We start from the raw sequence: 72,089 nt of genomic DNA, 5'->3' as shown, positions 1-72,089 counted from the left end.
AGCAGGTTTGCAGCCAAATCATTCTGCTGTAGAGCTTGCCTAACACTGCACGTGGCTCACTGCCCAGCACACAGATATTACATCCAGGAGCAACCGACTCATGCCATTATTGATAGGGTGAATCCATGCAGTTAATTGCTCCTGTGTGTACTCACAGCAATAGTCTGGGATAGCCAGCAGTTCTGGCTGTGGAGATCATGACCCAGAGCATGGTATGGGGTTTTTTTAAAGTCTAATCTCCTTCCAGGAGCTCAGTAGGGAACCTCAAAAGTTTCTTATTGCAGTCTCGACTTCTAGTTGATCCAGAATGATCATTTTGCCATGTTAATTCCTTTGGGGCCAAAGATGCTACTGATTTGACTCTTCAGGGTGGTTACTTTTTCAGACTGTCTTGGAGAAACACTGAGGAAATTTTTCGCTCTGGGAATTGGCACCCATTTCAACAAGCAGGTTTTCAGAAAAAATGAAGAGAGCAGTTTTCTAGAATTCCTGGCTCCCTCTTTTCACCCTGACCTCTCTTTCAGCTCCCAAGAATACAAGCAGGGCTCTTCTGAAATGGTCCAAAAATCTGTCTCACCCAGCATCATGCCTCCATTAGTGTCTGAAAGCTGTTCCTTAGGAGTATTATGAAAATTGACAAAACATCTTTTTGGTGCTTCCCCAAATGACTTTCCAACTTTCTGACAATTTCTCAGGGAGTTCCTGACCCCAGAAAAATATATTTTATAACAGCAGGCAATGAATCTCTCTTTCACTAATTTGTCCAGTCTCTCCTTGTAACCATGTAAACTTTAAGCCTCTAATTTTCTGTGGTAAGAGCTGCACAACTTGAACACATGAAAAATACTTTCATGTGTCAGTTTTGAATGTGCTACCTACAAGCTGACCCTTGTAATGGGTGAAAGTTTAAGCAGTCATTCCTTAGTCACGCTTCCCATACCACTCGTGACTGCATAGACATCTGTGATATTTGCCCTCATTCATCTCTTTTCCAAGCTGAAGTGTCTTCTGCATCACAAAGAGCAACACCTAACAGGAAAACAGATTTCAGCTTAGAGCTTTAGAATGTCCCTGCATTCTGATGGATGTTCTTCATGGAAGAGCATGAACAGGAAAAGTCTTGTGAGAAAAGGTGCAGGACAGGAACTCTGCATTCAGCTTTTTGTTTGCCACAGACTCCCTACTTGACCTGAATGCCATTGCTCTTGAACTTGTGTTGGCTTCTTGCCTGTGGAATAATTGTGTACGTATTTCCCTGAGCTCCTAAGCTCTCCACGGATTGGCACCACTGGACAACGAGACAACGACATTCAAAAGACAACCGGCTACTGTGCTGATATTTTTGGAAGAGCCCAGCTTTGCCCAACACACAGTAAATCCTAAATGAAAGTCAGCCACACACTTGGCTTATGATGGTATCCTTGTACCCTACAATTAAGATGTAAATGATAATTTGAATATAATAGAATCATAAAACAGCCTGGGTTGGAAGGGACCTTGAAAGATCATTTGGTCCAACATTTCACACGTCAGGGAGCCTAAGTGAGATTATCTAGCATCCTGTTCAATCATATCTTGGAGACCTCCAGTGATGGGGACTCCACCACATCCGTGAGGAGATTGTCACACTGAATGCTTTGTTCTTGCTGTAAAAATTTTTTTTTTTTTTATGTTGACATGAAACCTCTACCAGTGACACTTGTTCCTGTTGTCCCTTATCTTTTCTATATGACTCTTTGTGAAGAGACAGTCTCAGGTCCTCTTTGTAGCCACCTTTTAAATACTGGAATACAGTTCTGAGTTCTCCCTGAGCCTTCTCTTCTTCAAGGAGAAAAGACCTAACTCCTTCAGTCTTCCCTCACAGGGCAGGTTATCCCACCCTCTGATCCATCTTTATGACCTGTTCTGGGCCCTTTCTTATGTTGTCCCAGGTGCAGGACCTTGTACTTGTTAAACTTCATCCAGTTCTTGCTGTTCCAGCCTGTCCATGTCTCTCTGTAAGATGTCTCTCCCTTCTGACATGTCCACATCACCACCCACTCAGGTGTCATCAACAAACTTGGTGAGGCTGCTTTCAATCCCATCATCCAGATCATTTAGGGAGATGTTCAGCATCATGGGGAGCACTATTGATCTCCATGATCTCACCCATGATCTCCACAATTTTTCAAATGTTACAGACAGTGGCCTGGCCCTAGTTTCACTGCCCTGTTTAGCAATGGTCCTATATCTTGCCTGTGCTTCTGCTTATCGCTTGTGTGTCCAAAGACCCATTTTTTACTCTTCTTGACATCTTTGTCCAATTTCAGGTCTAGCCGAGCCTTAGACCTCTTGACTGCCTCTGTATGTCCTCACAAGGTTCTTGTAGTCCTCAAAGGCTACATGGCTGCATGTCTATAGCCAGAATCTTCCCCCAAGTCCTATGTCTGTATTTTTATCCTGCTTGTAGGCTTTGCCCCCTTTGCTGTTCAAAGTATGTTCAGCCTGTTCACATTAGGTTTTTTTATATTAATTTACCTGTATATTTTTAAAAAAGGAGTTCTACATCATCATCAGAATGCCCACAGAATTGCAGTATTCCTTTTTGCATTGAGTAGAAAAGAAGTCAGATTTATTGCTACCCTAAACACAAACAACACCATTTGTGTCAGGCTTGAGTCAGAGATAGATATGCACAAAGATCAGTGCTAGGCAGGCCTGCCAGGCTTCTGAGATGAAGATAGTAAAATTAAAATGGGGATATGGCATTCATACAAATCACTGCTTTATTCCAGTCAGTGGAATTTTCTTCCATCTATTTGGCTTTTTGTGATGTCCGGAGAATTTGTTTTCAAGTCTGTATTTACTTCTTAGTGCTAGTGAGAACTAGAACATTGTTAATACATATGCTTGACAGTATCAAAATGGTAGACTAATTGCTTCAGTTATATAGGATATTTAAGGGGTGTTTAATTTATTAGATTTTTAATTGGTCTCTCTGTGTAATGGACTAGGAAAAGATAAGAAATAAGGTCCTATAATTCATCTGAAAAAATCTTGGCTCCTCCCCACATTCTTTCCTTTTCAACTATTGATTTTTATTTCTCTTTATTAGTTGTTGTTGTTGTTGTTATTTATAACATATTTAATTATGTGCTTTGGAACAATTTTTGGTGGATACTTGCCAGTTTACTAATATTCACTGCCCACTACCTGATGGTGTCACAAACACACCATCTGTTCACTTGTGCCTTCCAGAACTCTCTGAAGTAGCTCGCTGACTCAAGCTGCGGGTGGTAGGATTGCTCAAAATACATAATTACCAAACTTCTAAATAACAGAACTTTTATTTCATGTATGCTTTTTAAAAATCACATTTGATTAAGGTTTTCTTAGCTACCCTCCAGTTAAGCACAAGCTTACTTCTGCCAGAAATGTATCTGGTACCATTATGCTGAAGAATAGGGCTAATGCCCTGCTTTCACTTTTTTTTTTTTCCTGAAGGATTTCTTGGCATCTTTTTTTCATGATTGGGCCAAAACTGTGTGTCTTGGTCCCTGGATAAATTTCTCTTGGTATCCTACTCATCTGCCCAGTGGTAAGCACCACTTGTGTGGCATATTTGAGGGTGCCCCATCTTGGTTCACCCTTCTACTGAGTTTTGGGTGGGAGAGTGAATCTGAAAGCTGGGAACACTGGCTCAACCTCCCACTCATGCTGGTTGGTGCATGAGGCTCAGCTATTTTGTGGTTGCTGTGCCCTTTCCTTTGGTTACTAATGAATTAATCCAAGTTAGAACATCTTCAAAAAAGAAATCTCACCAGGTTGCAATAATAATAATATAATTCTATCAAAAGGGAAAATAAAGCAATATTTTTGATGGGATAGTGGATATCTCTACAGGCTTTTACTTGAACTCCCTGAAACAGCCAGTGTTATTTCTGTGACTGAAGATTAATTTCAGTGCCATTATCAAACATAACCCTTGAGGAATTAATTGCATTCACATATCGAAGTCCTATTTATACCATCAAGGAATCTGGAACAGATAAGCCCCTTCTTGGGAAATCGCTGCTGCTCCACAATATTTGCCTTTGCCTCAGACAGGTTATGGCCCACTGGGACCTGAGGAGCTCACTAAAGCACCATTTGTAATGCAGCATGACAAATCCCGGAGCCAGGGCGATAATCTCTGCAAACTCTGTACAAACAGTCCCTGTGCCTCAGCAAAAGTGATTAATGGGCTCTGCGGAATCAGCATGCGGCCCTCGGCATTAATTACTTCAGAGGGACACTCAGTGGAAACCCGGAGGTCTGCAAAGGATCCGGTGGGAGGTGGGGGGGGTTGGTGATGCCGGGCTGGATGCAGGGCCCTGGACTCTGGCTGTGCTGTGGGAGGGTGTGAGGCATCCTGAGCTCCCTGGGGAGCCCAGAGATGGCTGCAGAGCCCGTGTGGCGTCCCCAGGGTGCTGCTCCATAGGAAGCCTGCCACGCCAGCTTGGCCTCGGTGGTGGTGGACAAGAGAGAGACGCTCCACCGAGCCTGGTTTTATAGTGGGGTCAGGGAGAGCAGCAAGGTGAGGACCAGGGCCTGGTCCTTCAGGAGGGACTGTGGTTTGCAATATTCCTTCTCTTTCTACTGTAAGTGTCATGATTTAAAATGCAGAGGCCCTTTGTAAATTATTGAAGTCCTGCTGCAATGAGTGAATCCGTGCCAGTTTATCTCCAGGGAAGATCTAAGCCTAAACGTTTTTCAAAGAATGAAAGACGATGAGGAGAGAAGTGTGCATTTATCATTCCAGGATGTTATCTGGGCCTCATCCAAGGGGAAAACTTCTACATCTTGTTTCAAGTCCTTCAAATCCCGGCTAGGGGACTCTGGTTAGAGACCCCCATGGAAAAGTCTTAATGAATTTACCATGCATTTTTTCTAATTCATTAAATTTATGTCAAATCCAGCAAAACCTGCTTGTATGTTTTCCCCTTCTACCATAGAAGTCTATGGCAGGGATATCGTGGTCCACCCAGCCCTCTAGAGTTACTCAGTGGTGGCACAGCTGCTCTACCAGATGTGATGTGTTTGTGCCCAGCAGGCTGAACCCCAGCCTTTGTACCATAACAGTGATTTCAGCTGGAAGCAGTCATTTGGTTACTCTGACTGTTCAGTGTGATCCAGTGACCACAGAGGACTTCACTGTGCCCGGATAGGAAATATGCTGATAGTACTACATCAGGTTTTGGACCCACCCTGACCAGGATTTGACCCTCTGTCTTGTGTAATAGCCTGTGCCAATGGACACTGGGCAGGGAACTGTTCCTTACCCTATGTTATACACAAGGAAACAAAGGCAGAAATATGTTTTCCACTTTTTATATGAGGGATAAAATTAGAGCATTTTGGCTTCCTCATCTTGTGCTTATCATAATATCCTAGTCCATTCTTAAAGAGTGTGTTCATCTGACGGCCACCTTCCTAACTAAAGCAATACACCAGAATGGATAAACATAGGAAAAGATACCTACTGGAACACTTTGCACGGTGACAGGTATTTAAGTAACAGGGGGGTTTTAAACGTAGATAAATGAATAGGACAATTTTACACTCGCTCAAAGCACCCACCACCCCTCAGGTCTAATTTGGCATTACACCTGATTTCTGAAGGCACTGATCTCAGTGAGAGCTGGAAACTCAAAATCTTACAAATCAGCTGTGAAGATAGTACTAAAAATGCTGCAAGCTGTCTGTCAAGATCTCCAAGCATCTTTAAAAATTTTGCTCTCAAAACTTTAGCAGTGAAGCCTGAACTAAAACTCCACAGTTTCCACAACACCTCCAAGTTCACTGTTTTGTGAATACTCTGTATTGACAAGAAAATGCATGAAATATTTGGAAAATAGCATGACATTTGGTTTTACAGAGTATAACCTCCTGAAATTGCCAGGATGAAGGCAGGGCAGCAAGAATGTCACAGACACAGCAAGGAGGCTTAGATCTTTCTTCTGAGAAATAAGACAGTTTGAGTTTTAAAGGGACTTCAAATAAAACAAACAATAAAATAAAGCCATTATTTCAAACTCCTCTGAAGTTTTGTCACTAATTTGGCTGATCAGTAGGCACAGAGAGCAGGGATGGCAGGGAGGGTGGTCCATATAGGGACACTTAATTCAAAAGATCTGGAGGGACGATGTATTGGGACATTCACATGAGTGGCTTTCTAGGTGCCACAAACAATTTGATAGACATTTTATTCTGGAATAGCAAATTCAGAGTCATAGATATAAACAAAGGAGAAGTGTCTAATCTCAGGTAACCTTTCCACTTCCACTCATCTGGAGTCATTACTACAGGACACATTTAGCTTTGTGCTGGAACAGCCTCTCCACAAGGCAGACGGCTCAGAAGAGCAGGGTCTGGCAATTTGCTGATGCGAAGAAGTGACTTGGGAGGGAAAAGAGCAGCTAACCTGGAGGCAGTGGGTCCTCTTTGTACCATTTATTTTGCACCTCATGGATGGAGTTTTTAATCTTCTTTGGGAAGTTTCTAGCTTTTGTTGGTATTTTGAGAGAACAGTTAACCCGAAACCACTGGCAGCAGCTCAGCATGAAAAGGCCATGTTATAGAGGAACCTCTGAGAACTCTCTAAATTGCAGTTCCTCAGAGTGAAACAGGGTGGGCTTGAAATGTCTCCTTGGCATGGTCCTGAAACCAAAATGATTCTTCACTGTCTAAATAGTTTTGTGTGCTGGTTAGACTACTACAGCCTGCAGCCAGAGGCAAAAGGGAGCTGCCTTTCCCTTGAATTCTGTTCCTTGCTCTTGTGAGAGCTGGAAACAGGACTAATACAAAGTAATTCCTTTCATTGCCAATCTCAGGCTCTAGTTTGATTACTCACACTGCAATAATTTACTGATTCCGTGATTTGAACCCATTGGTTTATTGATTTATTATTAATAGGAACACTGATGCACTCACAGGATTGTTCCATTTTTAATTAACTTTGGAAAATTGTAGCAAATTTACTCTTGCTGCCTTAAAAGTAAACTCCCTTGCTTATTCTTTTCAATAAACACCATTTCAATAAAATCCACCACACCAGTTTATTCTGTCAGACAGCTCCACGGATCAGGAGTGCACGTTCAGAATGAAGTATTTCCAGGCCACTTGATTTTTCCTTCACATTAGTATGAATCCCTCATAGGGGGTGAGAATGGCACAGAAAGGAACAGGGAAAATGAAGCTGAATAGAGGAAAATGACCTTTTTTTCCCTCATACCACTCACTTTTCTCTTAACATGCTATTCAATCTCATAATTATTTCTAACTTAATGACTGACAGGTAGAAAAGGTTCAAAAATATGACTTAGGCATGGACAAAATAACTGTTCTCACTGCTAAATGAATTTCCAGGTGTCAGACTATTCAGTAGGGTGGCTTTAAATAATGGCCATAGTTCATATTTGTACAGAACCTTACAGTCTGCTCTGCCTTCTGTCACATTTGATAAGGAAATAGTCCTCTTAGTGGATAGAAATTTCAACTGCAAGCCTCTGCAGAGAGCAATCATATGTTTTTAGGGCATTTTCCATCGCAGCTATATGGTGCTATTACTGAACTTTTCCATTTGTTGCCCATGATTTTTGCAGTGTGATTGTACCTTTTATTTCTTTCTCAGCACTCTTTCTGTTCACTGTTGCTCACAGAAACCTCCAAGACCAGGTGTCCAAGTACAAAGTAATGTTGCACAGTCTAGACCTGTGGAGTTCATATTTTAGACAGGTTGCTCCTACACTTACTGTGTGCATCCTTCTGGCACGCTCAGAAAGATGCTGGTTCTCTCCTTCGGTTTCCCTGGCCCTACAATTGTTGTATTTACATCTGGTACTCTTTTTTTATCTGAACCGAGTCAAAACAACTCACCGTAGGCTGAATACATGTGCTTGTAGATGAAAAGCTCTATGAGCTGGTTCCCCAGTGTGATTTTCTGAATCAAAGAATGCAGAGAAAGAAGGGTGATAAAAGGTCTATTGTCTGTCTAGAAAAAGTAGAATGTCTCTAAATGAAAACATGGGTGAGAAAAAGCAGAAATTACCAGCATGTTGATGCATCTCAATTTGTCTCCAAAGCTACAAGCAAGAAAATGAACCATGTCTCAACGACCTCTAAAAGAAACTGGGACCTTGACTTCTATGAGCTGGTCTAATGAAATCATTCTGTCAGGTGTGAGCAAACAACTGGAAGAGGAAAACTGCTGGTGTAAAGACCTTGGGATGAATTGTTCACCAAAGTAACAGCAACTACAGAAATATGTCAAATTCATTCAAGTTCCAAGAAGAAAAGACAACTGCTGATCACAGTGGTGCAAAGGAAAAGGTGGCTGCCAAAAAAATCAAAAGTTATGAGCCGTGAAATATCCACAGCATCAACAAAACAGATCCTCTCTTCTCAGCAGCTCTTGCTGGGGCTTTTTACCACTTCTGGGAGCTCCCAGAATGGAGGAAAAACCAGTGACTGGAGGTTTTCACTGAGCTGCATGTTCACACAGAAGGGAGCCTGAACTCCCAACAAGGCTGCTCCAAACAAGACTCTGCTGGTCCTGTTGTTGCAGCTGGGGTGCACTGGAGAACTCCTGAGCCCCGCCCTGTGGTGGATGATGGGGAAGTGTCATGGTTTAACCCCATCTGTCAACTCAGCCCCACACAGCCACTTGCTCCTTCCTCTGCTGGTGGGATGAGTGAAAGAATCAGAAGTGTAAAAGTGAGAAATCTCATGGGTTGAGACAAAGACAGTTTAATAGGCAAGCAAAAGCCATGACACAAGCAAAGCAAGGAATCGATTCACTGTTTCCCATGGGCCGGCAGGTGCTCAGCCATCCCCTGGAAAGCAGGGCTCCATGACGCTTAGTGGTGACTTGAGAAGACAAATGTCATCACACTGAAAATCCTCCCCTCCCATTCCTTCTTCTTCCCCCAGCTTTATACACAGACAATGACACCATGTGGTAGGGAATATCCCTTTAGTTGTTTGGGGTCAGCTGTCTCAGCTGTGTTCCCTCCCAACTACTTGTCCACCCCCAGCCTCCTTGATGAGTTTTTTTCTCCTGTATTTGAGGTGTTATTTTAATGCTGTCAATAATTGAGCTGATTTTTGATGGAAAATGAGCCCATCTGCTCCCTACTAATGTAAATATTTCATTTATCATCATCCTTTTTCCGGCTTTCAAACTTAATGCTGCTGAGAGAGCTCAAAGGTAACCCTGTGCATCTTGTGAGTGGGACAGAGCAAACAGAAAGGCCACAGCACTGCTAGCTCACCCACTCTATCTCTCCACAAATCTGTGCTTTTCCTGATAAAGTGCTTTACAAAGTAATATTATACACCAAAAAGATTAAGCTTTTTAAATGAAGGAAGAAGTTGTGTAACAGCTTGGTGAGCAGTGGGTGAACAGTAACTGGGGAAAAAAAGCCTGTTTCATATCATATACAATGGAAACTTCAGAGCATGTTGTGGGAGATGCTTGGTTATTTCAAATCTTGTACAATGGACTACCGATACTCTATTCACATATACACACAAGTAAATTAGATGATATTTTATTTTATCTCTCAGAGGAGAGTAAGAGGCTGGGTCAACTCACTCAGAAGAAACATAATTCCCAAGAGTATCCACAGCTTCAGTTCAAAGCTCAGATCAATAAGGTATTCCTGTGCCTTAGAATAAAGACTTGTAAATATGTACTTGCCACCTGATTCTCTTTGTAATATAACCAGGAGGTATGTCTCAACAAGTGATAATTGGAAAACAACCACATGTGAGAAATCACCTTCCTTCAGAAAGGAGACAGCCAAAAATAGAACTAGGCAGATCACAGCCCAGGGCACTCCAGGATCTTTCCACCTGAATGAGAGTGAGTGAAAATGAAATGGCAAAATCAGAGCTGATGACAGCCTGCCTGCCTGCTAGATGTGACCTGAAAATGGAATTTAAAACATTTCCAATTACTATCAGAATTCAGGCTGCGTATCTTTGTTACCTGCATAAAGAGGGACATTTTAGAGGGGAATGGGTGGCTCTTTTTCTGACCATGCCTCTTAGTAAGCATGAGGTATCCCCAAACACTTTGGTTCAGTCTGTGATATCTGCTATACATCTTTCTGTGCCAAGCACACCCATTTCACATTGAACAAGTCATCTTAGGAGTAATGAAACTGCCATTTCCATCAGACATGAGTGCTGTGCCAGCCCTGGCTTGCTGCTAGAAAACAGGATCCACTGTTGGAGCTGGGCAGGAAGAGACGGGCAGGATGGGTTTCAAAAAGCAACAGGTTTTTAAGAGCAGGAGACCAAAACCAGAGTCTATTTGGTTTGGTACCCTGCTTTCAACAATCATCAGGGCTGGGTGCCTCCAGGTTTGGGTAGGACAAGATATTGCTGAGTATCTGGGAGCCTTCTTCAAGGAAGAAGTCACCAGACTGACCACTACACAGTTCAGGTGTCTGTACATCTTTCAGCATCAAGAGGATTTTTATTTTACTTCTGATAAAGTATGGGAGAATCATCAGAGAGTCCCACCACACTTAAGTTACCTGCATACCTGGATGGAAGCATGGTCCAAGGAGGGTGTGGTTTTGTTTGAGGTTATTTTAAGGAAGGAACAAACATCTCATCCAATTTCCTCCTCTTTGACAACAGCCATTACATTACTCACATGAGTTTTTCAATGTACCTGTTGAGAAGAAATCTGAAGTGCAGGATTAGAGGACAGACTTCTAATACAGCATGTGCCCCCCTTGCCTGCTTTCACCACACCATGGACATTCAACTGGGCATGGAGACAACAGGCAGACAGCAGCTACAATAGGACAACAAAAGAGGAAAAGAAAATAACAAACTATTGATTAGTGTTGAACAATGATATTCACCCAGTGGCTAATCCTCTGCCTGATTCCCTTCAGAGAGCAAGTGGCTTCTGACTGTGACAGGCAATTTGTTCTGTCCTTTTTAAAACCCAAGAACCACAATCACTTTCTTGAGTCTTATCCAACTTGCAAAAGATGAAGGGATGATCTTCCTTCTCTGGACTATGGCTTTAACTGTAATTTGGAATTTGCAGTGTTCACTAGGTTTGTGTTTCAGGAGAAAGAGATGTTTTTCTGTGTCCCTTTCTCCAGTAGGTGTGGGTGTGGGTCAGATGAGGAGATTCCCTGCCTGGACTCCCTCCTCCTCTGTCAGCTAAAGCAAAAAGGACAGCACATAAGATAACCAAAATGGTTAAACAAATTGGCCAATGACCTCATAATAATAATAATGTTTGAATGTTATTTGTGTTCTCTCAGAGTAAGGAATAAGGAGAGAGTGAAGGAGTGGCCGACACCAGCCCAGCACAGTCCTCTGGGGTGACCACAGTGCTTGCTTGCAGGGGGTTACATCTTCCCATGAGGCAGTGAAGACCATCTTTCCACAACACCATTTCTGTTTGTTACAGCACTAGTAGTGAGTGAGAGTGAGCAGTGACACAGCATCAGCTCCCATGGGACATGTTTCTGGCCAGGACCATCAAATGTCTCCTCACGACATCCAGCTCCTTGGTCCCAAACTCCAGGACAAAGGCACCACTGAACTTAAATCCAGGGGGGGATTTCCTCTCACTTCAACAGCCCTGGCATTTCAGCATTGTTTTCTTCATGAGACAAAATGCCACACTTTGTAGAGTGATTTTTTTGTCCCTATAGCAAAGTTTCCACTAGTATTGGGTAGACTTTCACCTGCCTTTGGCCTAGAGTGGTGGAATCTCCATACCTGGACAAAGAAAAAGAACTATTTGTCCTGTAGTTTGAATGTTATAAAGAAAAAGGAAAAGGAAAAGAAAAAGAAAAAGCAAAGGCAAAAGAAATGGAGGAAGACAGAGCCACAGCTGAGGGGGCTAGGAAATGAGAAAGTACTGAGGAGATGGAGTATTAGACAGTAGGTCAAAGCTGCACATTAAATTTATCACCAGGCTGTTATTTTTGTTCAGTTGGGTCATCTATCCGAGGGATATTTCCTCTAAATGAGTGAAGCATATGTCAAGCTGCCCTTACAGTTATGTGCACATACAGCAGTGAAACACCTTGTCCTAATTTTCACCAGAAATTTCTCAGTATACTAAGAACACAAGGAGATTTTTTCTGATTCCACTTACTGTAGGATCATTCTTTTCCCCATTTTATAATAACCCTGCTATGGAGGTGGAACATCAGTTGAATTTATGGTACTTCATTTATCAAGTTTGCAGAGATACACAGAAGACATCTCTTGAGGGATGGGAAGTCCTGATACTCAGAGAAATAAATGTTAATATCTACTTTGCTGGTGTAATTGAAAATTTTATTACTTTCAGAAACATATTTCAATTTGGGAGGCAAAGGTTTTAGGCAGAGGTTTTGGAGAAAATTGTGGTTTATTGAAAATGAATATAAAAGTAGATGAAGTCTCTTCCCATGCATTAATGCAGCATACTTTGAACTGCTTCAAGAGGTCTGGCCAGCTTATGAAAGATCTGAGCTTGTATAGTCAGTTTACCAGGGGCCATCCTCTAGGTGAGCCCAGTGTTTACATTAAAGCATCCTGAACACTGGGAAGTGTCTGTGAAAACAGGAAGAGAAAAAACTAGACAACTTGAAAATTCATTCTTACTGGAAAAAATATGTATGAAAAACACCCTGGCAAAAATCTCAAATGCTGTAAAATACTGTGGCAGCAGTAACTTCAGCAGACAAACTGGAACTGGTGCAGAGTTTTGTCTTCTGCTCTTCCGGCAGTGCCTAGATAATCAGCCAAGATTTGATTCCATTGCCTGAGAGTTAGTTAATGTCTCAGACAAAAATGCCATCCTCTGGTATTAACGTTCTGCTCACTTGCCAGTGGATTTGCAAAGCGGAGAGGGCAGGACATCACCAGGGAACTTCAGCTGTGGTGAGTCTCTTACCCAGAGAGGACTCTCATCGCCAAGAGGGTCTGAGATATCCATCTCAGTGCCATGAAGGGATGCAAAGGTAGGTCCAGCACAACTCTGAGATGGGCTGTAGTCCGCACCACAGCTGAGGGGTTTGGCTGCCCTGGATGCTGCTCTGGGATAGTGACAAAGCACATCAGCGCTTCCTGAGCCTCCACTAACAAATAGGTTGAGAAATGACAGCCTCCAAAAAGGAAAATAATGTAATTCTGAAGGATATCAGGGAGTGATGTTGTTTTTAATCTGGTACCAAAAAAAAAAGAAATCTCTCCTTCACTATAGGAAAATTGTTATTCCTCACCAATATTATTCTAACCAAATCTGTTCTGCCATATGTTCCCAGTGCTCTCCAGTATGAACTCCTCTATACAGTTCTCCCAGCCCCAGTGTACATCAGTGTCACTGTGCTTGCCTCCATCCTTGAAAGCTGTGCTATCTCTCTCTCTGGAATTCCTTTTGCAGCATGTCTTGTCCAGGTTCTTCTCTAAATTTTTTTTTCTCTACTCTCTTACAGGAGAGAAGGGGGGCTTCAGTGCCACACCTGCCCCCCAGGGCGGGGAGGGGGCCCTGGCCCACTTGGGCCTGCCACCAGCTCCTTCATGCCTACTAATTTTTATCTGCGCCACAACCTTCTCTTCTGTTCTCTTAAATATGTAATTGGCAGTGGCATTACTAAAACTTTTGATTGGCTTTTTCTCTGGAAATCCACCTGGACAAAACTATCCTCAGCCCCAGGGGCTGGCTGGTGGGGAAAACCATGACAGTTGTCTTTATCAACAGTCTGTCTAGCTCTGATTACCTCCAGGGCAGCTGGCCTGGTCTCTCCCAGAAAGTTTGTGCTCTAGTGCTGACGTTCCAGCTTCTTCAAGCCTCCTAAACCTTTTGAAAACCTCTCCTTGCTCAGAAGCAGTCCTCCCCTGTCTGCCTGGCTGTAAACACCACCCTGAGAAGCACAGCTCCTTCAAGAGGAAATTGGTGTCTCCTGTCACCAAGGGTTGCCAACACTTTTTGAGTGTGTGGATGAGCTTGGCCTCTGGGATTTCAAATGAAGACTACAAAAAAACAAGTTAACATAAATCCACATCAAGAAGGAACTGGACAACCAGTTCTGAAGTTTTGTCTCATGTCTAAGTGGGAGCATTGCTTAGATGTGGTCTGATTCTATCTAGCAGGGTGAAGGGACCCAAGAAGCCTCTTTTGCCTAGAAGACCTTTCAGATTTGAGGACAGAAGAGAAAGGGAATATAAAGAGTCTCAAAATCTGTTTTCTGTACAACAAAACTTCTCCATGGCAAAGAAAGCATATGGTATGAATGCAGAAACTCATTAGTGCAGACCTTTGGGAGACACTACGATTAAGCAAAACAGAGCCAGATGAACATTTGAGAGAAACAACAAATTGCCAACGCTGGAGAAAAATAACGGAGAGCCAAACGACTACATTGCAGACTCATGAAAAGGATATTCAGGAATGTGATTTCTGAGGATGGTTTTCTGGCTCTGTGAGACCAATTTAGACATGGAGGGAGTAGGTTAGCTCAGTCCTCAGTGGTGGTGCAGGAAGATATTTAGGTTGGTAGTAGAGAGGTGATGACATTTTCTGTGGGCTGTTTTCACCTCATAGTACTTTAAATATTTCAAGAATTTAAGATTCTTCCCTGGGTTGTTTAGATTCTTCATCCTTTTTACTGTGAGGTCTTCTAAAATTAAAATACCAGTGCAGAAATGCCATGAAGATAACTTTCCTTCTATTTCCAGAAGGAAATACGGAGTCACAATGGAAGATAAATGCATATGACCTCACACACATCCTTCAGTCACCAGGAAATTAACTGCTTTAAATCTTCTTTTCTTGGACTTTTGCCCACAGTTATATGGCTTTCATCAAGAACTCATGCCTACCAGACTTTATCGTGCTTCTAAACCCTAAGCTTGAAAAAGAAGGTCTAATTTAATTGATTGAAGGAAAAAATTAGAGAGAAACTACAGTCTGTAAGGAACTATTTTAGCTGTTTCTACTACGTTTAACTGGGATCTAGAAGCTAGTTATGGGGAGAGTGTGTTTCAAACATGTGCAAGCTCTGTGTTGTGGTGATGATTTATCAAATAATGGGTTCTGCAATCAAAAAGGTAATGCCTCATAGCTAACCTTTTGGTTAAACTGGATTTCTTTATCCTGTGTTTGGAACAGAATTACTTTGAAGAGCATTAATTAGAAGCTGAAGTTTTCAAATAATATACAGTTTTTTGTAACAGGCTTGTCCAATGACCTTAAAACACTTTTTTTTTTTTTTTTTTTTTTTTGCTTTGAATGTCAGATCCAAATTTACTGTAACATTTTAAGTTACATCACTGGATTTAAAACTTGGTGCCAACTTGGTACCTCTCTGTTGGAGTAGGCAGAAAAGAGTCAGGGATGAGTATCCGTTACTCACACTTGTGTGACATTCAGGTGAATCCAGCTTGATTTTTGCTTAAAAGTAACTTTACTGGTACTTTTTTCCTGGTGCTCTTGTCTAAGCCTTTCCCAAGTGATGAAGACTGACTGAGCATCAGTGACTTAGGTGCAGGGACTCTGTCAAAACTGTGAGACTCCTGGTGAGAGAGATGCTCCCTCCACCTTGCTTCTCACCTCTGCCATGGGCAGGTTGTGCTATGCTGGGTTACAGAGTAGTGGCTTTCCTCTGCAGCTGTGATGTGTGTGAGGTGACGAGATGCAGGAGTGGGATAGCAGGGCACACAGCTCAGTCGAGTTTTCTAGTAGGACAGGCTGGGAAACTCCTCTGTCAGAGAGGAAGAAGAGTGGAACTTTGCAGTCCAGGTGGCTTCTCAAGTGCCATTCAGAGAGGAGTGTCCTCCGTGCGTTCTTGCACAGTGCATCCCTGAGGAAAATGTCAGCCCCTGTGGAGCAGGCAAACCCTGAGTCCAAGGCTGCCAGGGAACTCTTGGCAGCTCACAGTTGAGTACCAGACCTGGGGCCACTGCGTAACAGCATCCACTTTCCCTTTGGGCAGAAGAACACTCAGGCCAAGCTTTCTCTCTGTGTACTCAGAAATGGTGTGTAAGGCAGTTGCTACACTACAGGAATCCAACAGCTGCAGTGCCCTTCTCACACAGTGCTGCCTCCTTCGACCAGGCACAACTGTCAATACCGTGTGCCCATTTTCTTCACAGTTAGATACATGTACTGCATTGCCATGTACCCAGGCATTTTGCAGCTCAGCTCCTGTTACAATAAGGAGGAAAGTGTCAGCTCAAAAAATTACTGTTGTTTAGTTGTTAACTAAAACCACACACATTAATACAAAAATAGAAGTACTACACTTAAGAAACAAGGGCATGAAACCATGAAAATCTAGAAAGTAAGAGTAGTCTCGTCTTTCCTTCCAGTATGGTAAGCATGTTTTGATTGTGATTTTCCACTCATGATGCCTTATTTTGCATGTGAGGTAAGAGTGTGCTTTGTTTCACAGGACAGAATGAGCACATGTAGCCTTGGTTCCAGAAATCTGGTCACAGAATCACAGAATCAATTAGGTTGGAAAAGAACCCTGAGATCATTGAGTCCAACCTATAACCAAACACTATCACGTCAACTAGACCATGACACCAAGTGCCATATCCAGTCTTATCTTCAACACCTCCAGGGACTAAGTCATAAGAGTAAAGTGCCATAACTGCAAAATAATTTTATGCAAGGCTATATGTGCACCCCTCTAGCTAGACCTAACAATGCCCTCTGGGGAAAGCTCATCGTCCTCCTCCCCAGCTCTGCCTGTTGAGAGTAACCTGCATCTGCCCTCCAGGGAAAAGCTCTGGGTGATCAAGCTGCACTGAAAGCTTCCTCCATGGCTGTGTGCACCAGGGACTGAGTTGCTTGCTCCGTTGTGCCTCACCAAAAGCAGCTCCTTGGTGATCAACAAAACCTGCAATGCTGCGACGGTCATGTCACCCTGCCCAGGGAACAGCACAAGAGAGACAGGGGGTTTTGCAGCTGATGTGAGGATGATTTAAATATTCCTGATAGATTCCTCTTGCACGTGGTGGGACTGCTCTTCTTGGGCTTGGTTTTAAACCTGTTTTGTATCAGCTTTGAACAGAGCCTCCCTGTAATTCTGCAGGCTTGGTGCTGAAGGTGAGAGATCCCAGGGATCCCAGCCCTAAGTCACACCCCAGGGAGCAGCCTGCCACAGTTAATGAACTGGAACTGCTTCTCACAGATGTGAAGATGAAACTTTGCACTGGAAGCACCAGTCTCTTCTGCACTTAGTTCAGTCTTGACACATGATCAAGGAAAACCTGCAGCTTGTGTTGCTAAGTAGCTGCCACCATAACAAATCTTTTTGTGCCTTTTCTGGCTCATTGCTGCCTCCCTCAGCATCATCAAGATTAGGTACAAGCTTGCATTCATGTAATTACAAAATGCAAAATTAGTTTATTTTTAAGGATCTCTCATCACTTATTTCACCAATCAGAGAAACATTCCTAAGCATCAAATTTGGCCTTGAAACCCACGTACTAAGCTGCTTCTCTTTCTATTTTTTCTCACAACATTGACTGTGGTTTCCTATTCCTTACACATCAGCATTTCTTTTGTTTTGGAGATTAGTCCCGTAGTCAAGGAATATGAGAAGCCGATTAATTTGTACAAAGACAAATTTAGCTGAGCTTTTCTGCAAAAATGCTCAGCAGTGGAACGGTTCATGGCATTCCGATCCCTTCGTTTCTGAGTTAGCAATCCAGTGAGATGTGTGGTACAAGCTGCTGGTGAGGTGCACGTTGACTCTAATTCTGGCTTACTCTCCAGTTATGTGAGGACTGGATATATTACCTTCCACAAAATGAACAGAAAATTAGTGCAGACACATCTGCTGGCAGAGGCTGGACTTGAGCTCTGTCACAGAAATACCTGATTTGAGGGAGAACTTTCTACTTCTGCGTTGGAAAAGCAGAATATTAATAGTAGTGTGCAAGCTGACGATGAACATGCCAATACACCAGTTTTAGCCAGGCCTGGGACACCTGAATTCAAACAGCAATACTGTGAATAATTTTCTTAGACTGATTTAACACACACACAAAGTTGGCACAGCCATCCAAGAAAGCAATTCTCACTCCTTCCCTTCTCTATTCTCCTGCCTGGTGCTTCTTGTGTTATGCTGAAACACATTTCTGTACGGCTGCCCGGTGTGCAGGATGTGGGAGTTGATCCAGCTGGAGAAAAATAGGTTTCTTTTGGTGGGTTTTACCCTGAATCAGTTCCCACTGTCCTCAAACCTAGAAAACTAAGTTGTACAAATAATTGCCAGCACTACCTGGGCACTGCAAGGCAGGGAAGGAGAAAGCATTCCAAAAAAGTAGCAAAAGGGTTTAGTTTGGAGAGGAATCCTTGCATGGAAAGCACTTTAAACCCCCACCTGCTCCAGAAGGATGCCAAGTGTCATGAGCAACTCTGTGTTTCTCATCGCATGTATTCTTGATCAATGTCAAATGACATTTATAAACATCCATGATTAAAGGTCAACAACACAGTCCTCAACTATTTAGTGTTAGTTTTAGGCTGTGTTATGACGTTTAATGCTTTAACTGAAAACAAAAGTTGGGCAAACAAGAAAAGCAGGCGGGTTGGGGGAGGGAGAACATGTAGAGACCCAGCTTGGGACAACCAAACTATCTGTTGTGTTCTTCATGGCTGCTGGGGAATAGCTACAGCCAAATGAAATTGGAGGGTGTGCTCTCCCAGAAAGTTTCTGGCACTTCTTTCTATTTCCAACATTAACATTAGTGTTTGACTAATATGAATATTTTCTCCTAGCAGACTTTTTGTATTGCTTTTTTATTCTGCATGAAGGTGTTCTAAACTAAAAAAAAAAGTAAAAACAGCTCCTGTGACAATAACCAGGGAAAATCTTCCCCTCCTCTACCTCCTGTTCTTGTCTCCTCCCACGGATTATCATTCGGAGGTCAGCAAGAAATGCAGATAACTGCCACTTCTTCCTTGTGTGTTGGGACAACCTACGTCTTGGTCCTTCAGCTTTTCTATGTTTGTGTTGTAGAAGTTTACAGTATATAGCCCAGCCACTCCTTGGAGGTCTTACAGAAGAAAAATATTTGAAAAAGCACAAAGATGAATGCAACCCCTTGAGGAAAGATGTTGCATAAGTAAGGATTTGTAAGATGTTGCACTTGAGAGCTTTAGAAACAGAAAAACTTATCTGAATCCTACTCCCCCACAAGGGATGTTAAGAACCCCCCCACACACTCAGGTGTAGCAGAGGGATGACAATACTGAGTGAAGAATAACCCTTTGAAATTTGACTTCCTTTATTTGCCGGTGTGGGACGTCAGCTGGAAAGACCAAAGCAGAAAAGGCAATCTTGTGCCTAAAAATCATGGGCTCAGCTCAATATCCACAGCACTATCTATCTGAGCCTCCAACAAAGGCCCTGCAGCAAAGTCACACACAAGAGCTGTCAGGTCAGTTGCTTAACGAGTTGGTTTAAAATCATGAAGTGTGAGTTCCCGTGATAGCTAAAATTATTGGCTAAAGGTAAGTCTTGTGAATTAGGAAGAGTCCTCTACTCATGCCCTTCCCAGAAACAGAGCACTATTTAACCTCCAGCTGTAGAATAATATCACCAGCCTGACTTCTTCCCTTCAACCCCAGTTAAAGTAAGAACAGAGCTCTCTCAAGGGAGAGCTGGAGCAGTATGTCTTCAAGGTGGTCAGACACTCAGAGCACGAATTCATTCAACAACTCAATCTCCTTGAAGGAGTATTTCCTTAGATTCATGAACTGTTTTCCTTTTTACCCACCAAGGAGCAGTAATTTGGGAAGCAGGGCATTCACAGTACCCCTGCTGTGAAGAGTTAAGCTTTGCAGACAGAACAAACCTGCTACCAATGGGAAGATGGAGCATGGAGAAGCATTTAAAGCAGTTCCTTTCCCTCACTGCTGCAGTGCAACACTAAAGCTGAACACACTAGAGACAGTCCAGCCTGACTGGGAAAGCAGTGAGGAACACATTTTACAGTAATGTTATCAATCAAATCTAAATCCCTCACAACAGCTTTCTGAAAACTAGAAGTTACTGAACTGAAAATGGCTTCCTATCTTGTAAAAACTAAGTGAATGCTGTGGTTAATTCCTTCAAAACCATTTAGACACTTGTTTGAGGAGGAATTATAATAAAATGCAGATGCTGTACTTCTTTACAAAGATATTGGAGTACTTTAAAAAAACCCCAAACAGCAGTCATAAGGCAAACAAAGAATGCTGTGTAACAGAGAGCCTTTCTGCATCTCATCTGTGTCCGTAGCAGAGAAGGGAAACATAGAGTACAGATGCTCTATAACCAATCTTTAGACCTTATTCAGCAGCTGATCAGTGTATTACCACAAAGTCTCCTTTCAAAGAAATGGAAGCCTGTCAGTACTACTTGCAGGCCATGGTCAGAACTAGTAACAAATCCTGTATATGATAAAGCAGAGCTTGCATTCAGTGCCCCAGATTATAGTGTCATCAGGCACACACGTTTGTGCAAATACAACTTGTCGTGAATGTTGATCACAGTGGTGCAACAGAGCAAAATGGATGATAAAAATGTACTAGATTTTTGATAGAAGAAAAGGCAGAAGAGGTATCTTTCATTCTCGTATGAGTGCCCAAGTCCCCATACTTCTGTCCTTTACTGAGCTTGAACCAAAGGAATGCAAGTTGCTGTTTTCCAGTGCAGGCAAGCTGTACCTACACACACACAGGGGCTGGCTCAGCACAGGCCAGCCTGCATCCCACAGGATGGGCCCGGCTGCTTCCACAGGTCCCCCAAAAGCAGTACAATCACTTTTGTGTGGAGACCAGACTAAGCTCACTGGATCCAGGCTGGCTCTTCACCTTCCCAAGAGAGCCCCTGTCGATCAGAATTCATTGCCTCGGCCTTCATATAAGTTCTGCAGGCAACCATGTGACTCCATGGGAGATGCTCTGCATCCCTAGGCTTGGATCCAAGTGTCTGGATCCAACAGGAGCACATAACTTCAGAGGCACTGACATACCCACATGCAGAGGCAATTCAAGAAGCAAGGGGACAGCAGAGCTAAAAGAATTCAGGTTGGGTATGTTCTGGCACTCAGAAGGCACAGGCATGGAGATGAATCACATTTTACATGCAGTCTTTCCTGGTTTTCCACAGATATTGCTACCACAGAATGCTTGAGCAAAAGCACAGTACGGCCAGCAGTATAACCCTTCCTAATGCCAAGAAATCTATTTACATATTCAAGCTTTATATCTCTCAAAGAGCTAAATCCTTACACGTCCACTTCTAACACCAAAATATCCAAACTGTAAGTGTTCAGTTCCTCCTAAATCAATGGAAGGTGTTCAAACAAGATACAGAGCTAACACATAACAGCTTATAACACAACTTTTATTAGAAAAGTTATACATAACAGCATCAACTATTTTCAAGAATATTAACCTTGAAAAGCAACAAAAACAGACTAAAAATGTGTAACAAGAAACTAATGACCTTCTCTATAATTAAACATTCAAGTTATCTACAATGTCTCTTTTTACAAAGGGGAAAATTATGGTTTTACAGGCACATCATGTTGAAAATAAAGCTGCAGTAACTTTATACAATTAATTTTTTCAAGGATTGTTAAACCATGGTCATCATGTAGTCTCAGAGTTTTTCAAACATTCACATAATTTTACAGTTGAGTATACACTGAAATTTCAGAGTCCCAAAATTATTTCACAAAAGTGCCAACATTAAAACCAAAACCTTCAGTGTGAACAATTTTGCCCTAAGAAAAGTTAAGACAAGTCTCCATAATCCACATATTCACATAATATTTGGTGCTACCTGGTCTAACAGTAAAGCTTCACTCTTTAGAATTAAAATCAAATGGGACTTCTTTTGAAAAACTGGTAAAACGTTTTGAACACAGGAGTGTAAATTATCAGAACAAATTGATACTAAAACCATAAATATACACTAAGAGCCATTAATGTACTACATGATTAAGTGGAATAGTGCCCATTTGTACTCTGTATTTAAAGTTTGTTGCCCTTTTGGTACAAGTTGTATCTGAATTCAGCAACTTTTCTTAATTCTTATTTTCGTATGCCTGCTTAATAAAGAAATCAGATAATTTACAATCTAGAAGTCTGTTTTAAAAAGTCTGGAGTTTATATACAGCTCTAACAAACCTAAAGCATTATGGTATCTTAAAAGTTTAAATGAAATGACTAGTTTTCATTTGTCACTTATTAACAGTAATTAGCCATTATCAGCAGTGGACCATAATGATGTGGTAAGTGAAAAGGAATGTTTTGTCTAAAATGCTTAATATGTTCTGTCCTTTCATGTATCACGTGGAGGAAGTGCCTTCCACAGACACTCGATTCCCCTTAGCATCAAGGGCTACAAAAATCTGACTGCAAAAATGCAGTGACACAGCAAGCTGACATATCAGGCACTACCTTTCATACTGGCAGCTTTAAGAGACCCACGGTATGCACAAAGATCTAGAGAAGGGGAAAAAAACCCACTACTACGAGAAGCAGGCCGAACATTTCAGATGAGTTTGGCAAAGTTTTTAATCAGACAATAGGTTGGCCATTCAGGTTTACTTGTATAAGTTTAAAATATGTATTGAATCAACTAGTCAAATTACTGTAAGACATTTTCATTGATACTCAACATCACATGCACCAATATTGCACACATCTGCTCCGAGGTGTTAAAACAATCTTTATCTGGGTGCTTGAGCTGTCTGGTTTCTGCAGCTGGAAGTCAAGTCACCCACCCCAGCAGTTTCACTAAAAATTTGAGTGGTAAAGTTAAAATACAAACCCCAAAATAACCCCAGAAGAAAACCAAGGACTTTATACAGACAATAAAATCTAAATTTTCTGCCATGGTCTTGTGGGCCCTACAGACAGGGCCATACACGTACACACTAGTGAGAGGAGCACTAGCTCTGCTCTACGTAACCATTCAGATAATATGAAACCTGGGACCAGGTGTTGCAATGATGTCGCTGTAGGGCTCCTCCTGTGTCAGCTCTATAGCTTGTTGCTTTTTCAGTACCAGGAAACTGTAGAATTTTGCAGCTGCTTGTTTTCTATTTGTATTTCTGCACAGCTCAAGTAAACTGATGGATTCTGCTCCAGTCTTAGCAAGAGCTCTCTGAAAAACACATTGACACAAATTAAACAGGGAACTACACAGAAACAACATCTCTTTGTAAGATTCTGGTTTTTTGTCAATCCCATGACACTGAGAGAGATTCAGAAGAACTTGACACTGGATGGGCACATTACAACATGTACATGAAAACTTCTATATAGATCTTATCTAAATGAAACCAAGTAGGCTTCCCAGAGATGTGTGAAAAATCACTCTTGAATCTGCTGAACTTATTCTAGAAACACTGTAGTATAGCAGATAATTTTCTCTTTGCAGCAATAACTAACCAGTCTTATTTTAATACAGGACACTTCTTTTTAATAAGAGAAAAAAAGAAAATCAGGTTTTATTTCTCAAAATAAGAGTAACTCCAAAAACTATCAAATAAAATTTCAAGAGCTAATGTTCTTTAAAAAATGCATAACTTTCCCAAGGTGAAAGTCTGTTTATTTCTAAAACTCCTCTGTTTCTCTAAAACTAAGCATACAAAGCTGCTTACATTTTCACAAAATCTTAGCAATAATAAACTAAAAAAAATTATGAAAGCACATATTTTTTTCTGGCTAGGACAACAACTGACATCATCAATTTAAAACAGAGTCTGCTCTGGAATATCGACTAGATTAATTTGGTCAAATCAAATTACTTTATATTAATCAGATCTCAATTTTGAATCTTATTGCAGACTTAAGGTTTCAGCCATCCAGAGTGATGCTCTTTTGGGTACAAGGAAGAAAGAGTTGAAAAAGTTAGACGTGGTCCAAAGAGAATTCTGAAGTTCTTTTCAGAAATCGTGATAACACATTCAGAGAGGAAACATTACACAACGTTACCAACTCAATATCTGTATACTTTTGATATTTTTAAGCTACAGTTGTTTGCTACTGGTTTGGGCTGGGACAGAGATAATTTTCCTCACAGCAGCTCATGTGGTGCTACGTTTTAGAGCAAGTAGGTTGAAGGTGCACAGGGAGTTGGGAGGGGACACAGCCAGCACAGCTGACCCCAGCTGGCCAAGAGGATAACCCATGCCACATGGCATCATGCTCGGCACATAAAGCTGGGGGAAGGAAGAGGGCGGTGTGTGAGCATTTGGGACGGTGGCATTTGTATTCCCAGCCACTATTACATGTAATGAAGCCCTGCTTCCCTGGAAACGGCTAAATGTCTGCCTGCTGTTGGGGCTAAATGTCTGCTCTGCTTGCAAGCTTTTCACTTTACCTATTAAACTATCTTTACCTAAACCCATGAGTTTTCTTGCTTTTACCCTTCTGATTCTTTCCCCCACCTCAGCAGAAGGCAGTGAGTGAGTGGCTGTGTGGGGCTGTGCTGATGACCAGGGTTTTTTATTTAAAGCAGTCCTGCTTAAACTACCAGTATTCCTGCAGGGGTGCAAAAGAACTGACTTAAATCACATTAGTTTACAATGTAACCTGAACTAAATTTAAGTGTATTAAAGTATCGTAAGGGCTATTTAGGAGTTTGAAATTAAGGTTGTTTGAAGATATAAGCAAGTAATTCCTATGATAGAATTCTACTAACGTTTTCTAGAAATGTAAAGCTTTTCCTTGATTATATCTTAATTTTGAGAAATTTAATAGAATACACACTACTACTAAACCTCGGTTTCCCAAAAACTCAGTAGCATTCTCCCACTCCCTTCCCCCAGAGCCACCGTACTGGCAGTTCAGAGACACAATACCGATAGTGACCTTTTATAAGGAAATATGGAGCCTATAAATTTCACAAAAAAAGAAAGGATGACTTTGGAAAAAAAAAAACCAAACCAGTTAACAGTGATGAAACTGAAGCACTTCAGTGTCTGTAGAATCTCAGTAACTGCCAAAATGTTCAAGGGAATAAAGGGATAGGAGCTACAAACTTGGTTGAAAGGCAAGGTAGTCCAAGAACATGTGAAGGACACACAGAGGCCTATAAGCAAATGAACAGTGGTTTGTGCTTCAATTCAAGTGCTCACAGGGGGCACTTGATCATCGTATCAGAAAAAAGCTCTTGAGTTCCAGCAAGCAAGAATCCATCCTACAGATGGAGTCTGAAGCCACAACCTGGAAATTAGACAAGGTCAGATTCCCACACTTTTTAGAGATTCAGCTTCTCATGCCATGGAATTTTTCCAACTAGCATAGCCAGGAGTAAATATCCTGTAAAATGGTTTCAGACCTACACCTTGATGGAGTTTGCCTAGGGCCTCATAGCACAAAGTCAGAGGTGCTATGATTTCATTAAAACACAATCAAACCCAGTAACTTTAAAATTTAAATTTCTGGGAGTCTTACTTGCACACCAAATGTGGACACAAAGGTTGAAAAACACCTAAGCAAAAAATTTTACTTCAAATGGAAAAAAAATGACAATTAAATGAATATAGACTTAATCAACTACATGCATTTGCCCCCCTCTAAGACATAACTGATATTTTAAGATGTAACATCTACTGCAAAGACAGCTCTTTCTTAACTTTGTAACTCAGGTCGAAAGCATCAGTGGGCACACTCAAAAGTTACTTCAAGAGAAAGCAAATGATCGTGTGTACCTGAAGTCCATGGAGCATTTGTTGAGTCCTCTTGTTCCATCTCCTTTCTTCTTGATCCTGATCACCCCCTGTGCCGTCTTCCTCCTTCAAGCAGGTGTAAAATAAAAGGCATCAGTGAAGTTTGTATTGACAGTCACAGAACATCAAATATTGTAGCTAAGAGACAACTTATCATATTTTAGGACGTGGCTGGTATTCTTGCAAAAAACTACTTTCATAAGGCAGCACAGGCTATTTAAAATGAACAACAACATCAAGTTCAAAACTTCTTGTACATATCATAAATATACAGAGTGGTTTAATCCAGCCACGTGCAAGGAGAACCCTCTAATTCAAAACAGAATGTATATACAATTTATAATATGAAATAACAAATATTGTAAAATGGTCATGAAATAATTTAAGAATTTATATTTCCAAAAGCTATTATCTCCCAAGGATAGACTAAAGATTTTTCTTATGCCGTTTACTGAATCCACAGTGAAACACTTCTGGGAAACACACAAACTCTTCCTACACAGAGTTCTTACCTCTTCTTCTTCCTCCTCCTCTTTCTCCTTTTCTTTCTCCTTCTCTTTTTCTGGCAGAAGTTCTAGCTCTGGTATTAGCTGGCAGATGTTTTGGGGCTCCTCTGGAGGCATTTCTACAGGTGGCATTTCCAGCTGTTGTGATGGTGGATGCTGTAGAAGTACACAATACAGTTACGCCAAAGCATAATTCTGTCAGTGCTTTTACAATACAACGATAATGCAACAGATCAGTTTAATAAAATTCAAGTATCCAAATCTTAGCCATTTGTCTGAATTTTTCTTTTTTAATAACAAAAAAGCATTTTGTTTTGCTATCCATACATGCATTTTTAATCCTTTAGATTCTACTCAAACCAGGTATTATGATACCTCTATAAGAAAAAAGGCTTTCCAATAACTTCACTTAGTCCACCATCCAAACTACTGATTCCATTTCTTGGATTGGCACATTCAAATTGAAAATTCTACATGACCAGATGCAATGCTACATGAACACCCTAACTCAGCAGAATAGGACATCTTCAAAATATCAAAATTCTCAATTATATAAATGTGAAGGAATTAAAACACAGGTATCTTGCAAAGTTTCCTAAAATCTATGAGTGACTTTGGTGCTCAATTATCATTCTCGGAAAATATTTATATCAAGAGAAAAACCCAGAAAAGCAGTTTAACATGATTTATGCAGTCAGTTTTAATAAAATTAATATACAGTACTCTCTTCGTGAATCTATACGCAGTTAAGTGTTTGCCAGCAAAGTTACACTGACACCTCAAACTGTTTCTACACATAGTCTAAAATGACTACACAACTTCTGACGTGGTCATACAGCAGGTAACACTACACAGGTTTGTTGTCAGAGGCCTGACCTGCTGGTGTGATCAGAGAATTCCCAACACACTCATCCTCCCAATTACACTGGCACACTGATGCCAACGTCACCCCATGACGTGGCCAGGAGTAGCAGCAGCTGCCGCCCTTTTTAATAAGACAGTGTAACATTTAACAGTCTCATTCTACAGCGAACAACCTGCTGGCCAAGGAACGTGAAAAGTGAGGTTAAAAACTCACAGATACGAAACAGAGTATAAACCAGGGCTCACCAGACAAGCATTCAGAAAAAGAATACACCTTTCATTTTGCCCTTTTCCTTCCTTTCCCCTTTAAAATATTGTTTCCTTTCATACTGCATCACATCTAGTTTCCAAGTCTACTCATAGCTCAGCTAGGAAATATCTCCAGGCAATCAGAGTCTTTCTTTGAAGCCTTAAGCCTGAAACAATGTGACTGTCTTAAAAAGGAAGTTTGTGCAGCTAGCACAATCCTTGCTTCAGTGCAAAGTGTTCATATACACTTGCCAAGCAGAACTCAATAGCTTTGTAAACAATACACTTAATTCCTTGAAGACTTTTCCTGGAGGAAATAGTGTCATTTCTTTACCCTACCTGCATTTAAAATGTTTTAGTAAGCTTTTCACTTCAGAAAAACACCAGTGACTACCCAGGGGCAAATGTTCTGATACTACTCTAGCAAATCTCACAGGACCATAGAAAGCTAGGGCCTCAAATCTGTCATTTCCTGCTCAAAGACACGCTCCCACTTCTCATTCCCCATAAAAACCACTGAAATCTTACTCACGGGTAGCACTGGCTCTGGCTCTACTTGCTGCAGTTTGCGTTTCACACCTGTCTGAGGTGGCGGGGGCGGCATAACAGATTCGTCCAGGTTGGTTCTGCTGCCCTCCATCATCGACTCCTGTAAACGGCTCGGTTCTTCCAGAATGGGTTCATCTATATTCCACAACAAACTGTGGTTTAGATACTTAAGAACGTAATTAGAAACTATACCAAAGTCTGATCTGCTATTAATTTAGAATTGAGCACTCTTAATAGCCTGCACGGCTTTTGCAGTGACTTAAACAGAATTGGCACAGATGTGCATACAACCCAGTCCAATACACATTTAATCCACTGGTTCAAACAACTCCTTAGCACTCCCTATTTCTAGCAAAAACAAGTTATCTTTGGTCACAGACTGTACATCAAGCTAAACAACCATTACAAAGCTCTTTGCTCCATTCATAATCTTTGATGACTTAACATAAAGCACAAACAAAAGAGATAAATAAGCTCTGAGGGAAGCAGGGCATATTTAACAAGACACAAACCAATGACATCTCGTTGCTGCTGTTGATGCTGCTGCTCCTCTCTGGGAACTTCTGGGTTTTCAAAGTCTTTAAGGAACTCATCAAGGTTGTCAGCTTCTCCACCTTTCCTCCTCTTTCTCAGGTCTTCTGGTACCAGTGGTGTAAGACAGCGAGTGAAGAGCTATAGAGGAAAGATTACATTATTCACTATTGCAGTTCTCAGTGTCCTTCAATTTCATTTCAGGTCAGGTAATTATAGCCTATCTTATTTTCCTATTTTTAAGCTCTTCTCCAACAGTACTAATATTTAAAAAAAAAGCACCTTACTTCTGTAACTGGTAACAGCAATGCTTAAAATAGTTACCTTGTTTTAATGTGGGTTTTTTTCCAATTATGAATATTACTATATCACTATTCATATGCTGATGTTTACTATATGTGAGGCACAGTCCTGAAATAGTCCATTTTAAAATGAACCTGCACAAAAACATTACCTTCAGTAGCCTGTTATTCCACAAAGGCTGTGCAGGCAGAGAGAAAAGCTTTTCAACTCCACCAGTTTCTTTCCACATCATCAGTTTCTTAGTAGGCGGTGCCAAATCCAAAGTAGTAACAATATCAGAGTAGTCACTTAATTGGGCTCGAATAGTCTTGCTATCCAGTTCTTTCACACTGTCCACAATCAGCTTTCTCTTCCTCTTTGCTTTGGTTTCTTTGACTGTTGAGATTTTTAGCAAGTAATGAAGGTTAGCTCAGACACAACACCATAGAAGAATCTTGCAGCTTCTCTAAAGGTCTTATTTGCCCGTGTATAAAGCTACCTAATGAATCTAAAGCAATGTCAGCTTTGGGAGAAGGACTGAAAGGCTATAAGCAGTGTGAAAGATCAAACAGTAGGAATACTGTCCCATAACCTACAAATTCTTTTGTGCAGACTCATGGTTTTACTGAAATCTACCTAATCCTCGATGTCCTCAGCTGCACATGCCTCCCTCCCCCATGGCCTGTTAGGCTGCTGCAAACCCTGGCCACCACGTTGATTAGAGGGACAGAGCACCTCTCCTGTGAGGAAAGGCTGAGAGAATTGGAATTGTTCAGCCTGGAAGAAGAGAAGGTTTCAGTATGACCCAACTGCAGCTTTCCAGCACCTGAAGGGAGCCTACAAGAAAGATGGAGGAGACCTTTTACCAGAGCATCTAGGGACAGGACAAGGGAGAATGGCTTCACACTGACAGAGAGTAGGTCTAAGGTCTACGTTAAGTATTAGGAAGAAATTCTTCACTGTGAGGGTGGTGAGGCACTGGAACAGCTTGTCCAGAGAAGTTGTGGATGTCCCACTCCTGGAAGTGTTTAAGGCCAGGTTGGATGGAGCTCTGAGCAACCTGGCCTAGTGAAAGGTGTCCCTGCCCATGGCAGGAGGGTTAGAACAAGATGATCTTCAAGGTCCCTTCAAAACCAAACCATTCTATAATTCTAATCATGGAGTGAAAATACCATACCAAGTTTTTCCTCTAAGCCCTACCTGAGTTTTGGTGGAGTTAATGTGGGTGGTTATCTTACCTGTACCTCTCACCCTGCTCTAGGATGACACTGCTTACAGCCTGGCACTCTGCAGCAGACCAGGAAGCTCTGGCAACAGCTGTCTTTGCTGGTCCCAGCAGATCAGCTGGACCCCTGCTGCCAGCCTGCCACGAGAGGGCAGTGCCAGGGCTCTCTGACTGGCCAAGCAAGGAATCAGGGCCTCGAGCTCAGTCAGAAGACACGGGACAAGCTACTTTCTTTCCAGATCTTAATTTTTTATTAAAGCAGGGATCTGTTTATAATGAGCCAAATACAGTATTGGTTAAAGTAAGAAAGTTTCTTGCATTAAAGAAAAAGACAAGGAAATTACCTATTTAGTAGAAACTCAAATACAAAAAGATACATTTCCTGAACTCACCAATTCATTAAAGCTACAAATCACCAGAAGAGCACTCATTCTCAGTGTAAGCAGTCACTCCTGGCCTTCAAACATAGTGTATCAAGAACTGTGCTGCACTACAGATAGCATATTAGAATTAAAGACATGATGAGTTCTATTCCAACTCAGTGCATTTTAACCACCATGTTTACCAAAAGCTATAGTATTGTGCTATTACACACACTGACTGCAGGAACTACAAACCAGTAGTTTGTACCAAGAACATCCATGGAAGCTACCTACCTGGAAAGTACTAGAAGGTTACTGTTAGAAAAAAAAGGAATTCAGCACTTGGTCCCTGGTTTCTCTTCCAGCTGAGAATCAGAATCAGCAGTTCTAGACATTCATTTCCACTCCATCAAGCTAAGGTAGTCTCTGACAACACAAGTAAAATATTCCCAAATAGCTTACTCACCAGTTATGTCAATAGGCTCCAGAGCAAAAGCTTCCTCTTCATTGGGAACAAGCGTTGTCTGATCAGTCATAGTTGGTAATGGTTCAACTGGATCCACCGAATCCGGGCTGTCTGGGCCACCCACTGCCAACGAGAGCAGGGACCTTGCACTATTTCACAGCATTGAGAAACTGCTACCCTGCCCCTCCCCTCCTCCACACCTTCAAATGATTTATTACATTTCATACTTTTAAGGAATTAGAATCAAAATCATATCAGTTGAAGAGCAATTCTAGATCTAGCCCCAGCTAATACTCACTTGATACATTATCATCATCATCCATATCATCGTGGGGAGGTTGCTCTGGCATCATTACTCCACTTTCTGAGAGTGCAGGTGGGTCATCAAAAATACCACCATCATTATTACTGAGAAGTTTGTCATCTGAAGCAAACATATGAAAGAATCAGTTTTGCATCCACAAATTCATGAAGTAAGTACAGATAAATTTATAAAGAAGTAAAGACAAGTTTACTACAACACAGATAAAGACAGGGCAAAGGTCAGAAAACTTCCAATGCTGACACAGAAGAAAACAGCAGTGCTTTTTCAAGGTGCATGTCAGCTCAAAGCTTACAGGCAACCCTTATTACAATACACTTGCCACATGTTTGCATCTTACTGAGTTTCTCAGATCTTCATTTATGCCAATGATTAACATCATCTGCACTGCTGTAGGACTCACAAATCAGAATTCCACTGCTGAAGGCATAACTTTAAGACAGATCTTCACTACAAGGAAAACAATTCCCCCCTGTCCACCCAAGAACTTAAGAATGAAGATAGGACAGAGGATAAACACAGCTCTCAAACTTACCCAATATTCCACCATCATTTCCTTCTCCAAAATTATCATCTTTGTATTGGTCTTCATATTCCAAGTGATTAGATTTCTCATTGAGGTGACTGGTGCTCTGTTCAGGTTCCAGCAGGAGATTGGAAGCACTGGTGCTCACTAGCATGTCATCCTCAAATGCACTACCTTCTCTCATCATCTCACGATCATCCATCCCAAAGTCACCTGCAAGAATACAATTTCACTACTGTAGATGCTAAAGAACCAAGGTGCAAGAGACCTAGCTAACTGATCAGCAAAAGCCCAAAAGTAAAACCAAACTTCATTTCATCTTCATTGCAGAGTTAATGACAAGTTGTACAAATTATGTCCAGCAATCCCACATCAAAAGTACTGCTCAATTATAAAAATAACTATCTCTTCTTCAAAGCATTTTATTTTACTTATTTGAATTTATATCAGCAAGATCCTACTAAATTTTAGCCACACAGAAACCAAAGAATTCACTGAAATTCAAAAATGTTGTACCTTATGCCTCAAGGCACAGGGAGCAAACCAATACCAAATCAACACACTATAAATTCTTGGATTATTCTTTCAAAAAAAATTACTAAATTATGGATTACAATACTGTATGCTGGAAACTAGACATTCAAGTACAACTGTCTTTAGGCTTTGATTTATATTTTAGAACACTATTCTTGAAAAGACACCGAAAATAGTAAATTCCTGCTGACTGCTTCAGCTTTAGAAATCTCCTAATGGTTCTGACTAAGAACATGCTTATGATTAAAGCAACACCCGACTTCATATTCACACGTTTGAAAATTGACATAGCACTTCACTAATTAACCTGACTGAATATTCTTCAGCTTTTCTTTCTGCCTATTCCAGGCAGCTAGAAGTTTTCTGAGCAGTAGAGCAGAGACTTCCTGGAAAAACTGACCCAAAAGTTAAATGTACAAAAACAAAGCATGTTTGAGTTAATTTATTTTGTGTTTAGTGGGCATTCCATAGTATTTTCAAAACCATATTTTATAGTTACCAAAATTAGCTAGTAACACATAATAACGCACGAGATCTTTACCAAAGTCATTATCCTGGAGGATACTGATGTTGCCTACTTCTTCTCTCATTGTAATTTCTTCCACTCTACTCTGGTTCAAACTGAATTGCTGGGCCACATCAATATCACTTAAACAAACAGAAGACAATTATTAAAAATCTCCATTAAAAAAAATTAACAACACAAAGTTGCTTAAAGAAATGTGACATTAGCTCATAAAAAGTACATTTTACACTTCAGTCAATTATTGAAAAAACTGGTGATGAACACTGAATAGAAAACTTTACTTAGAACAGTAAGACCATTAATGATTCAGACATATCATCCCAACTGTGTTAGCTTCTGAAAATGTATCGAACATCTCTTACTCCTTGCTATATTTGGGTTACTAATTTTAAAGGTCAAATTAATAATCAAGAAAAGACTTCCTCCCCTTCAAAAGCTATTAATATAGTTTATCAAAAGCTATATTTAGAACCAGTACCAAGTTAACACTCTTTGTGGTGTATCAAGGTATGTTTCTTAGAAGAAGACAGAATTTTTATGCAGTTTCAAATTAGTATATACTCTAATTTGAACACAAACTAAATAGAACACCGAGTAATACAAAGTAAACTGTATTCTAGAAATTCCATTATGAATAACCCAAAAGGGTAACATCAATTTTTTCAAGATCAAGAACCATTCAGGTTGTATACCTGTCATGTTTACAAGTAACCCATTAGCAATAAAAGCTTTAAGAATTAAAAGTGCCACTACAGAGGAACATTTCCATAAAACTAATCTTGTCTAACCTGAGAACGTATGTGATGTAGAGTGCCTTGCACAGAGAAGAAAACAAAATGATAATAGATACCTGAGTTTTTCAGAAGCATCTCTAAGGACAGCTTAAACTCTGGTTAAAATTACATGCTACTACGAACTTGAAATCAATACAAAGATGGTTGCATACTTGCTTCATATATTAAAAGATGTAAGAATACAAGTTATCTACAGACTCTCTTTCTTCACATTCAGCAATGAGTTAGCTGTTTTAAACCAGGTTCTCCTCAACTAAAACCAAATATTATTTGTGTGGAAATAAAAAAACACACACTTACTCTAGATCAGGAAGTGGTTGGTCAAAATCGTGAAATTCCTCAGGCAAGGTGATAGCATTGTAAGCAGCCTCTCGGTTTTCCTCAGGCAAATCAACAACCCCTGCAGAGAAGAACACCCAGACATGAGTCCCCATTCCTTACAAGGACAGCATTTTTCCCTGTGCCTTCAGGATTGTTTACCCTGCATAAGCTTCTGGTCTTTATATTTGTTGAACTGAACTGATGCTAAGACACCTATGAAGAAACCTTAGATAACATTAGCAGTGAGATTCAGACTAAATTCAAAATATATACCCTCAAGCCCTTGCAGTGTTTGTACGACCCTGGAAGCCTCTAATCGCTCAATACTGTTTGTGTGGCACTGTGCAGAACTGTGCAGCCAACACAGGCATCTATGTCATCACAACACTACAGGTACCTGCTACAAAATACTTTTATCATGATGCACTGTATGAGTTGGCAAGTTCTACGCTTCAGTTTGGGTAAAGCAGTGGCAGCACAGTTATGACTACTTTGTTAATGGCCATTTATTCAGTTCCATTAGCTCCAAAAGTCCCAGAACAATACTGACTGTACTTGGGCCACATAAACTCTTATGATTTTGCATGTAAAAGAGCTGGATTACCTAAACCACATACATACCTTTTCTTATCCTCCAGAGACGCTTAATCTGTTATGCAGCGGACATTCTCAGAGCATGACTATCAGACTGGGCATCACAAAACCAGTGCCAGCAGTTGGTACCTCTCCTTCATACAAAGTCTTAGAGTTCAGGACTCTTGAAAGTGCATGGGAAATGCAGGTTCAATTCCTTCTGTAACTTGCAGAAGATTTGAGCTCTGTGCTCTGCCTTCTGACACACACTCACAACACAGGCAGTTCTGAGGTACAGACACTTCAGAAACACTCTACCCACTGTGCTTCCCTCCACAATGGATAACCAAAGAACCACTGTCCATAGAGACCAGCAACAAGCATGAGTCTGTAGCTTACTCATAATGGTACTTGGCTAGGAAGGAAGAAACCTAGTCCAGCAGGGCTATTCAGTACTTTTACCTGCTGGTTGCTTAAAAATGGAACATGTAAATGATTCTCAGAGCAGACAGAATCAAGACAATGCCTAAGTCACAAAGCTGATAAACTGAGAACAAAGAAAAGAGCCTCAGCTTGTTTCAGGTCAGCATATCATCTTGATATTACAGTGCTCCACCTTCTACATGCATGCTGTTGGGAGCGGGAAAACTGGAAAAACAAATTGCCTTGTGAAATGAAGACATATATATGTGTTCTTATCACCCAGGGAAGTTGAACACAATAGTAAATAAAAAATTGGCAACAGTCAACAAACTGCCACTGAAAGCTACACAAAGTTTGATGCCTGAGCCACAACACAAAGATAAGGAAATGAAGATAAAGGCATTATATACCTTAACTTTTCTCAAGTTATTGCTGCACTGGCTTTCAAGAGTGGCCTTTTTAAAAAACAAAAAGTCTCCTTTAAGTTCAGCTTTTAAACCTATTGCACTCACAAACTTGAAAGAGCTGTGAGCATCCAGCAGCATCACTGCCACAACTACACTCCAGCTGGAAAAAAGTTTCCCAGGTCAAAATGAAAGAAAACTATAAACTGTATGTTAGCCAAGTAATTAACTGCTGGATGGAAAGTCATTTGAGATATTAATATGTAACTTCAACTCCACAGACAATCTTAAGGTAAGCAACAATAGAGAGGGAAATGATGTTGCACACATTACAGTTCACATTATTTTCAGAAACTAAACCATAAAAGTGGTAAAAAAACATCTTACTTAAATCTTTCTTTTGTAACTCATGGCAAAGCAATCCTCACCCTTGATGGAAATAAGACCCTTCTGTGCTTCTATTCAGTGAGACACTGGCCTTTTTCAGCCAGAAGGTAAAAACCATGCAGTGTATTTCCATTTAACATCATCCACCAACAACAGCCAAAATCATAACTTGAGATTTTACTTAATCAGCATTAAAAGGAAAAGTTTTCATTCATAATTCAGCTAGAAGACATTTTTCAGCAGGCAACTCAGCCACACAGCCAGCTTGAAACTGCACCAAAGAAAAAAACCTCTCCTATAATTTTATGTAATTCTACAGACCAAAGTAGGCACATTGTATGCCTTCTTCATAAATATATTTATCAAAATAACTTTTTAGAGTGCTTAGATAAAGACAGATACCTGGACGAAAAGCCATCTTAATCTTAATGAAAGCCTCATTACAGTCTGCAAGAAGATATTTTGCTTTCCTGTGGTAGATCCTAACAACGCCTAGTAAGAGATGTCCTGAGGTTCGAAGTGCCATCTTCACCTAAAAACACATCGCACAGTCAGTGAATTAGATGTAGCCTTACTTTTCCCTTTAATGACATTTCAGGCATCTTTACATGATTTTTTTCAACAAAATCAAATATCTAAAACAATTGTAATGTGAAGCAGAAATGTGAAGAAAGAAAGAATGCAAAGTCTACATCCAAGATGATACTCTGTATATTATTCATGGATGGCCTGGCAAATATCAGTAAGTTAATAGTGGCTCATTCCAGGAATTCCCAAACACTGCTCTGTCTAGTGAAAAAAAAAAAAGGGACAAACCCCATTTTTAGCACATTTTTTTCTAATATTTTGTTATTGTAATTGTGGAAAAAGTGAAAAATACAAAAAGTTGGACAGCCATAAATAATGATTTAGTTAAGTAAAAGTTGATTATAAATGGTTACTTGTTATATCTCCATCTTCTGTCCTACAGTTAAAAAGAAAATCAGACAGAAATAGTGGAAAACGAGGACTGCCCATAAAACAAGCACTGTCACATTAAAACAATTTTAAGTTCCTTTCCTCTTTAATCTCACTGCTTTACTATGTAATCAAGTATCTGCTGTGGGAACACAAAACTGAAAAAAGAAAAAAATCCAGGGAAGGATTTTTCTTAAGTTTCCAGGCTGAAAGACCATGAAACTTGTGTTGCAGGGTACATGCAATAATTGTCTCAAAGAAAGATTAAGCCATACAGGTTTTAACCTCAAACTGTAAGAATTCAAAATCTGTATTGCCTATAATGTCTAATATATCAGTCAATGAGCATGTTACACAAAGTTAAACATATGAAAGAGTGCCTATTCATTTCTCCTTTCTCTAAAAGAATACTACACTCAACAGTGAGTCTATGAACATTATCTTCCTCTTTCTAAATTCTTCCAGAGCTGACAATGAAACAAATCACTGCTCTGGAACAGTAAGTATCTCTGTGATTGTACTATACATTTTTTGCTTATACTTAGCAGTACTTCTAAAATCTAGAGTAGCATTAAACTATCAACATTTGTATCAACCAAAATAAAAGAGAAATGAAATTTTTCTTTTTCAAATAGTTGCTTTTTGTATAAGACTTTTTTGTCACTTGTTAAGTGACAAAAGTCACAACCATATCACTAGTTCACTAGTTCAAAAATGAACAATTTAATTGTCATGAGGAGCAGAGGGAAGGAAAACCAAAAACATTTAAAAACATCAAGCAACTCAAAACTTCCTCCAGTTTCCCAGTAGAGTATTTCACATTTGAACAGACATTTCCACCCTTTAAAACAGAAATGTTAAGAACTTTATTTGTTTCAGCAACCCAAATAGTAACTACCACCTCACAGACAAGTTTTTTTCACTACAAGGTAACATTACATTAATGTAAAATAAATACCTTTGGAGAAATTATACTCTCCACACTGCTCTCCAGGTTACATTCAAAAACATGGGCTTTGGTCAGCTTCTTATCCCAGTGGGCCGCCAGCCAGATTTTGGCCAGCGGCCCACGCTTGCTCAGGACAAAGTGGGCATAGAACATGGTCCCAGATGTCTAAAACAAAGTGCAAACCTGTAAAGAGAAAGGCAAATATTTCTTCTAGATTTTTTATTTTATGAGGAACATCCTTGTAAACACCCCCTCAATCCTCAGAAGAAGCAGTGCACATGTTTGCTTTTCAACCACTAAGGTCAGACTATTTGTTTAAAATATTTAGGAAGCCAACACTTACAAAAGGTGTTCGTGTAATGGCATATATATATATATATATTATTACAGAAGAATTATAAAGCAGAAAGCACAGCACTTACGCAATTTAAAAATGTTTACCATCCTGCAAGAAAAAATAACCTTGAATATATTAAACCTTATGGTATGATACCAAATTCTCATAATGCAAAGAAACATGTCTCAGTTTTCAGTCCACAGTAGTTTTCTACCACTTCCATTTCTTTCTACTCTTAATTCAGTAGTTACTACTATACTACAGCAGGATATATTCTACAGTTTCAGTTAAACATTCACCACTATAAAATACACAGCCCTAAACTTTTTGGACTTCACTGTATTTTCCTAAACAGGAGGCACATTTCTGAACAGACTGCTCTCCACTTCATATTTTTTATTCAAGTGTTGATAAAAATGGTGAAAAACTTGACTGCTTTATTCCAAAGTTCCCTAAGATTCCATTTTTTTCTCCTTCACCAGAAAAAACCCTCTTCCTTTATCTATTTATCTAGTAACTACCTCCTTTTGGCTGATGCCAACACATCAAACCGTGGGAAAGCCGGACAGCATGATGTCTTATGATCTAAACATGCCAATTTCATACATGTTGTAACTATATGATTCAGCTCAACTACAAGTTGAGGAAAAAAAAAGTGCTTTAAAGAAGTGGAAGATTCCTCATAAATAGTTTTTATAGCAATTTCTATAAACAGAGAAAATTAAAGAACAGGAAAGATACAACAAGTGCATTTCAGTTTTTACCTCCTCCATGCCTACAGAAAAACTGCCAGAGGAAGAACAGCAAGTCACAATTGTGACTGCTAGAAAAGCAAGTACAGGGGCAAGAGCAGCACTGGCATTACTGACTCTGGAAGCAATGCCAACCTCTAGACATCTGTAAATACTGATGTACAGTGTAAAGTCAAGGTCAACAATTATTTCCTTCTTTCATTTGTGTGGGGTTTTGTTTGTTTCAGTAAGAGATCTGAAAGAGTATAAAAGGGCAGGGAAAATTATCTTTGTAGTAGTATCATATTCCATGTTTGTAATGCCCCTCATAGGTATCGTTCAACATGCAAGATGAAAACTTTGAAGTTCAGCTGCATTAACGAGAGAATTATTTGGATAACAGAGTAATGATCAACCCATCTCTCTTTAAGACAGATGGGCCACCAATTCCATTCATAACCAAGAATGGACACAGTGGAAAGGATTTAAAGGAAGTAAAGGCAATGTTCAGCTTCAGCTCTAATTAATTCAGTATACAGGATTAAAACTACTCTAAGGAGTGAGGTTAATAGCTTTGAGTCATAATGAAGGTGGAAATTCACAAAAAGTTAAAATGTTGTTTTTATTTGTTGAGATTTTGTGTGGGTTAAGGACAGCACTGCACAGATATGGACATGAGCAAGCTTTTCTACGAAGCACAATTAATTTTTTTAAGTCTCCTTGATCAATAAATATTATCTAAAGGAAGGTATTCTACTTCTTTTTATTTCCCCAGTGGTTTTTGAAAGACATCAAATTTTATCAAAGGCCAGGAGACAATTCAATCCCTTGTATATTTTCAAAGGCCTCAGTATTTTTGTGTATGTAGAGATGTAACTCAGCAGCACAGCATTTTGGGATCTTGAGTTGTTGCCACAACCATGCAATGCTCTGGTCACAGTAAGCCTGTAAATTACCCCTGAACACGAGGAACAGGATAAAACACAAACATATAGTTAACACACCCACTTGTATTAGTCCACTAAAAACATTCAACAACACTTGCAAACAAATGTACTTTGATTAGTAGAACTTGGCACAATTATTAAAATACACAGCATGGGGTTCACAGAAGTTAAGACGTACAGTTAACTGTAACCTTGAAACCAACTTAAGTTTTCCTGTTAAATGGGAAACACACTATTTGGACAACTTGACAGAAACAATTTATCTATCACTTTAAATCTGTTCCTCTTCATCCATTACTGAGGCCTTGCCACAGTGAAATACATGAAGGAAAACAGTGACAATCACACTATACACAGTTTTAAAGTGTGTTTCCATCTTAACTATTACTAACAAATAATAATACCCTAAAGCACTAATTTCCTGTCACAATCTGGGTCTCTGCCGCTTCCAAATTTCAGCAGATGCTCTGCTCTGTATGGTAATATCTGGGTTACAGCACCTGTGCAAAGCCCACCTTTATAGTTCCGAGTTTTTAGTGCCTCAGCACAACTGTTCAAAGCAAGCCCCAGTGGCTGCTCCCACTTCCTACACATTTTTTCTTTCTTTTCAGATATTCCTTTTCTGTATTTCAGGCTTTTCATCTGATCTTTAATTCATAGGACGGTGTGCTCATGCAGTGGCACAAAAGGAGAAACAGATTTCCTGGCATAATTTGGGACCGGGACGAATGTTAAAGGAACCAAGAGTTTCTTCAAGTGGCAGAGTGCTCATGCAGACATGTAGAACATATGTTGCTGTTTGAAAAAGCAACTCACAAGAATCCACAAAAGGGTACCTGATGCCTCTTAAAAAGCCTGAAAGGTAAAACACAACTGTCAATTTTTGAAATTGACTGGATATGAACCAGGACCTTACAACATGTTCTAAGAAGTTATGCATATTTCTTTTATGCATCTTGCTTTTACTCCTATAAGGTAAAAAGAACATGTACTCACACAAGGTCAAATCCTGATTTTTCCAAATTGTGTTTTAAAATACTCAAAACTTTATTTTAATTAAAACTTTGAATTTGCTTCAATGTGCCACCATTGTCCTCAGGTTCCTCTGCCTAAATTGGTCAACAATTGCACATTGTAAAAAATATTTTTCTTTCTAGAGAAGTAGTACTGGTAGTACTCTAGTAATTGATCCTTCCAAAGTATCAACAAGAAAATTTGGTAGGTTCTAACTATGAACTTCATCTTAACCTTCAACATATTAAGTCCTAAAGTCCTGCATGTTAGAATGGCTAACTATCTAAACTCTGAAAAGCACACTGTTCTATTTAGTCCCACTCTTCAAGGCACTCAGAAAGGTGCTTAATAAATGAACAGTTGACAATAACACTGCAGACAAAAGACAAAATATTCACCTTATTTTAATTTGACCATGGTTCACTCCTAGCTCATTAAATCCACTTGTCTGCTGCTCTCCATAGATTATGTGTACACACACCAGTCCAGAAGTAAAGCTCAGTCTTTAATTTTGTTTTACTATCACCTACCTTTGTTCCTGTTGTAAGGCTATTCCAATACCACAGTCATATACAGATGAGCAGACAGATTCCATACTACAGTTAAGAAATCAGCCATTCATTTTAATTCATTTGCCCTGTGCTATCTTTCAATCTCTCTTCCCTGCTGGTTTCTTCCTACACACGTTTTCCTCCAATACTGTTTCTGCTCTGCTAAGACAGCCCTGGGTGATCCAGGGAAGAGTGGGATCACCCTTTGAACCTGCAGCAGTCTGAGTTGGTCCTACCAGACTTCAAAAGTTCAGAACTACCCTGACCCTGCAACTGTATTGAATTCTTCAATTTTAACTCGCAAGGCTTCACTACAGAGTCCTTCTTACATGACTGAACTCTCCTGCTGTGGCCACTCCCTCGCAGGTTTCAGTAGCACAGTGAACACCTGGTGCCACTGCAAAAGAATTCATCACAAACTCCACTAACACCACCTTACAGCTCCATGCCTCTTTTCACCACTACTTTATTTGATTTTCTTCCTTCATGCACCTTTATAATTGCCTGGTTAATCCACATTTTTCTGAATTTTAATACATTTCTTCGTGGCACCTGCAGCTTTACTGAAGTTCAGTGACAAGTCACCTCAATTTCTTATGGCCACAAAATCAATTATCAAAAAAGATGAAATTGAACTAGTTCAACTTGACACACCTTTGACAAATGCGTAGAGCCTTTTCCATTTGTCTCCAGATCTTGGTTCTTCCATTAACATTTTTTTTAAAATTCTATGGCTGAGGTTGCCCTACCAGGTGTACTAATTACTCAAACCACACCACTCCGTTACAGGAACTGCATCCACTGTTCTCCAATTATAATATATTACACACCCACATAATCAGATACAACCAGAGTCCCACTAAAGTTACTCATTGAAAAGGCAGATCACTCACAAATGCTGTACGGAGTTGGAGATCACTGAACCTATGAACACTGTTCCACTCCTCCCCCAATTCCACAATCATACCTAAGCCTCAGTAGGTATCCTGCCCTTACCCCTAGATGCAGAATGTTCACTCAGCCACTGGAAATCTTTTTTGTTTAAGGTGACCCTGGATTATATCAACCTCTTCCACGCAATTCCAGTTCCAAGTCAAGCTAATAAACTTGCAGAAATCAGGTATGAACACACTCCTTAAAGGTACACAGGTTAATCAGAAGAACAGAATTCCTTCTGTTACTCCACCTTTTGCAGCAGTTACTCCTCTGCACTGTTCACCCAAAGAGCCCAAATGTAAAGTTTTTGCCTCTAAGAAGTTAAACTGATGTAGTAACTGAGGCAACTAATTTCTGTGGGAAACCCCATGATAACAGAAACCCTGATACCAAGACGTGATTAATTTAATTGGGTGGTAATTTAAGTTTATTGTAAGTCTCACTAACTTTTTGCTCCTCCTTTTATTCCCCTAAACACACTTCCTTCCTCTCTAGTTAAAACTTTGGATCAGTGGGCTTTCCTTTTCCAAGTTTCTCAGAATGTCAAATATTTACAAATGAACCTTCACAAAATAAAACGACAGGCCGGCTTTACTTACTAATGCTTTGATGTCCCCCATTTTTGATGACACAAGTTTTACTGAGAAAGAGGTTAAGGGAAGCCTGCTTATTGCACACGTTCACAGAACGTGGGCCTAAATGGTAACTTCTCCAAATTTAAAATATTATCTTCAAGTGTCTAAATTTAAGGAAAAGCCATTTTCACTGAAGCAGTACCATGCCTTTAAGTCACAGTGAACCTAAGTCTCCTTTGCTATTGATAGAAACACAAGACCTGGTTTTACATTTAACAGAAGCCCTTCTATTCAGGATCAGAGAAGTCTTAACAACTGCAGCAAGATTTATAATAGACCATCTATAAAAGCTTGTTCTTGGTTCTTCAAGACGCTGGCATTTTTAAAGTGGCCTTTATATGCAGCTCAACAGCCTCAGTGCCCAGGCGGTAGTTCAAGTTACTAGCGAGAACTGCGAGAACATTCAATACCCTGCTTCACCCGTGACAGAAGGTAAGTTACACTAAAAAACAGGAGGCTGGCAGATCAAACTTTGCTCCTCTCCCCTCCCCAGCCAGCAGCAGACCCGCTGTCCCTTCCGAGAAAGCACAGCCAGGGATGTGTTACAGCGGTGAGGCCGCCGCACCTCCCCACAGAGCCCTGGGCCGCGCCGGGGAGCGGGAAGGTCCCTGCGGATCCCCGTGTGCCCGCTCCAGGGGCACAGCCCTCGCCCCCGCTCCCCCGGGCCCTGCCCGCTCCGCCGCCAGGCCGCGCACAGGGCCCGGCCGAGCCCCGCACACCCGGCCCGCACAGCTGCCTCTCCGGGGAGCCCCAGGCCGCTCTGCCCGCCCGCCCCGCCCAAGAGCCGGCCCCGAGCCCGGGCGTGCCGGCAGCGCCCCGAGAGCCCCGCTGCGGCCGGGCCGCGGCGGCAGCGACCGGAGCCGCTCCTTACCCTGCTCCGGGCCCGCGGGCCGCTCGCTGCTCCCGCCGGGCCGAGCCCGAGCCGAGCGGGGCCGAGCCGAAGCGGCGCCGAGCCGAGCCGAAAGCGAGCCGAGCGAAGCGGAGCCGAACCCGAGCGGAGCCGAAGCGGAGCGGGGCCCGACCCGCTCGCTCGCCCAGACAAGATGGCGGCGCGGCGCTTCCTGCGCGCGAAGGCGCCGTTCAAACCGCAGGATGTTTACGGTCAAATTCCCCCCCGGCCCCGCACCGCGCACTGCGCATGCGCTGAGCACCCAGGCGGAGGGGCGGGGCCGCGGCCCGTGATTGACAGTGGCGCGCGGGCCGGGGGGCGGGGCTAGGTGCGCGTGCGCGGCGCCGTCGTCAGGGCTTCAAAGGAGGCTTGGTTCAGAGATGTTTGATTCGCTCCGTTTAGAGCGCAGCAGGCGCTCTCCTCTGAAATAATTTTTTTATTTATTTTTTTTTATATCCTGTTCCCCTTAAAGAGGCGACTCACCGGCTCTTTCTGGTCTCCGCAGCCTCCCCGCGCTGCCGGGGGCGCTGCAGGTGTTCCCTGCGCGCTGTGGGGCAGTTCGGTCACCGCACACGGGGAGCAGCTGCGCACACACCACCCGCTGGCTTTGGACCGATTGCAGCAGTCATTAGAAGGGTTTTCTTGATCCCGATTTACTAATCTGTGACGGCCACCTGGGACATAACAGGGAAGTGTAGCTACGACTGGACTTAAAGAGGAGTCAATGACTGGTTAAAAGCAATGGAAAGGGAGAACTAGGACCTGGATTTTGGGAATAGGGCTGTTTCTGGTCTGAGGCACTACGAAGTATGAAGCTATTGAGTACGTTACATTGTGGGCCAACAACAAACAGCCTTTGAGGCTCAAAGAGACACAAAATACAAAAATCCTATTTAAGTGTCTTCTCTCTGAAATAAAACTACTTCTGCAATGGTTTGCAAAGGTAATATGCGAAAGGTAATATGTAAAGAATGCCAAGAAAATTTGCCTGCAGAGGGTTTAAGAAGTATTACTGCTATTTGTGACATTCAGATAGTGTACCTTAGTGGATGGTATCATCAGCAAATAATATGTAAAAACACGCAGGCTCAATCTCTTGATTCTCTTCCCTTAGATTCAATTTTGAAGATTTCAGCATTCATTTTTGTTCATAATGTCTCACTAGAACCTTTATTCTGAATAAACATTGATTCTCTGTATGTCCCATATGGATTTCTGCTACGTATAGTAGTATTTCAAGGGTTTTTCCTTTGCAAGAAAACATCTGCTGTCTCACCACTCTCCTCTATCTCCACATAAAATGAGTTAGAGGTCCAGGCATTGAACCAGGGAGTGTCCAGGCTATCAGCCACTGGACCACTGATGAGACTCTTCAGTTAGTTTAACAGTGCTCATACACTGCATTGCATCAAGTCCACCAAAAGTGTGGACCAGTAAAGATGCATTGTTTGCTGCTATGGGGAAACAGCCACTCACAGTGGGGAGAAAAGACACACCAGGTAAAGTAACAGCACTGTGGTGTGAGTCAGAAACCTCAACTCTCCATACCCTGACCCACATTACTGCTGAAACATCTATAGCATGGCCTTGCTTTGGCTCTTGCCCTGTTGAGTGCTTATCTTGCGTGCATTTTATTGTGAAATCCTTCTCTCTCTGCAGATACTGAGTATTAGAGGGTTTTGGCCAAAATTGTCTTTCTAGCTACTATGGGCCAGTGTGTCCTAGTTGCCTCTCTAGAAGCCCTGCATCACACTGCCATTGACTGATAGCAGAAAGTAATGATGGGTTGAAATTGTGATTATTTTTTCTTTAATTGTCACTACCAGTTCCTTAATAATTGCCCATTTTAAAAATAAAATAATAAAAATGGATCTCATTGTTTTTCTCATGCTCTATACTGTTTGAGCAAGCATTTCTGTCTATAAAAGACATCTTTTTTGAAAACAAAACTCGGAGTTATAGTTGAGTTTTTAATAAAACCTACCATATAATTAAAAGCATAAACCTAATACATAGGTCCAATCCTTTACAGATGACTCTCTGTTGCCAGAGTTTGCCATTTTTTCCAAGTTTAGTTTCCAGTCTCTCCATACTTAGTTATTACAGGACTTTAAAAGTACATACTTCAAAGCAGCAAGTATATGCAAATCCCCGAATTTATAGCCTAAATTTGGCTCAGTTTAAATCTAAAGGATTTGAATTGTTATCACGTCTGTTTCTCATAGCAGTATGTGACTACTGCAAAGATCAGTCTCTAAGCTTGTCCTCTAATTTATTCTTGAATGTATTCTAAAAAAGTGCCAGTCTAATGTAATATGATTTATTTTTTTCCAGTGTCTATTGGTTCAATATTTTCCTGTTTCATCTAAAAAGAAAGCTTCTTTCTATCAAAATTAAAAATGAAGACAATTCATTTGCATGGTCTAAAACTAAGGTTAGTTGCCCGATATAAAAATGTTTCATTTTTACTGTGGAGATGAATGCACTTCATGAACAAGTCAATATTTAAACTTCAGCATAATTTTCAGATATTCTGCTAAGAATTAAAGCAATTATAATACAGTAAATAAGGAAGATCAGTGTGTGTTGGAACTCATGTCCATTGAGTTCCACCCATAGGCCTATCAATTTCAAAGAACAAAAATGAGCTGTCATTAATATTATTAATATTAAATTATTGCATGGCTTCTTCAAATGTTTTGATTAAGTCATATATTTTTCAACCTTTTGCACTTTGGTCCTCACGAAGGCCATTTTCTAGAAAAAAAAAAATTCTCCATTACTAATGCTTGTTTATGCTTGTTTACAGTTTTGTTTGTGTTTTTCACTCAAATTGGAACGAGCCCTGAACGCCCTGACCTGAGACAGGCAATGTAACTCATCTTCCTGCCACAATTTTTTTTTTTTTTCTCAAGAACTACCACAAGCACTGATTTGTATGCAGCACTCTGTACTTTGCTGAATTTCTCCTCCGGCTATGCTCAGACACATGCATTCCAGATGGTACTTTAAAAAGCAAGATTGTGACTATGGTGTACACTCTTGCTAGCACACGGCAGATCACGTTATGCAGTGACATTTGGAAAGAAACTGAGGCAAAACGCCTGTTTTTGCTTCCGGCTTCGATCAAGTGTATGTATCAGACAATGAAACCATAATTTTCAAGTGCAGAGCAAATTAGTTCACATATAAATTACTTAGGAGAAAGGACAACATGTTATATTTCCTTTTGAATAACTGAAGTAATTGGTTTTGCCTGGCAAGCATTCTCCCTTGAAATCTGAGATAAGATCCTCTTGTAAGTCACATACCCATCTTCCAATTCCTCCCAATCTAAGCTGTTTTGCCCAATCACTTCAAAGTACTGGCAACATGGTTGCCAGATAAATTGCTTTTTTGAGCAGTCAAATAAGAAATTCAGAACAGTCACAGTCACACTTCTATGATGTGAAGTAGAATTAAAAATACCATCAGCTGTCATTTGATTAGAACCTGTGTATTCAAAAAACTTCAGCATTTCACAGTAGGTAATCCAAAGTTTGGCCAATATGTTGGGCCTTCTCTGAGGAACAATTTCAGCCTCTGTTTACAGCAAGTCAGCTCTGCTGCAGCCATATGGAAGAGCAGAAGGTGCTGGAAAAGGACCTGCCACTGCAAGTGCACATGGACAAAAGTTTTCAACTATAAGCCATGACTGCCCTTAGGTGATCCATAGATGTAATGGTTTCTGAAACTGGCATTCAGCTGCCATGATGAAATCACTGTGTTACTCTGTTCTGAAAATTAGAATACAAATATTTGCACTTTAGCTGGTAGTTCAGGCTCCTGATTTCAGTGTGGGCCACCTGGCAGAGATCCCATGTGGAGTACGTGAACGATGTGAATAATTGAAAACATTCCTTTCTTGCCACTTGGCTCTTTGTTCACAATACATCCTTTTACCAGTAGCTCCAAGCAGAAAGGTTTTATATTTGCTGGGAATTCTTTTTATGGCAAGTCAAAGATGTTTCCTACCACTATATTTCATTTGAGGATGTCCTAGTTTTGTCTGGGATAGAGTTTATTCTCTTCCTATTAGTTGGTACAGTGATGTGTTTTGAATTTTTTTGAGATGATGTTTATAACACACCAATGTTTTAGTTGTTTCTGTTTAGTGCTTACTCTAAATCAAGGATTTTTCAGTTTCCCATGCTCTGCCAATGAGGAACTGCACAAAAAGCTGGGAAGGAGCATGGCCAGGGTGGTTGACCTGAACTGGCCAAAAGGATATTCCATACCCTAGAACGTCATGCCTGGTGTGTAAGCTGGGAGAGTTGCCCAAGAGTCAGCAGTCATTGCTCGGAGACAGGCTGGGCCTCAGTCAGTGGTTGTGAGCAACTGTATTGTACATCCCTTGTTTTTCTCGGGTTTTATTCTTCTCTCTCTCATTACATTATTATTTTTATTATCAGTATTGTCATTATTATGTTTTCTTTTGTTTCAGTAATTAATTACACTTAAACAGTAAGTTTTACTTTTTTGGATTCTCCTCCCCACCTCCCTGGGGTTGGGAATGAGCAAGTGGTGCTTGTAGGGTACTTTGTTGCTGGCTAGGGTTAAACCGTGACAGAGGAACACAAAGAGACATAACTGAGGCAAAAATGTTTGGATTTCTGAAATTACAATGGAAATTCAGATCTTGACACTTGCTAATCCTGGATAAATGGAATGTTGTTAGGATCTGACACAGTAAATTATGCACCACATAATCAGTACAAATAAACTTTATTTGTATTGGAGTTTTCAAGGTCTCTGTAATTTGTTTCTTGACATGAAAGTTAATTTTTCCCAGCTACTGAGAAGTGATATAGGAATTTCCAACTATCTGTAGACTCAGCATCCTTTTTGACTCTGTTACGTATCAGCCCACTTTTGTGAGCAATTTTAAAAAAATTTAAGTTTGTTGTTATTCAAGAGGAAAACTTTGAAAGCATCCTTCCTTTTTCTTCCTAACACATTTTGTTTCCAGGAAACTGAACTATGTGTTTAGCCATTTGTATTATTAATTTTCTGGAAAGGCTTTTCTTTTTTTTTTTTAATGATTGCGGCTGATCAGATAAGTTCTTCTGGCATACTGGACCTTAATAGGTTTCAAATTTAACCAATAAACACCTGTAAAGTTTTCTTGAGCCTAAAGGTTTCAACTTGCTGCTTAGCTTCAGTCTTTCTTCTTTCATGTTACACTCGTCCTACACATTCCTGCCTTTCTCCTCCCAACCTGCTAGCCACAATTCGTGGTCATTTTTAACTTCTAAAGAGGATTAGAAGGGTAGAACTGCAGAGGAAACTGGCAGGTAATAAATGGTCCAGGGAAAAGAGCACAAGGACAGCTCTGCAGGGAAGGTAGAGACTGAAGGCAAATGTCAGAAATATAGAAGAAACATTGATTTTTAAATGGATTTTCAATCAAATCCACCAACTTTATACATACTTTGAGTGCTGATGCTCTACAACATTTTAATAGAGAACAGTCTTACAGTAATGTAAACTTTGCAGAAATGAAAGTATACATTAGATCTCTGTCAGCATGGTGATGTTCGTGTAGTACTTGCCCTGGGAGTAGTTCAATACTAAAATGCTGTTAGGATAATTTTATCTGATCCAAAGAACCAGAATGGCATGTATTGCTGATGTATATGAAAATTATCTGCTATTAATAATGTCTGAAAACATTCCCAAAATACAATGCACAAGGTGTTTCATCATTTCTTACCCATTCAAACACACCATACATTTCTCTAAGAAGAGAACTTTTTTAAAAAAGAGTACATAATTAAATTCAGTTAAGTAATCATGAAAGCTTCTTTAACTGTGGCTCTGAGGCTAGTACATCTCCAGAGGATAAAGTACAAATTAACTAGATTTTGTCAAACTGTAGCAATTAGATGAATTAGAAAACTTTAGAATTTATGAGAATGTTAAGTATAGAGTGTTAAATATAGATTGTTAGTCCAGTTGTCATTAGGCAATTCGATTTTACCTCCCTTTTATCTGACTTCTTAGGCTCCTATGATGTCAATTAATATGATTATTTTTCGTGTCTGTGTTGACATAAAAGCTATACTTACATCAAAACTACTGTTTTATGTATCTACTCTGCTTATATCATAGTTGTGCTGTGTTGGTAGGCATAAGTCTTTTGAGTCAAATTTGTCAAAGAAGACAGATCTGTTTCTTTGGCAAGTGCATACTTGTAGGCTTTCCAACTAATGCTTTCCTGCATTCCAGCATCCATCTGGTAACTAGTGATGCAGGCACTAACCATGGTGTGATCTTCCTTCTGGTTACATTACAGCTACTGTACCAAAGGTACCTGTCAGTGTGTTTCACAGGTCTGGAAACAGCATTGCGTAGAATGAATCTGCTCCAACAGCTGCTCCCACTGTTGTCCATCTCTGACACTACAGTGACAATATAGGAGTTATAGATTATTGTGAGGTGGAAAGGTCTCACAAGGATCCTTGAGTCCAGCATTTAAGTGAATGGCCCATACAGGGACTGAACCCACAACCTTGGTGTTATTGGCACCAGGCTCTAACTAACTGAGCTGGTCCCCAGGTTGATATTTGGCTGCTGTTTTGGAAGCCACCATCAGCATCCATATCTGGCTCCCAAAGGTACAGTCATCCGCTGGTGACATATCGAAGAAAGAAGGTACAAGTTGTACCCTGCTCTCAGACACTGTTGTTGCAGAACAGAAGACTCTACTGAAAGAGTATGAAAAATTATATCAGGATTATACTTTGATGCAATTTTTTTTGAAAGTGATTTCTAGAAACAAATCCTGACACTTTAAAATTTTGATTTCATACTCAGAATTACACTGACTTCCAACCTAACTAACTTCTGTGAAGTGTCCTCTAAGACTTCCTAGAAGCTGTCCCCCAACACATGGTGTCATAGTTCGTATTTTTAGCAAAGAATTTTTTCTTTCCCTTCCCTCTACAAAGGGTGTGTGTGTGTGTGTGTGTGTGTGTGTGTGTGTGTGTGTGTGTGTGTGTGCTCTGTATATTGCCCATTAGGTGAACAAAAGAATCGGCCTGGCCCAGTAATAGCCGAGAGGTTTGTTCCCTTGACAACAAGGAGGGGAGTTGGCTGGTGTGACTGGAAGGGGTGAGGCTGGGGAGGAGAGTCTCTCTCTCTCGCTGGGTGAGAGGCTGCTGCGCTGCAGACACTGCCGGGTTCCTTTGTCTTTTCCTGTCGGAGGAGTTCTGCTACTGCTCTTGGCTCACTCCTCTGGATGGCTGCAAGCCCTGGCTAAATAGATCCTAGTCAGCTGAAGTTTGTGAGTTTTCCATTGGGAGAACTTTCTGCTGGCTGTTGTTGTTTTCCTTCCCCTTTCTTACCTCCTCCGCGGCAGCCAAGGATCCAACAGCACCACCTGGTGACGGGCACTGGACATTACAAGTTCTACTCCAGTGATCCAACAGCGCCACCTGGTGACTACTATAGGACACTACAAGTTTTTGCACCTTCAGTGACCCAACAGCCCACCTGGGTGAATGGTATAAGTATATTGCAAATTCTTGCATCTCCAGTGGCCCACGCGCCCTGCTGACTGGTTGGAACTGCACCAAAGGGTGCAAGAAATTGAACTATTTTCCTTTTGCCAGTTTATCGATTTTGTTCTTGAAGGGGATTATTGGTGGGTATAGGAGTATTACTTAGTTATTTTACTTGGTTTTTTCGTGTTCCTGTTAATACACACATACCTTTTAATAAAGGGCTGTTATTTTCCCTTTTCCATAATTTGTTTTCCTTCAATCATAGCCTCTTAATTTTGGGTCTTTTCCTCCTAATCCATCCTCAGCAAAAGACCCTTGTCTCATTTAAACTGGGACACATGGTGTTTGAAACAGGAGCGAAGAGGGCTGTAATCTTCTTTCCCAAGTTGATCATATAATTCAAAATAAATTCCATTCTCTGTATAGAAGCAATGTGTCATGGTGAAGAAAAAGTCAGCACATTGAACATGGATGAAACATTCCTATTAGTGTAACATGACTATAATGAATATTCTTACTGCAAGGTAACCTTGTAGGCAAGGCTGAAGTCTTGGGGAAAATAGAGATTCTGAATCAAACTTTGTAACATTAATGGATGTTGAGCAAGGTTGCCTAGTGGTATAAATCAGCCTGCCATTAAATCAAGTACTGAAAGTTAGTAGAAATACAGTATTTCATATCTGATGAGTATCAGGTCTTAAAATCTTTAGGAGTAAAAAGGCATTTTTTTCACTAAACTTGGCTTTTTCTTAGCTGAGCTCTTTTCCTTTGTGTGTTCTTACATTTCACAATTCCTGTTTGCAGTTGCTTTACACTTCAAAGTGGTCTTTTAAATATTTTTCAGTACAAATTGTTTGGGACTATCTATCTGTTGAAATTTTCTCTTGGATATTTTACTGTTACATACAGGTATGGCTATATTTGTTTCTTCAATCAAGTAGGACAATTAATTACGTTGTTTAAATGGGTGACTTGATTTATAGAGAATTATAGAAGTCAGAGCAATATGGTGGATGAGAATAGCTATTAAATAAAGAATGAAGCCGAATGATGTTCAGCCATAAAAACCTATATATTATATATGCAGTATAATAGCCATACTATCCAATTTCTAGTACTATTAAACATGTCAGCATAGTTTCTCTGTCTTCATAATCATGAATGATTTTTACAGGATACTGTAATTTCATTCTGTTAATAATAAAGGTCAGTTTTATATAATATAACCTCACAAACAATAAATTTTTGTAGATAAATGAATCATACTTTATATGAAGGGTGCATTTATAAATATTTCATGTAGAATTAATAGATGATCAATAAATGTTATGAGTAAATTACAGCTACATATAGAATAAGCCAGCAGTGCCTGGAAGCAAGTAAATGGAAGATGTTAGAGATTTTCATATACCAAGGTCATAAAGAAGCCATAGACATATTGGCTCTTATGGCCATCTTGAAAAGTGACCATGATGTAGTTTGATGTACATTTGTAGACTGATGAACCAGAAAAGTCTCCTGTGCTCGTCATGCTTCTGTGGACAAATGACCTGGAACAGATTAGGGATGGTAATGGCAGACTAGGGAGAGATGCTCGGGAAGTGGAGTATCTTTTTCCATTTGCCCTCTAAACTTTCATTTACCTTCTCCATTTTACCTCTGCTTAACACTGGTGAGGTCACATCTCAAGCACTTGATAAAGGCTGGGCCCTGCCCCATGCCAGGGAGTTGTCACCAGTCTGCAGAGGACTATTAAACCCTTTGGTGAGAGAGCTGGAGTATGTGGCATGTGAAGATAGGCCTCTGTGTGGTCACCCTCAACTCCCAGCTTCTCTCCCCTCCCAGAGCAATCACACTCTTGCTGTCCCCTGAAAATGGGACTGGGAGGTGATTTACTTTAAAACATTGCTGATTTCACACATGGTCTCTCACATTCCCACAGAGGAGCACCAGGACATATCCAGGTAGTCAGTCCAGCATGCACATATCAGGATACCTGAATACAGGTGGTCTGCCTAGGAGTCCTGCTGAAGGGTAAGGACACCGGCTATTGAGACCTCATCTTGTCTCCTGGTCTCTTGTTAAGTTGGGAACTAAAGCTGATTTTTAGACATGCCTTTTTCTACCCTTTAGGGAATCTCAGTAATGAGTTTCTCCTATCCCACATCTCACCTCCATGAGTTGTTAGCACTTACTCCTCTGATGTGGGTGTCCTAAGAAGCTGCTATCTCTCTGTTAGGATCATGATGAACTGATAATGTCTAGGTGCCTTCAATAACTTCAATGCACAGCCCTCTGGAGTATGGGCTGCTCCCCTCAGCTTTGTCTTGTCAGCAGATTTGCTGAGGAGGCTGTTACAACCTCCCTCTGAGGCAGAGTAACTGAGGTTCTTGTTTATAGATCCCTTGGGGCAAATTGGAGTGAAAGGACACTGAGCAGACAGGTGTATGTATTTGACAGGTTTATTTTAAAACAATTTGGTTGCAACAGATAGGAGGAATGTGGCCATTTTAGTTCTTTTCTGTAAAAATATAAATATTATCATGAAGAAAATATAAGGAAAAGAGAAAGAGACAGAAGGGACTAGAGTAGATAGTGGAGAGGAAAGATATCACCACCTGTCAATCCAGTGATAAGACTTGATTGATGCAATTTCAATGTCCATGGTCAGAGTGATCATCACAGTCTTGATCTCTTGGGGGTAAGTGCCCACACAACAAAGGGTTCAACAGGTTATACACATTCAGGCTTAAGTGGGAATGCTCCTATACCTGCAGTGTGGGGGAGTTTTACAATGTCAGATGCAGATGCCTTATCAGGACGGAGGAGATTGGCATGATAAAAAGCATTACCCCACCTCTGAAGGATCGGCTTCTTATCAGCCTTTTCTTTTATCTGGCACAAAACCACTTGTTAAAGACACCAGTCTTACCAGAGAAACAACAAATTACAAGGCTCAACCAGCCCATCCAATCAGAGTTTGGTCCATCACAGAGGCTCTTTAATCCAAGTCACTGATGAATAAGTTAATACTGGGCTCAGTATTGAACTTGGGGAATACCACTAGTAACAGGCCTCCAACTAGGCCCTGTGACACTGATTATGACCATTTGGGATCTGCCATTCATCCAGTTCTCAAGTCACCTCATTGTCCTCTCATCCAGTCCACACTTCCTGAATTTGTCTGTGAGGATGTTGTGAGAGACAGTGTTGAAACTCTTGCTGAAGTCGAGCTAAACTGCTCTCCCCTCATCCATCCAGGTAGTTGTTTCATTGTAGAAAGCAGTCAGGTTGATCAAACATGATTTACCTTTAGTGAATTCATGCTGACTATTTCTGATCACCTTCTTGTCGTCCATGTGGATAGAGGCGGCCTCCAGAAAGAGGTGCTCCATTCCTATTCTTAGGACATTCCTATTGCTCTTCTCTCACTTTTGTTACTTCTGCTGCTGCTTCCCCACCCTGCCTTGAGCAGCATGGCTGAAATTGGTAATCTGGTTGGATTTGATGATCTGCAGCAACTCCTACAGTTTGCCTTTCCTATAATTCTGTGACATAGTCACAGTAATACAATGCAGCCAAGGATGGTCTCTGTGAAAAAAAGAGATTTTAGGATATCCATTTCTTAGAAAAAAATTATGATAAAAGTACTGAGCACCAGGGATACTGGCCTCTTGGGAGTCTGTTATGTGAGTGATGAAGTGAGAGGAATTACAAGGAGTGGAAAAGACATCTGGTTTTAGCAGAAAGAAAACAAAATTTAGTTAAAAAGTACACAAACAAACAAACAAAAGGAATAACTTAAAGAGTAGGAAAACATTCTTAGCTAAAAGGATGTATTTATATTAATTAAAAAAAGATGTAGCAAGGACTGTGGCTCATCTGTCTGAGAAATTGGATATAAACAGTAAAAAACAATTGAAGTATCTATACAGTAATTACAAGGGGTTTGCACAAAAGAAAGAAATTAGAACAACCAATGCAGAATATGAAACTAGATAGGAACAATGTGAATAGTGACTAGCAGTCATCTTTGTAAAACATAAAATGACTTGAAATCACATTTTCAGAGGAAATATTAAAAGCAGTTTGGAGTGGAACAGATAGGTAAATACTAAAGCCTATAAATAGGTATCTGCTTTAGGAGGGAATACAAAGAGAAAAAATTAGTTTTACTATCCCTTTTGATGATTGATTCTTAAAAAGAGACAGAAAGTTTCCTGAAGAGAGTGAATGCAGTTTGCCAGAGATTTCCCCTCAGGTTTCAATTTAGACATAAATGCAATTCACTACATGTAGGGTTTCTCATTCTGGTATAGACTGAAGAACAAATGTTTTAAAATCTAGATATTTCTGAGCCTGATAGTATAGAGAACATGCACCAAACAGCCACTGAACCCAGAAGAAATGGGTAACAGACTTATTTGTGTTGTGATGTTATTGAAAATGTGGTCATTGAAAAGCACTTTGAAATGAGTGATCAGAAATAAGTTTAGCTATGATTAAATGATGTGTAAACCAAAACAGATTCTAAGAGCCATAACAAGAAAAGGTCACATTGTACATGTGATATGTCCATGAAAACAGAAAATGCAATCATCAACTGTGTTAAGAGTGTCTCCACCATCTAAGTGAAGTGTCATTAATGTCTGAAATTCTGTGGCTATGTCTATATATGAAAATAAGTGGCTCGTAAGCCTAAATTGTATGCCCCCTTACCAACTGCCCCAGCTAAAAGAGAAGTTCAAGATCCATCTCAAAGCAACTTCTGGGAATGCCCTTGACTTGCTCTGTCCTTCAAACCATGTGTTGTCCAGAAAAATACCAGATAGTGTGGGCTAAAGTTGTGCCAGAAACAGGCAGTTTGGTAGTTTGGATGATCCTACACTTGTGCCCTCACGCCATCTCTACAGTTTTTGATTCCTAGAAACACAGACTTGACTTGCAGCACTGGGAGGTGGCAGTACTGAGACAATCGGGAGAACAGGGATCCTGTTTCTGTCAAAAGAATAAAAAGGATCCGTGTATTTAAATTAATGAAACAAAAGCAGTGAGGGATGCAGTGGGGTTCTATTTTTCAAGAGAGGTAAATGCCAGAGAAAGTGAAAATTCACTTCAGCCAACTGGCAGTAATGACTCAAGGACAAAGGTGTATGACTTTTGCACAGGAAAACTGAGGGTAGAACTTAAAATTTCTAAACATGAGAAAACTTTAACTCAAGGATAGGAAATTTAAGAGTCGAAAGAACTCCTGTACTGTTTTTAAGATAAAGCTTGGTTAGTTAGTGATGAAGGTACTATAATATGATTGGCAGATTGTTTCCTATTTGACATTCCTGAAACCTGTGATTTTATTTCCTAAATTTTTACAGATAATCTCTACTCGTGAAGAACATTTCTATTTCAGAGGTAGCTAAAACATCTTTAAGCTATTTTGTTATTGTTTTACTACAAAAAAAAAAATCAGTAATTTCTCTGAGTTGTAATTTTTTCTATATTCATACTGTGATGGGGATACTTATATTTGTTCCTAAATTATACTATAATGGGCCTAGTTCTGAAAGACTTTCTCAATCACAGCTCTCCATAAGATGTGAGAATCCAGTCAGCAGAGGAGCAAAGCAATCAAACTGGGATCAAAAGACAGAGAGGCTGAGTCTGAGGGGTTCTTAGGCAAGGTGTCCTGTAGGACAAGTGATAAAAGAGGAAATTAAATACCATTAGCCTACTGGAGACCCAGGGTGCCAGGAAGCAGAAAGGTTTTTTCGTGCCTCCAGCCCCTATCCAGAAATATAATTAGATAAAGTCTTATTTACATCTTTGGGATTTTAAGTTTCTGGTGGAATTTATCTTGCTTAAGTTGTCCTCGGTCTAAGTTTGCAAAGTTGGCCTTCTAGCCTTAAATAAATTCAATAAATTGGCAAGATTGAGGAGGAGAGGAGAATGTAGCCTGTCCCTAGTCTGTAATAGGCTGTCAAGTGTAGCCATTAGCAAATGCTTGCAGTACAACCTCCCATACAATTAGAAGGCAATATTTATAAAATTAATAAAAGAAAACGTGAAGCATCTAATGCAGGACTGCCCCATGGCACTCATGGTCAGACTCAGGTCAAGGGCTAAATAAGCTATATAAAACCCATGATATTTATGTAGATAATACACCCCCGTTTAGACAGATTTTGTCTGCAGCATTATTAGCCCTGTATATCATTGCATAAAGCCACTACTACTGTGTTATGAAAACAAGGGAACATTTTCTCCTATGTGCAGGTTCGTCTCCAGATTGTCTGCCTCAGAGTTCTTCACTGCAGGGCTTCCAGCATTTTCTATTGACATCTATTACTGGTCAGTGTTTTATCCTGTGACACTGTGATAACAAGTTTTAATACAGAAAACAAATTTTAATATAGAATATATGTTGTCTAATGGAAATAGGAGCAACATGAAAGCAATAGGAGAAAGTAAGATATGATGCACTGTAATAAAGTCTGGAGTAAAATAAATTGGCATTGCTGTACTGTCCTAGCTAAAACATGACAACTTGAACTCACAGGGTTAGCCAGACTCGTGGTGTTTGGACACTTGTTTGGACTCTTGACTTTGATGCTTTTCAGGACAAGCTTTGGGCCAGGAAGACTTCAGCAGCTTTGGTCTGACACAAGATCTGTGCATATCTCCATGAACCACACTATTGCAAGCAGAAGTACTGGGGAATATGGTGCATAGACATCTGAATGTCAAAAAACAAAGCTAAAGTGGCTCTGTGCTGAAATTAATAAACATAGCAGGAGGCCACTTGGCTCCAATACTTCATGCTGGCTGATGTTTTTAAGCTGCCACTTAAAAATAAGCAGAAGCATAGTCATTAAGAGCAGATTCTCTTCTTGGACATATACAAGTGACTTAGAATCTGTTCAAACAGCTGAAATCCCATTGTACTATGGTTTTTAAAACAGTTTATCACCTCCATAAAGTCAACATCTGGTTTGTTCTGCTGTAAAAAACTCTCTAAGAGCTACTATTTCAGGCAACTATGGATTTGCCTTATACTTACGTATTTATGTCTTAGACTAAAGTATGGCATTACAATTAGCGCTGTACAGTGCACATGCAAATCCATTTTAATGGGGTTTAAGCTGGGATTCATCCTGCATTATGTTAACTGCTTGTCCAGGTTGCCTGAGATGGAAGAGCGTCACACTTTGTTCCCACTGCAGGCTCTCAGCAGATCTTTAGTGGCCTGAATAGAATCTGAGTGTTCTTCTCACATTCTTCTGTGCAGCCCTGGGGTATGGCTCACTCTCAGGATGTGCCTGTCATTCTCCAGTCTCTACAGAAGGTCCCTAAGGCAAATGACTCCTCCCATAGATGCCTTGGAGGTGTACCTAATCTGAGCCTTACAGCAGTCCCAGTACAGTGCATCAGTACATTTGTGGGGAGCTTTAACTCACCCATATTCAGTCATGTAGAGGCTGAGCTTCTCTGAGCTAGCTGTCTTCACAGTTAGTGAGCTGACACAGGTACATCCAGAAAGGAATTCCTCTTATTGGTGCTGAACTCACCTCTTGAGGTGTGTATCTTTGCTGCATGAAGACACTTGTCTCTCTCCACTGACTGCAGATGTCTTCTGGACAACTCGTTTCAACTAGATGGCCAACTTATAGATGAAAAAATGTGAAGAAAAATACACCATGGATGATCACATAAAGGTCTCTCTGGAAAGTTTAAAGAGACATTACCACTGATAGCACTGGGTACAGACTTACATTTTAGAAAAAGATCTGCATGATAGGCAGTGAAAATGTTGTAGCTGAGGAAGATAGTTTAATGTAGAAAAGGACTTTTCTTATAGCAGCGTTATTTTCTTCATCTAGGTCTTGATTTGAACATCTACCAGAAAAGACACGTAAGTACAGAAGAGAACTTCCATATTTTGGGGCCCTTTATATTTTGTTTAGTATATCTTTATGAAAAAGTATATATCTCTCTATTTTATTTCTGGTGGTATGTTTTTGTATCTTGATTTTTTTCCTTTTGTTTTCCTGAAAGAATATAACAACACACCTTTTTAGATGATTGATGAATATAAACTAATATCTGACTCCAGCTCAGATGATTCCTAAAACTGTACTGCAGTAATATGTCACATCACAGAATAATTTTGTCCCTGACATGATGTTACATTGCTAAGATATCTCTTCCCATATAGCAGAAACAGAACACTGAGAAGACCTGAGACATAAGGCGTCTGATGGAAAAAAAAATGCAGCAGAGTCCTTCTACAGAAAACTGTTATGTTTTTAAAGGTGACTGGCAGAGAATCCTTTCAATGCTGTTTGTAACCTTACAATTGTTGTTTGTGTTTCTTTGCAGTGTGCAAAGAAATCTTGAATGTATTATTTTTTTCGAACCCAGTAACAATTTCAAACAGGAAGTGTCTTTTCAAACAGTAAATTTCATGTCTGCCAGAGAAAATATAACAGCTGTGAGAAATGTATACCTGGCTCTGAAACCCTCTTTGTGCCAGCAGACTGTACTTCCAGCTCACTCACCAGTTTAAACACAAACCCTCAAATATCAGTGCATGTTTGTACAGAGAGGGAGAGCCTGGCCCTCATACTTGTGTGTGCTGTTATTTTGCAGCATGAACAAGAATGAAGAGAAATAATGTTTTCACTAAGCACCTGCCTGTTTTACATAGATCTGGTAAACAAGTTCATATCTAAGGTTATACTTACATATCCTTTTAGAAAACAGGAGAAAACTGTGAAGTTTGGGGCTGGAGGGAAGGCATGAAGTCAGCTTTATGGGTCTTTTTTTGGGCAAAGAGGAGTGGTGATGGGAGAGCAGAAGACAGAGCAATAATTTAGCACGCTTCTGGGCTGTGCTGCTGAAGACTGCGCGTGTGCAACACCCACAACACCTGCTCTACTGGCCATGTTTCCTGGAAATTGTGGACCTCTGCTAAAGGCTTGTTGACAGGACCTTTGCTAGTGATTGAGTGAAGTCCTGTCAGAGGTTCAGTGCTTTTTCTTCAGTAGTGCTGCCACCAGTCACGAGTGAAATAACCTTAAGAATTACATCCAAATTAACCTGTCCATCACCTCCTATTTCTTTTCAAAATCTTCACTGAGGATGTTTTTCTTCACACAGCTATAACATTTGGATATTGTTATTGTTCGGAGTTTATTTTATTGTTGAGATTACTGTGTAATCTTCTGATCCAAGAAGCAACAAATATCACAAAAGCTGAAAACACATGGTGTTTTCTACTCCACAGGGCAAATATCCAAAATGATTTGGCCTCTGGAGATAAGAAAGACAAGAAATATGTAACAGATATACTGATTTATTTTCTTCTGTACTCAAGCTAAGGTTTGGCAACTCAAAAACAAAGGCTGGAGATTTGGTTCTCTATTATATCAGTTTTACACTGGAATAATACTGATAGAGTGGAGTAAAGAAACAGTCCCAGTATACATTACACATACCAGACTGGTGCCAGGAGTCTCTCAACTGTTTCAGCCATTCCTGATGAAAGAAGTTCAGAGAATCCCTGTAGACTTGAAATAAAATGGGAGATATTTAATACTGAAGATTATGATAATGTTAGGGATTAGTGTCAGAGCTTATGCTTAAATCCTTGCATAGTAGGACAAAGTTGGTTTTAAAACTTCTTTGGTCAGTGGGGGGCTGTACAGCATCACAGTGAGATTTTTTCAACCACACAGTGTCTTCACATGCCAACTCTCCCCCTGCTGAAACCTTGGCAAACCTCACCCATCCCCTGTCATAATGTCCTGTGCACACAACCACGCTTTGCCCATTGCACTCTTCTGGCTCTTCCCTGTCTCTTCTTGGGAATAAATTTCCTTGATCCCAAGCTCTATGATGCTGATAATCAAGTGTAGCCGTTCTCTGTGATGAACCTCAGCTCCATGAGCTCTGGATCCCAAACTTGGTGAGTGAGTAGGTAGTGTTTCTGCATATGGTATCTGTGACCAGCTAAGGATGGAGGGAAAACCCCACACCATTACCCATCTGGGTCTGCTGAGCTATATGACCCTGAGGGAGAATTTTGTGGAAAGTTACTTGAACTGGCCTTGCAGAAAGCCTTTGTCTGGCATTTGCTGTCCTGCTGGAGGCCTCTGTCAGGTCAGCATAACAGAACTGGCACAAGTGGTTCGGTTGTGATGGGCAACAAAACAAGGGACAGTGGGAGAAGCGATACTGAGTTTATCCACTAAGCAACATCATCAGGATCATTAGATGCCAGTACCCATGTGGTATCCACAGTCCTGGTCCTTTGCCCAGCTCTGCACTGCTCTGCTTGGTCCTCCTCCTGTCCTCAAGGCATGCCAGGAGTGTTGTAGTGTCTGTCTATCTGTTGCTCTGAGGCTACCCTCTCTTTGTCCATTCTCCTCTTCCCTGGGGAGAATTGCACTGGGGTCACATCTTCAGTACTCAGGTGGAGGATAGGGACGGGAGCTCCATTGCCACTTTGCAGGCTGAAATTTGCCTGGGACAGATCCTAACCCCCACCAGGTGATGTCAGTTTGAAGAAGGGGTCAGTAACAGAAAAGAAATTATAAACATGAAGTACAAATTTGTAGCTTTCACAAAGATTATGATGTCAAAAAAAAGTATATCCTAATTTTTTTAAAAGTGTATAATTAGACTTAAGTGGAATTCTATCAGTTTTAAAATAAATGAAATGTAAATCCCAAAATCCTGAGTTCCATTTGTTCTCCCTGGGTTTATTTCTTCTCATTTGTAAAATGACTGTGTACAGAATTTTTTCACTTAACTTCCAGTTAAAGGTTGCTGTCATAAGGAACAGCAAAATCTGATGATGATTCATGGAACAAATACAATGAATGTTTCAAAACTGCAAGTTACCCTGCACCATCCATACAGGTGCCTTAGTAATATTTTGAGTAAGAAGATCTTGCAGCCTTGTAACTATGTGGTTCTTAGTTCCCAGAGAGCCACTACCACATGGTCAAAAGCTGTGCTGGCTTTTCCATGCAGGAATAAACTCACAAGGACTTGCAATTGGACCACAGCTGGTTTTCTACTATATGGAATCCATTATCAGTGAATTCCAGTGATTAAAATCCAACCTGGATTTGTCCTGGGTTTGTGATGCCCATGGTATTTTTCTGCTGAGATTACTGGATTCTGAATCATGGGAAAAACTACAGGGTTGTGAGTTGTATGCAATGCATTTTCTTCTCTCTAAATTTCTGATGGATCTCAGGATGCTGTCTTTTCATCAGTCATATCTGCTTTTGGTTTTAAAGCATTTCGTGCCAAATCTCATCTGCCAGATTTTATCATCCTCTTATAATTCCTTTATGTTTGTCAGAGTGAGGATTTCAAAAGCAAGTTAAAAGTTCTGTCAACATCTAGATGAGAAACAAGAATAGGGACATTATATTCTGTATTTCCCACTAGGACGGACTAATGCAAATGAGAGGAACTAATTTTTCTTCTGGAAAAATATTCTGGGTCTCCTTCTCACTAGAAGTTTTACAAAAGTTCTTGCCTCTTATTAGACATGAGTTGATCTGAGTTGTGAGAAATTCACACACTATTAATCATCAGATGTATTAATGTATAGATTTGTATAGATTTTCTGAAGTTTTTGTCAACCCCTCTTCCTAAAGGGGCTAGGCAGTCTGTACTTAAACCATAAAGAATATGTAATCTTTGAGAGAAAAAAAGAAGCAACCTAAAAGCCTCCTCCTACCATGGTGTTTTAAAATAGAAAGCTGACTACTGTGTTGCTGATTTTGTGCTAAAAAAAAAACCCAATTATTTTCAAAGCAGATAAAATTTAATCTTTTGTTTTGAGTGATTTGAGAAGTGATTGCTTTTTAAAAATGCATTTTTTGTTTAACATCTTTACCAAGATCAACCTGCAAGAGTTTATGCTAAGGCATACTTAAGCAGGTGGACTTTTTAAAAGTACATGTTTTATTATTTATTTATTTATATGTTTATTATTTATATATTTATTATTTATTATTCTCATGTCATTTATTATTTAGTACTCTTCTACCCAATCAAAAGAGAACAATAGATTTAGAAACCTCTTTTTACAATTTCTTTATCTTTTCCTGTTGCAGGGGTGTTAGGTGTGTGATCAGCAAGGATATATTTCTTGTTGTTTATAGGGAGAGTGCCCTAACATTTTCAATGCTGGATACATAAAGTCATTTTTATATTTGAGATTAAGACATGACAGCCTTAGTCAGTGGCTTACTGTGGGTCAACAACTTATTCTGCTATTGCAGTGCTGTTAGCACTGCCAATGCTCCGCTGTGGACCACGTGAGGATGTGACAAACAGCAGCTGCACGCTGTGCTGGCACTGGGGTGACCCATATTTTCATGTCTGAGGCAAACTGAATTTGTCAGGGACCTGTAGCCTTCGTGGCAGTACAGGTACAGCACCCAAGTACCAGCACAGCACGTTACATCATTGTCACACCTTGCCATGGAGCCAAGGCATAAATAGTCAGTGCCAATGTGTAAATAGAGTCTGTCTCATCAGTAGCCCTTCTGAGCAACACTAACTGTTTGGTAAGGCACAAGTAGCTTGGAAAATGGGAGATAGCTTCCTTTGCCATGGTTATTTAATAACTGAAAAACCATGAAAGACCTGTGCTGACTTCCTAAACTAACCATCTAGGCACAACTTCTCCATCCAGACCATGTCAGGTAAGTCAGTCTTCTGGTTACTGAGCAAAAGCAGTGTGCATTGATGCTTCAGCCTCAAGGCTGGTATGGCCCCCATAGTCCTGTAGTCTCCTCAGAAAAAGAAAGCCTGAAAATGGGGGTCCCCGTAGAGTTTATTCTGCAATTCATATGGCTATAAATCTCTTATTCAACCCAAATCATTCTCCAAAACGTTTTCACCCCAATGCTAATGGCTAGATTACCCCATAACTGAGGCAGATTTTATGATATTTTGTCTAGTTCAATTGTACTTTTAGTGTCTGGATATCTTCCATGGAAATTTATAATCTCTCGTCTCTGCTTCAGGCAACAAGGTTAACTGTAGCATCAGTTTAATATATGGCTCTACCTCTGTAGAGACTTCTGGATCTTGCAGTTGCTTTTCTCACACAAAATTAGACTCCCAAATATTCATTTCTGTGTAGTATTTATCAGACTTTCTGTATTATCTAGTTTCAGTATGCACTGAGACCTCCTTCACCAGTGTTGTTTCCCAGGCAAACCAGAGGGCTTCTTTCAGTTCATAGCCCATTTAATGCAGTGTTCAGCACCACTGGCAATTCCCCACATCTTCTTCCTTTACATCTTATCCTTTGGTGAGCCTGTGCTCTCTGCTTTCTACTTTTACATCAAACACTGTTCTTTTCAGCACCTCTGGCAGATCCTCCCACTCCCTCTCCACTACCTGTTGGCACCCTTCAAATTTTCACCCTTAGTCCTCCTCCTTTTATCTTTATAGTCTCTATTTTGACTACCTCATCCTCCCCAACAGTTTCTGTTGCTTACAACTTTTTTTTCCCTCCTGTTGTGAATTTTTGTCTCTGATATAGCTTCTTTGGCATTACATTGCAATTTCAAACTCACTTCAAATAAGACTTTTTTAGCTGTCCCAAGGATTTTTTTCTTCCTTTTATTTTTGTTCAAAATTTTACTGTTCTCCTTGACTTGTAGCCTTCCTGTTACCTTTGATTCTTCATTTTCTCTTTGTCTCTTCATATACTCACTTATTAAATGTAATTATTTTATTGCGTGACATTAGCAAGCCTAATCATGACCATTTATCTCTATTGCTAAAATACTTGTCTGCGGAGGACAGCAGGAAAAGACAAGAAGAATATAGAAAGTGGCGTAAAATATACAGGGAATAGGAAGAGGACTGTGAATAAAAATAAGGACACTTTAATACAGTTCAAGAAGACAAGTTGCGGACATTTTACTAATAATTTAAAGTGTGTTGTTGATGTATGATTTTTTGAAAATGTACCCCAGTTGTATTTGTCATTTAGACATGTTCTAACATGTTAAATCCCCTCATGAATCTTCCCTCGCCTGATTGGTTGAGCATTCCTTTTCTCCCATTGGTCAGGATTTGCCGCAGTGTGGGCAGTCCTGGCACACCCCTCAATCCCTGTTATTGGTTTATAGTTAAGATATGCATAATGTTAATTCCCTATTGGTTCCTTAACCCTGTCAATCCTATACTCCTCCCAAGTTCCGGACCCTTCCATCCCCGAAGGTATAAAAGCCCTGTCCTTCCCTCAGTTGAGGGTCAGCACCCTCTTGTCTCTGTACCCCTCTTGTGCTCTCGCAGCAATAAACAATCTGCAACAGAGCAAGAACCCCTTGTGCTGTCATGTCCTTTCCATCTCACAGGACTGCGACAGATGGCACCCAGACATGAGGCTCTGTTGTAGGTTCCTCACATTGAGGAAACTCCAGAGTACTCCTCTGGGATACTGGAGGCACAGGTGTTGGAGGTGTCCTCCTCAGCAGTCACCCTCAGCTGAATGGCGGGCAACAGGTCGGCGACCGGCAGTCCCATTCGCACCTCATTCTGCTGCACAGAGCAGGTGAGCAGCTGAGGCAGCCCTACCCTCCCTTTCCCTGTCTCCACTCCCCGTATCTGCGCTGTGTGGATTTTTACATCATGGGAGCTCGTTTGTCCACATACCAAAAATTTATCTATCGCCACCTAAAAGATTTAACATCTCAGAAGCGGAAAAGACATCCTATTGATAAAAAAGCCCTAAAAACCTTAGCGAGGTGGCTAGACAACAAATGTGAGTGTGTCCCAGATGTTTTAAATCTCGGGGACTGGGACGATATTGGTTTCTATATATGGATGGAACAAGAGCATGGTGTTTCGGGAGCTGCTGAAGCGCTTTTGGTGTGGCGGCTTGTTCTGACGGCTCTACAGAGCCAGATGATGACAAAGAAACGTAATTCCACCAATAAGTCACCCCATTGGTATAGGGATTCGGGCAGTAAACAAAATGGCGGGGACAGTCTTAGCTTAAAGAAGTCGTGTTCATGGGCACAAAATGGTGGCGTGGCTGAGGGGGACAGTTGGAGTCGGCGTGAAGCACGGGAAAATTCGAAAGCGCACAAAAATTATATCAGGGAGCGGTCCTGCCCCCGGAGTCCTCCGGACATGCCTTCATCGGCAAGCTCCACCTCCTCTATTACGTCACCACCTCCATATTGCCATGGCGACATAAAGGGAAGTGATGTCAGGGACACTTCTGGCACCTACTTCCACAAAAATGGCAGCGCCCGTGATCAGCTAAAGGCCTACCCCTCGAACAGTATTGCACATGATGATGTCTGGAAAGCTTGCAAGGCCCAAGCCATGGAGGCTGGGGATGTTGAATTTCTTAAAGCCTTTCCTGTGTTTTATGACAATGAGGAACATGGTCCGGAATGTTTTCTAATTTCTTATCCAATACTGAGAGACATCAAAAAATCGGTTGTGGACTATGGGCTGGGGGCTCCTTTTACCTTAGGCCTCTTTGATTCCCTTTTTCAAGCTTATACTTTAATTCCATATGATATCCGAGTTATTACTAAAGGCCTACTGACAACAGTCCAAAATTCAGTCTTTGAAAACGAATGGAAAAATCTTATTACTAAGCATGTTAATGAGAAATTACCTAAGAGAAAGGCTCCTGTTGATCATTTAATTAATGTTATGTATGGTAAAGGTCCATTCGCGAACAGAAGGCAGCAAATTGGTATTAGGAAAGAATATTTAGACATTTCTCGAGATTTGGCACTGCAAGATATAAAGAAGGTTGCAGATGCTTATTCGTCTGCCCCATCTTTTACCATGATTCGTCAAGGACAAGATGAGCCATTTATTGATTTCATATCTAGGCTCAAGGAAGCAATTGTGAAACAAGTACATCAGAAAGAATCACAGGAGATATTGTTCCAAAAGTTAGCGGTTGAAAATTCTAATCAAGCATGTCAACACTCTCTAAAATATCTTAAAAATCCAACTATTATAGAAATGATAGAGGCATGTAAAAACACTAACTCTAACACTCATAAGGCAAAATTGCTTGCAGCTGCTCTCTCTGGTCCCAATAAATGTTTTCACTGTAATCAAAAGGGACACATAATGAAACAATGCCTACAGTTGAATGGGAAGAATACTCCCACCTTGCCTAAAACTCCGTGACTCAGGTGTGGTAAGGGTCGTCACTGGATGAAGGATTGTAAATCAGTCACTGACGTCCATGGCAATCCTTTGCCTCCTAAATCACCTGGATTAAAACATAAAGTTTCTTTTCGATCACAGGACAACCTTAATAACAATTCTCAGTCGGGAAACGGGCAGCGGAGCGCCCGGGGGGGAGCGAGGATAACAAATTCCCCTATGATTCGCAGGAAGTTTTCAATGAGTTAAATAATGCTCCTAAAACTAAACATCCTGCACCTCCTGACACTAATTCAGATTGGATACATTTATATCCTTGTTCCCCAATTACCACACTTTTAGACAAAGACCAATTATTAGGCATTACACCATCAGCGGATATTGTCTCTTGTGACACTTACTTAATAACATCTACTCAGGCTTGTCTCAACAAGGGTATTTTTGTTGTTCCAATGTTGCTGCATAATATTGAGTCTGATAATTTGTGTATTTCTATTAATGTCTCTACTCCACCTGTTCAGATAACCAACGACGAACCTATTGCAAAGCTAATTTCTGTACAACATTTGTCAGCCATGACTGCAGAAGCTAACTGGTCGCAATCAGTGGCTTCCCGACCATTACTGACTTGTTCTTTACATTTTCCAGAATCGACACAACCACAGTCTTTACAGGTTACGGGTTTGATGGACACTGGAGTGGATATTACGATCATCGCAAAAAAAGATTGGCCTGCCACCTGGCCACTGTCTGCTACACTCATCAACATTAATGCTGTGGGTGGGTCAGAAACTCCACACAGGAGTACCACCCTCATTCAAATAATAGGACCTGAAGATAAGTCGGCTTCCCTCCATCCTTTTGTTTTAGACATCCCACTTTATGGAGCAGAGATGCACTGATGCGATGGGGTATCGGGTTACAAACAAATTTTTAAAAGGGGCCACTGGTGAACTGCAGCTTCCCCCACTGGTCTGGAAAACATCTAACCCTGTCTGGGTCAATCAGTGGCCCTTATCACAAGAAAAGCTGCAGGCATTAAATAATTTGGTTGATGAGCAACTCTGTAAAGGGCACATAGAACCATCTACTAGTCCTTGGAATACCCCTATCTTTGTAATCAAAAAGTCTTCTGGTTCTTGGAGACTTCTCCAGGACCTCAGAAAGGTGAATGATGTCCTTGAGCCCATGGGAGCTCTTCAGCAGGGAATGCCTTCACCGGCTATGCTTCCTGCTGAGTGGCCCATGGTAATCATTGACATCAAGGACTATTTTTTCCATATTTACTTGCACCCTTCTGATGTCCCTAAATTTACATTTTCTGTTCCAGCTATCAATTCTTCCCAACTGCTTCGACGGTTCCAATGGAAAGTACTCCCACAAGGGATGAAAAATTCTCCCACGCTGTGTCAAATGTTTGTTGCCAATGTTATCTCTCCAGTTCGCTCTAAATTTCCTCATTCAATTATTTTACATTATATGGATGATATTTTAATTTGTGCATCTGACCAAATGACAGTCCAAAATGTTATGGATTCAATTATCACAGCCCTAAATTCAAATGAATTGGTTATTTCTTCTGAAAAAGTACAAAAAAATTCACCTTGGAAGTTTTTAGGTTTAAAAATTACAAATTCGATGTTCTCTCCTCAGTCAATTAGGATTACAAAACATATCCACACTCTTAATGATTTACAAAAGCTTCTGGGAGCCATCAATTGGATCTGCCCTGTGTTGCGGATCAGCACAGACGACCTCAGTCCATTATTTGATTTACTCAAAGGTGACTCAGATCTATCCTCCCCTCGTTTTCTAACCAGTGAAGCTGAACATGCATTGCAGGTTGTTGACCAGAAAATCAGTAATTGTCAAGCCCATAGAATGATTCCTGACATCCCTGTTTCTCTGATTATTACTTTGGGAGAAAAACAACCCCTAGCAATTTTAGGTCAATTCTACCATAATACTGAGGACTTCTGCTTGTGGGAATGGATCTTCTTACCACATCAGTTTACAAAAACAATTGTGACACTTCTGGAAATGCTCTCTAAACTGTGTTCTAGGGGGCGTACATGTTGCTTAGACCTGAATGGGAAAGACCCGGATTTCATTTTTCTTCCTTTAACTTCAGAACAGTATGACCAGTTATTGAAAGACTCTCCTGACTTCCAAATTGCCACCGTGAATTTTTTGGGACAAATTAAATTTCACCTTCCAGCTTGCAAATTACTACAGAGATTGTTACCTATTCCAATTACCCTACAAATTAGGCATTCTGAAATTCTGCTCAAAAATGCAAGGACTGTATTCACGGATGGCTCTGGTAAAACAGGCAATGCAGTTGTTGTCTGGCAAGAACATAACAATTGGCAACAAGACGTACACAAGGCGCAAGGTTCGCCACAATTAGTTGAACTCTCTGCAGTTGTTTGAGCTTTTTTCCTTTTCCAATCTGAACCATTAAATATAGTTTCAGACTCTTCTTATGTTGTTGGTATTGTTTCCAGAATCGAAAATTCATATTTAAAACATGTTAATCAGCAACATTTGTTTGATTTACTAAGTCGTTTACTTTTCTTTGTTAAAAATAGGCAATTCCCATTTTTCATAACTCACATTCGATCGCATACAACGCTTCCTGGACCTGTGGTAGAAGGAAACCAACGCACTGACCAATTGGCAGGTATGACTACCATCCCAAATTTATTACAACAAGCGCGCACGGCTCATGACTTTTCTTCACCAGAATGCAAAAGCACTCCAGAAACAATTTGGCCTTACATTGGGACAAGCAAAAGAGATACTAAAATCTTGCCCTGATTGCCAGGCAGTGGCACCCTTGAAAGCAGAGGGCATTAACCCCATAGGACTTTCTCCTGTGGAAATTTGGCAATTGGATGTCATGCACATCCAAGAATTTGGTAAGCTCGAATTTGTTCACATCTCCATTGATACCTTCTCAAAATTTATTGTTGCCACTGCCCATTCAGGTGAAAAAAATCTCGTGACATCCGTAAACATTTCCTAGCGGCTTTTGCTCGTATGGGGGTACCGAAACAAATCAAAACTGATAACGGACCTTCATATGTTGCAAAAGACACGCAGACATTTTTTTCCACCTGGGGTATTACCCATGTCACCAGTATACCGTATAACCCCACAGGCCAAGGAATAGTTGAGAGAGCACATCAATCCATCAAAAATCTCCTACAAAAACAAAAAAGGGGGAGTCTGGGACTCACACCTCAGGAAAGATTGGACAGAGTTCTTTATGTCTTAAATTTTCTGAATAGACTAGAAGATTCTAACATACCCACAAGCAGAACCCCAGTTGAAAAACATTTTACTAGTCAAGCAGATACATCAATATCAAAAGCAAAAAGTAATCTACAAAGATGTTCTAACAGACAGATGGTTGGGTCCTTTTCCCCTCATCACGTGGGGAAAGGGCGTGCATGTATTTTAACAGAGACTGGTGCACAATGGGTTCCATCACGACGAGTAAAGATATACAGACAGTCGTTGGACTTCAGAACACCAACCCCTCCAGTGCAACAACAAACTTCCTGATCCTCCTTATGATGACCATGGCCATAACATCGGACGTCAACATGGCTCCAACTGGAATTCCTCCTTGGGCCATGGGACAGGGAAGTAACCTGTGGGTCACTTTGGCAAAAGAAGCCAATACAGACACAATATGTTTATCCACTAATAACGTAGCTAACCCTTTTTCTACGTGTTTAGTTGGTATTCCATTAAATGAGAGTGTTTGGGATTTTTATAAAACATTTTCGGTTACAGATCGAGACCCTGTAGAATTTATGTTGTTAGGTACTGCCATTACAAACTTTTGTGTTTATTTTGAAAGGAAATCTGCCGCAGTATATAGAAAGCCAGTTGAGGTTACCCCTAAAAAAGATATTTACAAGAACACCACCTTATGGTGTAATGGGACAAAGGTTAGGAGAATCAACATAGACATGATGTATAAACCCCTTAAATTGAACCCTGGGGATTTCTTAATTTGCGGAGAGAGAGCATGGTCTGGTATTCCTGCAAATCCAGAAGGAGGTCCATGTACCCTAGGTAAGGTTACTTTATTTCATCCCTTTAGGTTTCCTATCCCAGGTGAAATTAAATCTTCAGATATAAAACCTATAACAACCGAACGATCTAAAAGACAAATTGCAACCAGTTCAAAAGTAGAAATTTATAGAAGGAATAGAGGGGGATATCCCCTTCAATGGGATTCTTACCCTCCTGCACGTACTAATAACTCGACAAAATCACCTCAGATTATAAGTCTTCCTATTTGTGATCCAAAAAATAATACAAATTCTATACATTGTATCCCACTGACTAATTTTCAAAGAAAAATAGATTCGGAAGATCAACCTTTATTAAAATTAAATATGGTTATGGAATCACCTAAACCTACTCCATTTGAACCTGGGAAATGTTTACCACCTCTAAAAACAGATTGTAATCCCCAAGTCAAATTATGGACCGATAGTAAAGACTTCTGGGTATCCTTTTTTGCAGCAGGCATAGCTATGGATCATGCCCTGTTGGAGGGCACATGGCCTGTTGGATGACCAAGGAAGCGAACATAACATCAGTTACGCTACAAGGACTTTTGGAAGATTCACAGACGCTAAAAGGGGTATCACTACACAACCGAGCAACTATCGATTTCCTTTTACTTCTTCATAATCATGGTTGTCAGGAATGTTCAGATTTATGTTGTTTAAATTTTTCAGATCATTCTACCTCAATTCGTGCAAATATCAAAGCACTCCAAAAGTTGATAGGCCAGATACGCCAGATATT

General features: G+C 40.5%; 1 protein-coding gene across 1 annotated transcript; it reads right to left on the bottom strand.

Annotated features, from left to right (window-relative positions):
- Positions 1-21,377: 21,377 nt before the first annotated feature.
- RAD21 (RAD21 cohesin complex component) lies at positions 21,378-43,692 on the bottom strand. Its single transcript, XM_050305747.1, has 14 exons — positions 43,513-43,692; positions 37,500-37,673; positions 35,987-36,116; positions 33,777-33,876; positions 32,698-32,804; positions 31,632-31,835; positions 31,073-31,198; positions 30,775-30,897; positions 28,894-29,117; positions 28,421-28,580; positions 27,892-28,043; positions 26,253-26,402; positions 25,723-25,806; positions 21,378-23,168 (listed from the first exon to the last, which is right to left on the bottom strand). Exons 2-14 carry the CDS (start codon positions 37,641-37,643, stop codon positions 22,977-22,979), a joined length of 1,896 nt encoding a protein of 631 aa, XP_050161704.1. The 5' UTR covers positions 37,644-37,673; positions 43,513-43,692; the 3' UTR covers positions 21,378-22,976.
- Positions 43,693-72,089: the final 28,397 nt, after the last annotated feature.

The sequence above is a fragment of the Myiozetetes cayanensis genome, unplaced genomic scaffold (genome assembly GCF_022539395.1).
Source record: "Myiozetetes cayanensis isolate MyiCay16 unplaced genomic scaffold, myiCay2020 scf1, whole genome shotgun sequence".
Lineage (NCBI taxonomy): Eukaryota > Metazoa > Chordata > Aves > Passeriformes > Tyrannidae > Myiozetetes > Myiozetetes cayanensis.
The sequence above is the reverse complement of the archived record's forward strand: the minus strand, read 5'-3'. Positions and strand labels throughout refer to the sequence as shown.

Excerpts from the sequence above, each read along its gene's own strand:
- RAD21 (XM_050305747.1), bottom strand. The coding sequence starts at position 37,643 with ATGTTCTATGCCCACTTTGTCCTGAGCAAGCGTGGGCCGCTGGCCAAA. Across the intron at positions 31,836-32,697 it reads CCTCCAGGATAATGACTTTG|GTGACTTTGGGATGGATGAT; the intron begins GTAAAGATCTCG and ends GTATTCTTGCAG. Across the intron at positions 28,044-28,420 it reads GCAGCAACGAGATGTCATTG|ATGAACCCATTCTGGAAGAA; the intron begins GTTTGTGTCTTG and ends TGTGGAATATAG.